We start from the raw sequence: 71,628 nt of genomic DNA, 5'->3' as shown, positions 1-71,628 counted from the left end.
GCTGTCCTGCCAACAGAGGACTTAAAAGGCACAAGTTGAGCAAGTCGCGTCCCTTTAGGTATCGTGACGGGAGGGGGTGGGTGTGGAGACCATTTCACAAATCTGCCCTGTGAAATCTGCATCAATGAGCCTCAGGGGCACAATGATGCCCTGAAGGGTGGCACTAGACCTCCCCATCAGGAGAGCACTCATGCCCCCACCCAAGGGATCAAAGGCATCCAGGGGAAGCTTGTGTATTTTACAAGATTCTAAGACAACTGTTACTGCAGTGCAGACATCCACACCAGCTGATCCGGGGTGCTGGCTGCAAGCCGGCAAAGGAGACATCCATCGACTCCTGGGTATGGAGAGAAGCTTGTGTCTGGGCGCGTCCCTGCTGCGCGCTCCGCTTCACGTTTCCCAAGCCTGGTAAAGCCTGGCCATTAACATGAACAGTCGCCTTGCAGACATTGGACATGTGATTCAGCCTACCACACCGACCGCACAAGAACATGGGAAATCTGACCTTCTGTGCTTTCTTCCCCTGCTTCTTCCCAGCCTGTGCAGTCCCCTGCTGTGGCCGCCTGCCCTGTGGTGCCACCCAGACTGGCTGCACAGCTGCAGCCACGGCAGCCAACTTCTGACCTGAGGGGATGATGTCCGTGCAGGCCTCCACCATCTGGGAGACAGTAGGAAAACCAGGCAGAGCCACTATGACCCTCCTACAAGCATCATTGCAATTACACCTCACAAGGTTTGCAATCACAGCCCTCCTTGCCACAGGATCGGGCCCCTGCCTCTCCACAGATGCAGTCAGCCTTGCCACAAATGCCATGAAAGGCTCATCAAATCAACCCCCTGGACAGTGGTTGCAAATGGCTGCCTTGGAGCAGCCCTTTCCAGGGTCTGAACAATCTCTGCCATGCCCAGCAGGTGGCACTGTTCTGTTGAGAGTTTTGTGGACATTTGGTTAGCTGAGAAAGGTCACCTTGACATAATGCTGCTGGTTAAGCTTGAAGGGGACAAGAATAGAAGCCAGTAGTCAGTGTCCAATAACAGGCAAGGACATTGTGCCCTTGGTGCAACAGTAGGATAGAGGAGAGCATCTTTGGCAGAAATAAAAAGAAAAGTTTCAATAAAATATCCACGAGAATACAGAAGTAGGCGTAGTTGGCTGATAAGTAACTAACCAATAGTGAACTCACCTTTGCAATATGTATGAGCCTAATTAACACCAACATAAAGATGTTTGCCTATCAATAAAGTTTGACATTTGCTGTTCACTCATATTGCGTGCTGCATTTCTCCCTCCAGTCCTAACAACATGGTGACCCCCATGATGTGATATCGGTAATGGCGACCACATGGGATTGGTGAAGGAGTTCGGGTCCTGTCGCAGCAATGACGGTGAAAAGGCACCACTGAAAACAGGGGAGGTGCTGCACCCTGGCTGACTTCAAAGGAAGGCCTGGCCGACATGTGCTGCTGTGACCTTGTGGGGCTGCAACAGCACTGACGTTTTTAAAATGGAAAGGCAAGCAGCATATAATTTATTTACTTGCTTTTTTAAAAAGCGACAGGTTAAGGGCAAAGATTTGCAGAAAGAGCTTCATGGGTTATTAGCTTACGGGTATGCACAGGGATTTTTTCAAAATCCTCATACAGTCCATGAATTGAGTGGCATAAGTTTGGAGATAAGCTGTGGGAGGCTCTTTTAGATGATGATAAAACTGCAAAGAAGTTAGGGAAGTTATAGCGAGTGGTGCATAATGAGTTAGTACAATATCAGGTAGAAAAGAAGGCTGCACAGCAAGCTACTGCGGCTCATGGTAAGAATAAAAGTTATGGGGATTGGTCAGATTGCCCATTACCTCCTGCCACATCCACAGTTATCTTGCCACCAACATCGGCTCCTGCTTCAAGCAGCAACTCACCCACCATAGCAGCACCATCCGCACCGCCTGTGCCCTGGCCAGACCCTCCCTCTCTTCCTCCTAACACTGAGCCGGTCCCTGGGGCAGAGAGTTACCTAGCAGGGGCCATTGCACAAGAGCGGAGGAAGGCATGGGCAGCGGTAGCAAAAGAGATCATGGATTTGGGGGATAGTGAGGCTATGGCAGCAGCTATGGAAGTGGCTTGCCCGGTGGTGTATACTCCTCTGGATGGGGGTGGCTTACAGGCAGCAATTACTGCTCTAGATTGGAAACTGTTGTCGGAGTTATGGTCCACAGTTAGTCAGTTTAGGGTGGCCGGTGAGCCCACAAAGCAAATGCTTGACTATATTTGGGGGACCCAGTTGTTATTGCCAGCCGATTGTAGAGGGCTTGCGAAGCTTATTTTTACTCAACATCAGCAGCTTCTGTTTAATGCATATTGGCAAGCACTCTGCCAGGAGTGCGTAGCAGTGGTACGGCAACTAGGTGACCCTTTACATGGGGTAACCTTAGATGAATTATTTGGTATAGGGGCTTTTGCTCAAACAGAAGCACAAACATTAATCGGTCCTGATAAAGGTCGAGAGGCTATGCGACTGGTGAGGCTGGCTATAGACAGGATAAAAGAACCAGGCGGGGTTCCCTCATACATGGGTATAAAGCAAGGAAGGGATGAATAGATTGGATCTTTTATAGATAAGGTGGCTGCTGCTATCGAGCAAGCTGGCGTGACAGGTTTCATGAAAGGGGCCCTTCTCAAACAGTGTGCCATTCAAAATAGCAACCAGGCTACAAAAAATGTGTTAAATACCCTAGGAGCTAATTGGACTATAGAAGAATCTTTAGAACGCATGGCAAGTGTGCCCGTAGGGAGTCAGGTGATGTTAGTAGAAGCTATTAAAGAGTTAGGGGCAGGATTGAAGGAGCAGGCAGCAGCATCGCAGAGCCAAGTCCTTGCCACTCTTGTGCCCCTACAGGCAGCAGCAACAAATAGTCCACGATCTCCAACTACTGGCCGATTTAAATGTTACCAGTGCGGAGGCATGGGACATACCCGGCGAGCCTGCCAAGAAGCTATCATCTGGTGTCACAGCTGTTGCTCGGATACCCACAACACCGGAGCTTGCCAACACCGCTCGGGAAATGAGAGGCCCAGCTCGCCCAACAGCCGCCACGCCCAGACACAAGTAGCAGCTGTCAACACCTCAGCCCAGCCCCCCTTCAACCAGCCATCGCCGGGAGCCTCGGGCTGGACATGGCAGCCTCAGTAGCAGTAACATTGATGACCACCCAACCGGAAAAGGTCCCGACTGGAATAAAGGGACCAATCATCATTGATGGACAACCTATGGGAGCTTTGCTTTTGGGGCGATCTTCAGCTACCATGATGGGATTATTTGTTTTAACTGGGGTAATAGACGCTGATTTTACTGGGGAAATTTGTGTTATGGTACATACTCCTTTTCCACCAATACAAATCGAGAAAGTACAGAGGATAACTCAATTAGTTCCATTGGAACAAATGACTAAAACATTACCCCCTCATCAATCACAGTCCAGGGGGGAACAGGGCTTTGGCTCCACTGGAGGACTTAGTCTGTTAACAATGAACTTAAACGATTGGCCAAAACATGCTGTATTGATAGAGGATCAGGGTGACAGGCAAACCTTGGAAGGTTTATTAGATACTGGCGCAGACTCCAGCATTATCAGCCCGGATTGCTGGCCCCACAACTGGCCGTTACAGCCAACTACAGTAGCAGTTACAGGGGTTGGAGGTTTAACGCTTACAAGGAAATCACCCATGTTATCAGTCACTATTGACAGAAAAATTTGACAGAGTGTTTTCTCTGTTGTGCCTTTGCCCCCTACTGTGCAGTGCCTCATTGGTTGGGACATTTTGGATCAAATGGGGGTAGTGCTGACAAATGAGTACCCTTTGGGCTAATGGCCATTGCGTGGACTTTCCCAATCCCACTCATTTGGAACACGGACACACCAGTGTGTGTTAAGCAAAAAGGGAAAAAAAAGGCCATTAAAAAGGGAAAGTCTGGTACAAGCACATGTATTAGTACAAGAACAATATGAGCAGGGTCATTTACAGTTGTCAGTAAGCCCATGGAATACCCCTATTTTTGTTATTAAGAAGAAGTCAGGAAAGTATCGTTTGCTGCAGGATTTACAGGCTGTAAATGAACAAATGGAGCCTATGGGAGCCTTACAACCAGGTTTGCCTAACCCAGCCATGTTGCCAAAGGACTGGCCACTGTTAATTGTGGATCTTAAGGACTGCTTTTTTACCATTGCTCTTCACCCTCGAGACGCTCGGAGGTTTGCCTTTACCTTACCGGCTTCAAATAGGGAAGAACCAGACAAGAGAGCTGAATGGCTTACTCTCCCACAGGGAATGCGCAACAGCGCCCCCTTGTGTCAGCTGTATGTTGATATTGCTTTGCAACCTTGAGACAAGCCTGGGCCAAAGCAACAATTTATCATTACATGGATGATATTTTATTTGCGCAGCTGCAACCTTTTTCAGGTCAACAAATTCAAGAAATACATAAGGCCCTGGAACTACATGGCTTGGTTGTAGCTCCTGAAAAAATTCCATTATCTGCACCCTGGAACTATTTGGGATGGACACTTACAGATCAGGTTGTTACCCCCCAGAAATTGCAATTGAATATTAAAATACATACATTGTATGATGCTCAAAAGTGACTTAGTGATCTGCAATGGCTGCACGCTATTGTACGCATCCCAAATGAGTTGTTAGATGAACTTCGACCTTTACTAAAAGGGACTGACCCAGCACAACCTGTCCATATAATATTTGAGCAGGTTAAGACACTTCAACAGATATTGGACTGTGTGACACAGGGCAGTGTCCGGAGACGAGATCTTAATCTCCCCATACAGTGTCGCAGACATTTCTCCACAGAAATCCTTTCTTTCAGATTTCTGCGTCTTCTGGAGGCCAGAGGCCTCCGAAGACAAGGTAAACAATTATTATCAGCTGCTGGGGAATGCAACAGGGACACCTTGATTGGCTCATTTCCTATGTTTATAATTAAGGGCCAATCACCAGTGCAAGCTAGGGGACTGAGTCCTTGGCCACAACTTTGTTATAGATTCTTTCTTTCTATTCTTAGCTAGCCTAGCTGCTCTGCAAACCTCTCTCTATATTCTATTTAGTATAATAATGTATTATATATAATATCTTAATAAATCAAGCCTTCTGATTCAAGAAACAAGATTCACCGTCTCTCTCTCACCAGCTGCGCCCACTCAGGTGCGGTAATATCTGGTGACCCCTCGTGTAAGAGCAAAAATTAATCTAATAAGACCAGAGGAGCAAATTGCTGCACTGGGTAGAAATCCTGTATGTGTAGCATTTGATGGTTGCTTTGAAGTGACCACAAAAGTGGATTCAAGCCAGGAGCTGAAGAACTGAAGATTTGGACAGAGTTCACAGCCAAGGCTGACCACAACAGAACCTTCTTCTGGAAAACCATCAGGAAAGATGATGGAAAAGAGCAGCAGACCTGTGGAGCTGGCCAGAGCAAGCTGGACTCTTTCAAAAGGTATTGTTCACTTTTCTATCCCTGATGAACCAGCATTTCGTAGCTTGTGGCTGTTCGTATGGCAGACACATGCCTTGCCAGAAGAGATTCAATTCTCCCCTTCAGAGGAGAAAGTTATTGCCCTCTGGGAACATTGGTGCAGAGAAGACAGATTTTTTTTGGAAAAAACAGATCTCTATGAGTTCTTTAGATAGGCAAAGCTTTTTGGGTTCTTTACTGATGTCTTGTACGCTTTAGATGTTTTCGTCTGGGAGTGCATGGACTCGATTATCCAGCGCGTCTACAGTCAGGGACGCGTGTTGCCTTTTATCTACCCAGCATTTATAAAGATTTTCCCAGTCCTGAAACTCAGAGCAGCTTGTTTTCAATGGATCTCTAACTGTTATGGACAAGCTCCGTTTCCACCGCCCTTGGCAGAAGACCCGGTGGGGGATGACTTTGGGCTTTTTCCCCCCGCCTGCTTCACGGCAGGTGGGGCTGAAACTTCGCGGTGCGAAGAAGTTTTTTTTACTCTTGCTCCGGAGCATGCTCAGATGGAGTGTTCTCCTTCCCCCTCTTCTCTCTTTCCGGGGGGATGGGAGTGGCCGCTCAAGCCAGCGCCGGCCTCTCAGACTCCGCCTTCAGACATGGGGGCGGCACCAGTCTCTGAGGTTTCCTCCACGCCCCTGCCAGAGCCGTCACTCCAGGAGATCCCGTCTACGCCTCTCCAGGAGGTCCCGCCCGCGGTTTCACCGGCCTCCCCGCCCCCGCCAGAGCCTGTGTCGGAGAAGGCACAAGAGACAGCACTTTTGGCGATTGACCTGTTGCTAAGCAACAGCGATGCCCCGTCGCTTCTCCCAGCCCCGCTGCTGCCTGTTTGCGCTGCGACAGAGACTGTGACTGCGCCTCCGCAGCAGACCCCGGAGTCAGCAGCGGGGGATGGCGCCGGCCCCGTGCCGTGCCTGCCGCCGCTTTCAGAGCCAAGGGACCTGGCGGAGGCGTGTTCCCGCGCGTCCCCGCCGCCTCAAGCCAACGCAGTCCCAGAGTCAGCGGCAGAAAACGGCGTTGAACCCGCGGGCCCCCACCCCGGCCCGGCGCCCCCCATGGCCGGCCCGCCAGCCCCGGGTCCCTCCCAGGAAGCGGTCCCGGAGGCTGGTCTCTCCTTCCGTGGAGCGGGGGCTGCCCGCCAGCTGACTCTTGTGGCAGTCCAGCTGCCGGCTTTCAAGCTCGGCGTTCTCTGCGGTTTGGGGGGTGGTGTTTCGGTTGCTGTCCCATGGAGGCTGCCATCTCTGCCGCCCCTCTTGTGCCCTAGCGGTGAGGGGGAGGGGGCTCCCGAAAGTTCTGCCTTTGGTCCCCAGCCCGGTGGGGGTGGTGCCATGTTGCTGTGGGAAACAAACATTCCCAGACCCGAGATGAAGATTCTCGGGGCAGCTTCTACGTCCTCACTGCTGGCATGCCTCAATAGTTTAGGGGAAAGGAAGTGTCTCACTACCCGTGCTGCCATTGTGCTGGCAGCAGGGTTCAGGCCTGTGGATATGCACAGCCTTCCTTATGGGTTTGGCCTGGGACGTTGGGCTCAGGAGGTTCCTGGGCCAGGGCCATCACTTGGCCTCCTTATGTTTTTGGGGACTCTGGTTTCTCCTACCAGTCCTGGTCCCCCTTTGTGAGCCAGTTTTGGGGTTCCTGGTCCAGCATGGGCCAGGGCCCCCAGGGCCTTTTCCTTCTCTGGCACTGCTCTGCTCGGCTGCTGCTCTTTTGCTTTCAATCAAAAAAAAAAAAAAAAAAAAAATTTAAAAATTAAATAAAAAAGATTGAAAATAGCGGGCAGCAGCTCTGAAGCGCTGAAGCACTGAAGGGCCAGAAAAGGACATTCTAAAAATTGTTCAAATTGTTTTAAATGTTTAAAATTGTGTTATGCTGTTTCAGGACAAAAAGGACTCTCAGATGTCCAAAAGAAACAACTTCAGCTGATGGACTATTCCTGAAACTCAGTTGCATGGACTTGAATTCTCTTTGCATTGTTTCTTGCAATTTTCTTATATTGTAGGATTGTTTTAGTGAATTGTTAGTATTCTGTATTTTATAGGTGAAGGAATTTCCTGTTCATTCCACATCAGCATTTTTCTTTTATTTTATACAATTTAGAAAGGTGAGATGTCGCAGACATTTCTCCACATGGGCCTTAGAATGGATATCTCCTCCACTTCAACAGCATAAAATCCTTCTTCAAAAAATCGAAATTTTGGCTGACTTGCTTATGAAGGGTCGTGAACGGGCATTACAGATTACGGGAAAGGAGCCTGATTAGATACGGATACCAATGAAGAAAGATACATTGACCTGGTACCTGATTGCCGGATTTCTCCCGGCTGATTTATGGCCTGGAAAGGCTCGGGGATGGCCTTGGACAGCCCGTGCTTCAAAGGACAAGAAGAGGCTTTAGGTTTTTTCTCGATCTTCAGTATTTATTAGTTGTTTATCTAAAAGATTTTCTCTCGGCCCGACAGAGGTCTGCACAGCATGTCAGCCATGGGCACACTGAGAGCCCCCGGGGCGGTCACCTATCTTTATACTCAAAGTTACGTATACAATATTTACCTTTTTCCTCCAATACCTGTCACCCTTATTGATCAGTGCACTTCTAGTAATAACCAATCCCAAAGTGCCAACATCACCACAGAAGATGGAGGCGAAGAAGAAGAAGAAGAAGAAGGACAGGACACGCCCCAATTCCTCCATCTTACTTCTCTAAACCCCCCTGTACAGAAATCCTAAACCCTGTGTTTTACACTCTAATTAACTTATCCCTTCACCATTTACCCCAATGAAATCCTCCCATCCTCATACAGGTGTCGTCTCCCGTGTAGGATCAAAGTCCAGCCACCAGACACTTCTGGCAACGTTCCAGGACTCCCGAGCCCCCCAAGGGTGGTCTCGGTCATTCTGCACATCAATCTTGAGGTGCTGAGATCCCACACCTGATAAACAGTATGGAATTACAAGAGGTGCTGCTGGGAGCTGGAAGCGTGATTGCCACTGATGATATTCCCAATATACCGTTGAACTGGGTAGGGCAGTGGGGTTGAATTCAATGCCCAAAAAGATCACAGAAGCCCCTGTTGGATGCTATAACAGCCTACATGGATGCAGGAAGAAAATCAAGAACTGCTGCAGTGACCTGGCAGGAAAAGGGACAATGGCACCATCAAATTCTCCAGGCTTCCGAGTCAGATACTTTACAAACGATGGAGCTATTGGCTGTTGTATGGGCCATGATGCATTTTTCAGGGCCCCTCAACATAGTGACAGATTCTTTGTATGTTGCAGGAGTGTGTGAGCGAATAGAGGATGCCTCTATAAAAGAGGTTCAAAACAGGAGGTTACATAAGCTATTTATTCAGTTACAAAGGGTGATTAAGCTGAGAAAACATCCTTTTTCTGTTATCCATATCAGAAGTCACAAATGGGATATTGGTCTAGGAGAGGGTAATGCACGAGCAGATAAGCTAGTCTCAATCACACAAATGACTCCAATTCCCAGGCAGACTATGGCCAGAGAGTCACATTCCAAGTTTCACCAAAATGCAAAGGGCCTCCATGGAGAATTTCAGATATCTATGGAAGAGGCGTGGGCAATAGTCAAAGCCTGTCCCATATGTAGTCATCATAATGGGGGCTGCGGGTTAGGTCTGGGAGTTAACACAAGAGGGTTGAGTACAAATGAGACCTGGAAAATGGATGTCACACATGTTGCTGAGTTTGGAAGGATGAAGTATGTGCATGTTACTATAGACACCTATAATCATTTTATATGGGCCACAGCACAGACTGGTGAGAAAGCTGGGCAAGTGGAGAGGCATCTCAGCAGCTGCTTTGCAGTAATGAGAGTGCCAGAGTGTATTAACACAGATAACGGGCCTGCCTATTGCAGCAAAAGAATAAAGCAGTTTATGCAAATGTGGGGGATAGAACACATGACAGGCATTCCTAACTCCCTGAAAGGGCAAGCGATCATAGAGAGAGCTAATGGTACCTTGAAAAGATATCTAGGTAAATACAAAGATATTAGAGAAGTGCAAGAAAGATTGTTAAGGTGTTTATTTGTTTTAAATCACTTGTGTGTTTTTGGGGAAAGCACGGTTCCTGGTGTAATTTACCATTACGTACAGGAGAAAGAAAGTGTAAAGCAAGACGTATGGGTAAAATACAGAGATCCCAAAACAGGACAATGGCAAGGTCCTGCTAAGGTGTTATATTGGGGCCACAGATATCTTTGTGTTTCTACCCCTACAGGATCCTTATGGGTACCTGCTAAATGGACCCGGGCAGCTGTGTTAGATGGAACCACCAGAACTCCATCAACTGAGCACAGAAGACTGTCAGCGAGTGGAGACGAAGCTGTTGATCATCCTTCGACCAATACTTCTTAAGCTGAAAGGACAGCGTAGTTTGGCTACTGACCGAGTGATTGATCGGTGTAAATCCTTAGATTATATACTAAGCCTGCTTCAAGCGCTTTCTACATTTGAATTTAGAGGGCTTAGGAGCCTAGCTTGTATTGATTGTCATAATAGACAGTGTGCTGCATGGGTATTGTTTTTTTGTGGGGGTTGTCAGCAAACTAAGTGAGTACATCAGACTCAATTACCTGACTTGTGGTGCAGGAGCTGTGAATTTTATTGGCAGTTGGGCTCCTGGCAAGCAGAACTTCAAGCCTTTACAGGATTACCTGGCTACCAAGGGTTACAATTGTATGAGTCACCAGAACAGAAAATTATTGCATGGTTTAGGTGGGAAACCCAGCATTTAGTTAAATGTGTGCTTAGACTGTGCTTTGGGACAGTCCAAGTTGCATATTTTACAGGCTAAGTGTGGTAGGGGTATTCCCCTTTCACAAACAAGTGTAATAGGTCCAATTTCTGCAGATCAAGATCCCAACCAAGCGTGGGACAATTGTCTGAGAGACCTAAAGAGGTTAAATCTGGGCAGATCAAGGATCAAGGAGAGACATTCTTAACAACTTGTGGGAAACATGTTTATCTCCCTAATGTCTGGGTGGTTCAAAGCAGCGCCTGGGGAGACCAGGATGATGTGGCACATTTATGCTGTTACCTTACTAATCCTCACGCTCTTAGCAGACAGTGCAGATGCTGCCGGAGAAGTGAAAGCTCATCATGCATGGGCCCCACCTCAGCCTAAGACTAACATTTGGGTCACCCTGGCAAACTTAACTAACCAGGAGGCTATTTGCCTGTCGTTATCTTCTCCCGGTAATCCATTTACAACTTGCTTGGTAGGGCTACCAGCAGATCCCTGGCCATGTCCCTCAGGTGTACCCACCTGCAAAACTGACAATCCCAGGACAAGTGTAGATAATTGGGACCAATGGGTTTCTCCCCATAGCACCACAGGAACCCCAAGCATTGGAGCTGTTAGGTTCAGTGATGGCAGATGCATGCATATATTTTAACCATAGAAGCCAGCTTTCAGCAAAAAACCATTCCAATATTGTAACTTCCAGCATGGCTCTGTATCGTAATGCAACAGCTTGGTGCAATTATACCACAAGGAGAGTGTCAATCTAATCAAATTACCCTATTCAACTGCCAGCAGGTTACTTTTTAATATGTGGGGACCGTGCTTGGCCTGGTGTCCCATCAATGCTGCACAGGGGGCCATGTACAATTGGACGGCTGTCTCTGCTTACACCCAATACATCCATGATATTAAACATGAGCTGCCGCCATCGTCGACATAAGAGAATGATCCATGCATTTACTGCTGACTGTAAGGATGATGTAAAATTTTGGTCCCCAGGGGCCATGACTGCAGCATCCTTTCTGACTCCAGGGGTGGCAGATGCAGGTGCCCATGGTGCCCTAAATAAGTTGGGATGCTGGCTTGCAAAGCAAACCAATGACACCTCTTTGGCACTTTCTAGCCTTTTGGTTGATTCTATTCGCCATGCAACACTTCAAAATAGAGCTGCGATTGACTTTCTTTTACTTGCACAAGGCCATGGCTGTGAAGAATTTGAGGGCATGTGTTGCATGAACCTTTCTGACCATTCGCAGTCCATCCATGCCCAGCTTGCTGAATTGCGAAGGTTAACTGAAAACTTACAGGTAGAATCAGGTTTCAGTATTGATAGATGGCTCTCATCGTTAGGCCTGGGATCATCGTTACGTTCTGTTGTTAAAGTTAGCATTATAGTGGGCATTATAGCTCTGTTAGTAGTGTTAATTTTGCCGTGTTTTTGCATGTGCTTACAGAACATGGTGCAAAGGATGGTATCTGCTGCATTTAATCAGACTATGCTTGTTCAACAGAAAAACGGGGGAAGTGTGGAGAGTTTTGTGGACAGTTGCTAAGCTGAGAAAGGTCACGTTGACATAATGCCGCTGCTTAAGCTTGAAGGGGACAAGTATAGGAGTCAGTAGACAGTGTCAAATAACAGGCAAGGACACTGTGCCCTTGGTGCAACAACAGGAAAGGGGAGAACATCTTTGGCAGAAATATGAAGAATGGTTTCAATCAAATATCCACAAGAATGCAGAAGTAGGCGTAGTTGGCTGATAAGTAACTAACCAATAGCGAGCTTGCCTTTGCAATATGTATGAGCCTCATTAACACCGATATAAAGATGTGTACCTATCAATAAAGTTTGAGATTTGCTGATCACTCATATTGCGTGCCGCATTTCTCCCGCCAATCCCAACACAAGTGGTTGAGGATCCATCCCCATCAGAGCAGCAAAGAACAGAAATGGGCACAGCTTTGTGGCTGCCCCAGCTTTGGCATGGGCCCTGGGCCTGGAGCAGGAGCAGCTCTTGAGGGCCCCAAGGCCGCGGCTCTTGTGCTGATGGGATGGCAGCAGGGGCTGCAGAGCTCTCAGAACCTCAGGCAGAGGGGAGCGGGGCATCCAGGAAGCCTCCTTTGGCCTTGGCCAAGCACCTTCCCCCATGGCTGGGGCTGAGTTCTGTGGCAGCTGCAGCTGCTTCTGTGCCCTTGCCAGGGGCTGAGGCCATCGGGCCAGTGGCCAGAGCAGCCTGGCCTGAGCAGAGCTGTGGGGCCAGAGCTGGCTGGGCTGGGCTGGGGAGAGGCCCTTGGTGCTGCCCAGACCTCAGGGCAGCAGGCAGAGCTTTCAGGGAGCTGGGCTGGGTTTAGAGAGCCTGGCCCAGAAACCATCAATGTCCATCTCAGCCTGGCTGAGCGTGCAGGGGCAGGACTCAGGCCAGGCCTTGTGGGGCAGGGCCAGTGCCTGTGCAAGGCATTGCAAACAGGCAAGTAGCCCAGACAGGAGGCTCCTCTGTGCCCTTGGTGGCATGGACAGAGCGGGGAGGGGGCCCAGGACATATGTCAGCGCCAGCCTCTGTGCCCAGCCCTTGGCAGCCCTGGCTGCTGAGCCCAGCTTTGGCCTGGGCTGAGTTTGGCTGTGGCCCAGCTCCATCCTCCTGCCAGGCTCAGGGCCTGTTCCCAATCATGGCCAGCCCTGGCTGCCTCTCTGCTGGCCTATAGGCCAGCTGAGCCCGGGGCAGGGCTGTCTGTGCAGCCCCACAGGTGCCAGGGGCTCTGCAGGAGCTGGCAGAGGCTGCCCAGCAGGGAGGCCATGGGGCACAGAGCCCCAAGGCTGCTGTGGGCACCACGGCACAGGGGCCGTTCCCAGCCGCAACGCTCCTGGCCTGGGCTGGGCCTGCACAGGGGCTGAGCCACTATGGCTGGGCCAGCACAGGGCCACAAAGGGGCCACGCAGCCACTGCCGGGGCTGATAGCAAGGCCAGGCACACACAAGCAATTGCTGAGCATGGCCTGCGCTGGCCAGGCCTGACTGTGCCAAAGGCAGAGCTCAGCTGCCCTTGGGGGCTGCAGCAACAGTCCAGAGCCCAAAGAGCCTCCATGGCTGTGCTGGAGACCAGGGCTGCAGGAGGGAAATGCAGGGCTGCTGTGGGATGGGGTGGGCATTGAATTCCAGCATACACCTGAGCTCTCTGATGAACCCGGCACCATGCTGGGCCCCGTTTCAGACTGGAGTAGAGCAGATGTTGATGGGACAGGAGCCCTGTGGGGCTGGCAGTGACCTGCAGCTTGCAAGGTGCTCTGCTCTCCCTCAGGTGCTCTTGGAGAGATCCAATCCCAGCTGGGCACATCAGGGCACAAGTGGCACTGTTCATGGGCATACAGTTGATGTCTGCCTGGAAAGGGGAAGAGGTTTTAATAGCTGTTAGTTTCATAATATACATCAAATCTTTATTATCTGGGTCACTTGATTACTTTTAAGAAATTGCAAAGTCTTCCCACAAGGAACAGGAATTTCCTGGAGGTGTACTGATGGCAGGAGAAGAAATCCTGATCTTGCCTTCTACTGATGTCATCAATATTCTATTTATTATTTTCTTTCCCTATTCTTTCAAGTGTTTGCAGCTCTCGTGTTTAAATAGCAATGTCAAAGGACATCTCTTCATTTAAAGAAGGTGGATCTATGTACTTCCTAACGCTCCCAGATATCTTCCTCCAGACGCTCTCTGGTCATTCAAGGGCCTCTCACCTGACTGCTTTCATGCTTTGAGGTGCAGGAAGTTGCCTAATCATTCTGAAGTTCAAATAAATATATAATTAATCATAATTTTAATTGTGTTTATATCTATCACAGAATTATCTTATGTGTTTTTCTAAAACTATTCTTGTACAGAAATCCCTTGGGGATGGGGGACATCAGATGCTGCTGGGGCATCCCAGAGAGCTGAGGGAAGAGCTGTGATAGTTATTAAACTGTTCAAATGTTCAACTTGTGTTTGTTGGCAAGAAACCTTTCTGTGCCTCTGAGTGTCACCAGCCCCTGAGCCCAAAGGACAAAAACCTGATGAGTTGTGGTTCCCACTGCAGGGGCACTAGGACCTTTGGCTCTACACAGGAGAGCTCTTCATCCCCTTTCTCTCTTTTCCCTGCCCTGGGCAGAATCAGGGCAGGGAGGGTTTGGGGGGACCTTGGGATCTGTGCTGGGCACAGAAGGTGTTTTCCATTGCTCTGAGACTGTCTGCTGTGGAAAGTGGATTTAATATCCAGCAGAGGAATGACTTTTGCCTTTGATGGAGCTGTGCCTTCCCTTAGCTTTTTTGGCTGACAAGAAATGAACATCCCTCTGTGTCTCGGACAGCTCCTTCTCCAAGGAAAGCAGGTGGGAGTTGGAGCCAAGGAGCTGAAAGCTGCAGGTGCAGCCTGGGCTGGAGGGAGCTCAGATTTGCACAAGGCTGCTCTGAGTGCCAGGGCTTGGATGGGGGAAATGGTGGGAGCAGGGACAGAGTCTGATTGATTGTCAGCCATGAAGGGTCTTGATTTTCATATGTATTCAAACTGCATGTGGAGGTACTTGGATTCAGTGTCAGTTGGAGACTGCACATATCAATTTATGAACAGGGAAACAAAATTAAACAAGACCTAAAAAAATCTATTCTCACTGTCTTTTTAAATATCTTGCATTCACTTTGAATACACTACTGAGATCTACTTAACCACTAAAGATTTGGAAATTAAATCAAATTATTCCCAGCGGCTTGGCTTGTTACGGTGTTCTGAATGTCAATGAGCCTTGGACGCTGAATTCCTGTGCTGAAGAGCTGAAGGCTGAACAAGCCTCTGGAGCAGGAAAATTCAGCAGCAGCCTCCAAGTTGCTGAGGATGTCAGCAGCCCCCACTGAGGCCATCCCTGCCCAGAGACCGTGGGGTATGGGCAGACAAGGAGAGCGTCCCTGGGGCTGGGGCAGCACTACTCAGAGGCACCAGCGGCTCCAGCTGGGAAATGGAGTGTGGAATGTGGCTGGGAAAGCCCTGCCTGGGCTGTGCCAAGCAGGACACCCAAGCACTGACCCCCATCCACTAAAAAACTCTCTCGAGGAGACATTTAAAAGGAATTACAATTGTTTGCGTACTCTGAGTTGAACTCACTGGAGAAATACCAACAAGAGATTCTCAGGAGCTCAAAACAACCAAACAGCCTTTACTGGGTACTTCAGAAAATCAGAGAAATTTTGGCAGAAGTTTTATTATGACATTGTAGTGGTTTTGTTTTGTTAATTTAAGATTTGTCTAATTTTGAGATTTTTTAATTAATGAATTGATGAGTGTGGCGGGTTTTAGTGTCGGTTAATTTTTTATGTATTTATTTTGTTGTGAGATATGATTATCAGAAAGGTAAAGTAGGCTTAAAATTTTAAAAGGGTATAAAGAAAATTTTATTAGAAATAAATAAAAGAAAATGGAAGTAAGAATGAAAAGAAATTCTTTAGAAACTTTTTTTTCCCTTAACAACTTTTTTTTTTTTTTTTTTACTGATAATGCAAAGAAAGTAAACTTAAAATTTCTAGTTAGTTTACTATTTCTAGAATAGTAATTTTAAAGTTTATTTATGGAGAGCAGCTTTTGTTGTTAAGGTTATGGAGATTTTTTACAAGAGGAAAATAATTTTTTTTGGTGGTTCTTAATTTTATCATGGATAACAGTTGTCTGAGGGACTTTGTTATTTGAAGATTATTTTATTGCTGCAAGTTTTTTACAGCTTTTTGATGGGCCATGTTGGCTTATGTATTGTTTTAAAGATGAGTGGTTTAAAGGTACGAGTTTTAATAATTTACTTATAGAATTTTTTTTATGTCTTAGATTAGAGATCTTCTCTTAGGAATACTGGATTACTTTTTTTGTTTCTGTTTAAAATTTTGATGAAATTGGAGTTATTTTAACATTTGTTTATTTTAGTATGCAGGTTTTTGTTTGATATTATTTTGAATATTTTATTTTTTTATAGTCTTATGTGTTATAAAGAAAAAAAGTTTTTTTTAAGTTTATAAGAGGATTTTAATTTTAGGGTTAAGGGATTTTTTTCTTTTTAATTTGGGATTTAACTTCTTCTTTACTGACTTTGATGGTTTTACGTTGTTTTTTTACATGTTTGTATTTGAATTACTGAAAGGATTAACACCTGACCAGCCAGTAACTTGTGGTGGAAGTTGTGGTTAGGTTGTGTTAGCATTGGGTTTATGGTTGGTGTTTGGGTTTTTTTTGTGTTTAATTTTAGTTGTAGGCTTATTTTGTGTGGGTTGTAGGTTGTAGTTGCTTTTGGTTTGAGTTGTGTTGGGGAGAGGGCACTTGGTGGGATTTTAATTGCTGTGGCTAGTTTTGTTCTGGTTGGGGTTTTGTAGCCTCTTTTATTTTCCTGTTGGTAGTTGTTGGGGTTTGGTTTGGTTAGAATGGGGCTGATGGAGGAGGTGGCCTGGGGAGGGGGGAAGGGGCTCAGGCCACAGCAGAGTTGCTTGGTTTGGTTTGGGTTGGTTTGGTTTGGTTTGGTTTGGTTTGGTTTGGTTTGGTTGAGATGGGGGCAAGGGCCAGTGCCTGCTGCTTCTTTGTTGGCTGGAAAAGAAAGAGGAGGTGCCTGGGTTGTTTCATCTTTAACATATGTGTTTAACAGAGGTGTGTTCAGTACCTTAGTGGTTTAACAGATTGTCAGTTACACAAGATGTTTTGTATTACTTTTAAAAATTCTTCTCTTGTCAAACTATGACAGACATTCAATCAAAAAAAAAAAAAACACTTTTCAAAGCATTGACTTGGTCCATTCAATTTCACAAACTCTAAGCCTGTTCAATTCATAGTTAATCAAAATTTGCAGGAGCACAGAAACAGAAGAAGAAGACACAGTAGAGAGAATGACAAAAAAGATACAGAGAAGCACACACAGACCTACCAAATCCTGGATTGCAGCACTGTTCAGATGGAAATTCCAAGAGGAGGTAGGGCCAAGGTGTGTGCTTGCGTTGTGGTCAGCCTTAAATACCCCTTGGTCTCCCTGGTCCCCCAGGTGGGACTTGGTGTCATTTGGTCCTTCAGGAGCTGGGCTGGAGGCTGCAGAGGTGGCTGTGGAGCATTGCGTACGCTGTGCCAGGGACTGGCAGACACTGCTGGGCTGAGATAGAGGCTCTGGGGGGATTGGGGTTCCAGGGCAGGGCAGGGCTGGGGTTCCAGGGCAGGACAAGGCTGGATCTTCCCCTTCCTCCCCCTCACATGAAATGTTTCTAGCCAACAATCTCCTCCAGTCTGTCACAACAGGGAATGTTGGAGGTAAAATCCCAATTCTGGCCATGGGCACCTGGAGGAGAAGGACAGTTCTTTCCCTAGGAAGGAAAGCACAGAGCACCAGTGTTTCAATAGCAGATGAGAAGACACCTCAACATGCAAAGTTCAGCTGGACCAGTCAGGCAGTCAACAGGAGGCCAACCCAGCTAGACCTGTTCTGTGTTCCCTTGGTTCTATGGGGTCCCACAATGTCACAATGGCCTCTAGGTTCCAGAAGGGCCCACAGTGTTGCAGTGGTCCCAACGATTCCATGAGGCCTTGCAGTGTCACAATGGCCCCAAGGTTCCAGAAGGCCCCAAGTTTCACAATGGTCCCAGTGATTCCATGAGGCCTTGCAGTGTCACAATGGTCTCTGTGGTTCCCCAGGCCTCACAATGTCACGTGACTCCTCTGTTCCATGAGCCCTGCAATGTCACAATGGACCTTTGAACCCTGGGGATTTGTGGTGTCCCAATGGTCTCCATTGGCTCCACAGTGTCACAATGGACCACTGATGACAGGAAGGTCCTCTTTGTCACCCTGGAGCTTTGGTTCCATGCAGCCCTGCAGTGTCACGATGAACCCTTGGTTAAATGGGGTTCCACAATGTCACAACAGCCCCTAGGTTCCATGCAGCCCTGCAGTGTCACAATGGACCACTGATGACATCAAGCCCTGCAATGTCACTCTGGAGCTTTGGTTCCATGCAGCCCTGCAGTGTCACAAAGGTCACTTCATTTCATGAGGTCCCACAGTATCACAATGGTCCTCTTGGTTCTGTAGGGACCCCCAGGGTCACAATGGTCTCACTGGTTCCATGAGGCCTCACAGTGTCACAGTGCTTTGCCTCTTCCCTGGGGCCTCACAGTGTCACAATGGTCTCCGTGATTCCATGGGTCCCCTAAGTATCACAATGGCCCCTTGGTTCCATGAGGCTGTGAAATGTCTTAATGGTGTCTCCATGGTTCCATGAGACCTTGTGATGTCACAAGTGACCTTTGGCTCCATGGGGTCTTGCAGTGCCACAATGGCCCCTTGATTCCATGACATCCCAAAGTGTCATAATGGTCTCCACAATTCCAGAAGGCCCCACGGTGTCTCAAATGGACCCTTGGTTTCATGGGGCCTCTCATTGCCACAATGGTCCCTACATTCCATGGAGCTACACAGCGTCAATATGGCCCCCTTGGTTCCATGAAGCCCTGCAATGTCACAGTGCTCTCTATGATTCCATGAGGCCCCACAGAGTCACAATGGTCCCTTGGTCTCACAAGGCCCTACAGTGTCACAATGGCTCCTTGGTCTCCCAGGGCCCCACAGTGTCACAATGATCCCTTGGTATCACAGGGCCCAACAGTGTCACAATGTTCCCTTGGTCTTACAGGGTCCCACAGCGTCGCAGACATTTTTTCACAGAAATCCTTTCTTTCAGATTTCTGCGTCTTCTGGAAGGCAGAGGCCTCAGAAGAGAATGTAAACAATTGTTATCAGCTGCTGTGGAATGCAATAGGATGCACCTGATTGGTCTCATGTTATAAACAAGCACATGTTTATGATTAAAGGCCAATCTAAGAAACAAGCTGGGGACCGAGTCCCTGGACACAACTTTGTTATAGATTCTTTTTTTCTATTCTTAGCTAGCAGCTCTGCAACTTCTCTCTTTATTCTATTTAGTATAGTTATAATGTATTATATATCATATATCAATAAATCTAGCCTTCTGATCAAGAAACAAGATTCTCGTCCTTCTCTCACCAGCAGCGACTCACTCAGGTTGCTGTAATACCACAGTGTCACCATGGTCCCTTGGTTCCTTGGCCCTCTGCTGCTGCATTCCCCCCTCCCCTTCTCAGGCCGCCCTGCCAGCCGAGAAATGCTCCTTGGGGTTCAGCCTTGGCCAACAGCCCCTGGGCTCGGCTCCTCTGCAGCTCATCACAAACACTGTCTGCTCCAGGCACTGCTGCTGCCCAACCAGCTCCTGGCTTCTGTAGGAGCAGCCCTGGGAACTGTTTTTGTTCCCTCTGTGGCACAACATCCCTGTTCTCAAACTGCCAAAGAAAGCTGTTGGTGCCAAGTGCAGCCAGGATGAACCATTGCTGGGACTGAAGCCCCTCTCACGGGGCCCTGCAAACAGCACTCCAAAAGGAGCTCTTGGAGCTCTCCTGGGCCAGCGACTCCCTCTGAGTGGGGCCTCTCCCAGCTGGGAACTCTCCCGTTTGCTGCACTCCGGGATCCCCAACAACCACAGAGCCTGGGCCGATCCCCCCACTACTCCAGGCTCAACCCTTCACCCACTGGGGAGATGCCAAAGGATCCACAGGGAGCATTTCCTGCCCTCAGGGGAATTTCTCACAGGTGCTTGCACTGACTCTTTGTGTCTGTGTGCACACAGGAGTGCCTGTGCTGGGGAAAGGTGGCAGAAATGCTGCTCTCTGAGGGGTTGGAGTGCCTTGGATAGCTCAGTCAGTCAGGCCTGTAAGTGAGGTTCAATCATGAAGTCTAAATGAAGTGAAATTCTGCTAAGAGTTTTTCTTTGGCTAAATTTAATATAAGTTATAAGCTAATTTTAAATTTTAAAGTGTTATTCCTCTATTAAATTGCAAAGTCATAGGTTATAAGTTCGGTTAAATTTGGCTACACGTGACTCTTGCCAAGGAATTTTGTGGTGCTGACCCTTAGTATTAAATGTGGTTTTTGCTGATCCCTTGCTGGGGATTTTTTCAGCGCTCTCAAGCCCTCATTCGTAACAGGGTGAAGGAGCCCTGGCCCAGGCTCTGGCCCTGCGGGACATGGGGATGCTGCCGGGGGTTCCCTGTCCCCCTGTGCCACCCTCAGGGCCCCAGACCCCCATCCCCATGTCAGGCTCTGGGGTCGATCTCGTGGAACATCCTCTGGGGGAGGCTGCAGGGCCGGAGGCGGGGGGACCCGGGGGGACAGGGGACCCCGCTGTGCACGAGTAGGGTTGGACTGCTCTGGGGGGAACTGTGAGGGGGGCCGGGGCAGAGTGACCTCCCAAGTGACCTCACACAGCCATTGTGATGTCACACAGCTCCTGTGATATCACACAGCCCCCGTGATATCACACAGCCACCTGTGATGTCAAACAGCTCCTGTGATGTCACACAGCTTTTTTGCGATATCACACAGCCACCTGTGATGTCACAGCCCACTCTGGCATGTCACACAGCACCCTTGTGATGTCACAGAGCCAACTCTGGGATGTCAGCCTGGAATGTCAGGCAGTTGCACTGTGATGCCACAAAAGACTCTGTGATGTCAGAAAGCCACAATGTGATATCAGAATCTGTTCTATGATGTCACAACCTGCTCTACGATGTTACACAGGCAGCCAGTGCTGTCACAACCCATTCTCTCATGCCACAGAGCCACCCTCTATGATGGCAGGATCTCCTCTATGGCCACACACCCCACTCTATGATGTCACAGGAGCTGTATGATGTCACAACTCCCTCAGTGATGTCACAAAACCCTCTCTGTGATGTCATACTGTTATGAGTCAAAAAGTTGCCCATTTTATTAAAAGGTTGCAGAGTTCCCAGGTTGGGCCAGTTGCTGCCAGGGTGAAGTTCTAACTGTTTGTTGTTGTAATCACCTGTTGTTAATAGTTTCTCATTAAGTACCTGTTGTTGATGTTTGGGAATTCCCCTTTTTGTCGAGTGGCACCCTGCTGCTTCCTGGAGGATGGCACCCGGGACGGTGAAGAAGAGAGGACAACCATGTTGGCATGCAAATGACATTGGGGTTGGCATACTAATGAGGAAGCCCCATATCAAACCTAGCCAAAAACCCCTAAAAACAAAAAACCAACATGGAATTGAGGGATCAAAGTGATGTTTGGACTTGAAGAACAGAATCCAGTGTCCACTAAGACCCTTTTTACCCCTCATCCTAACCTAAAAACATGTTGGCTGGAAAGAGGACCTCGAATGTCAAACCAAAATGCAGGGAATGACCTAGTGCTCTGGTGAGGAAGGAACCCCTAGCTCTGCCTGCAGACCAGTGGACAAAGCTGCACTCTTTCTCCTCCTCTGTGCCACTTCTGAGGGCAGCAGCGGTGTGAGACCCATCAGATCACCCCACCTGAGCTGACTTTTAATAAAGACATAAAAAATGAGAAAGATCTCCTGCCCTATTTATTTTGTTTTTATTAAAAAACTGTTATGAATAAGAAGCTTGACTAGGCCAATATTCAAGCAGCAATCAATTTATTATTTAATATGGTAAAGTATGAGCAATACAGTGGTGGGTACAGTGGGGAAATTTTTCCCTCCAACTGCACACCGATAATTGAGGCTTACAGGTATTTATAGGGGTACTCATCAGTTTTTTCAGCAGTTTCTATTTCCAATCTTTTACTCATCAGCAATTTTTATTCCAACTTATTACATCAAAATTCTATACACTATTGTGATTTTAATTTCTCAGGATGTATCTCAAAGGAGTATCCCAGATGATGATGGTCCAGTTTCTGAAAGAAGAAAGGCGAATCCCATCTGGTGGAGTCCAGCTCTCCAGATGTGGGTCCACTTTTTAATCGCAGAGATTATAAATCTCATAACAGTGATGTCCAGCTGCCCTTTGGTCGAAATCATAAACTCTTGAGGTGATGTTCATCTTCCTTTCTCAAGCTGTTTTTCTCTGCTTCAATAAGGTGTGAGATAAGCATATTTCCTTTATATATATTCCAAAGCTATAGTTTCAATGATACAAGTAATATTCTAAAATTATACTTCAAAAGGTTATTATTGCAGAGCTTTTTATGGATTAAATGCAAGTAAAAATCAACATCTTTAACACCTTAATTCCAATGCTCATAAATCAACTAAGGTTAATTACAAACAAAAGATAGGTTCAAACGCCTTTTTCCATGCTTTGTTTTCCTCAGTTATTATTAGAATTTGCAGCTCTCCCACTGTCGGCCTCCACACATTTCGCATTCACAAATGCACAAGTCGCCTGTTTGTACCTCACACGAAACACAGCTTTGCATCTCACATTGCTAAAAAGGTATGGACTTTATAATATAAATATTAAAATTTGGTAATTCAAATATAGAATAATACTATTATAAATAAGAAAAATAATTATAATTTTATTCATTCAGGAAATTGTATTTTTAAGGGGAAATGCATAATTATTTTTATGTTTTGGGATGTCAGTCTGTAAGAGACGGTCCAAAGATCCCTCATCTGCCTCATAGCTGCCATCAAGGACAGAGATTGAAGGCCCTCCCCAAGGACTGAGACTGAGACCCTTCAAATTCTAACCCAGGGGTGCTGGCCTGACTGGAGCGGGATGTCTGCCATGGGAAGCGGGACGTCTGCCATGGGAAGCGGGACATTTCCCATAGGAACCAGTCCTGAAACAACGAGCCCCCGCTCACTGCTGGCACCGTTTGTGCAGTTCAGAACCGGACTGTCTGTACCTGTTCCCAATGGATTTATTCTCCACTGTGCCCTCCATGTGCCGTCCTGCTCCCCTCCCGGCAGTAGATTATAAAAGAGCCCTGAGTTAACCAAAGCTTTGAGACTCTCCCCGACATGACCAGACAGATCTATTGGCGGGACCATGAGGATTTAATCTGTCTGTTGGCAGCTATTCCCCCACTCCCTTTCTCTGTCTCCCTATCCTTATGTCCTTTTTAATCCTTCTGTTGCATCTGCTGTGGGCACTCAATAAAAGGTGCATTTGTTTTGGTCAACACTGAAAGTCCCCTGCTGTGTGTCTTTGCACCCTGAGATCAGTGAAATGAACCATCGTGACTCCCCTTGTACCAGGGTATCATGGCACAGCCTGATGGGGTTGCTGCCCACAGCATGTGAACATGATCTTCTTGGTGGTGACTGCACTGGTTCACCTGCTCTTGCTTTCTCCCTATCCCAGAATTTCCTGTGCCACCTTCTTTTCTTATATTGTGGTTCTCTGCAGTTCCTTCAATAGTCAGCCCTTCTTAAATTCACTCTTGGAATAGGGGATTATCACCTCCCCATCATAGCGAGTGCATTTGAATGCACTTGAATGCATTTTGCCTGCATTTCAAATATGGTCCCTGTTTTTGATTTACTGGGGAATCTCTGTTTGTATTTTCTACCTCTGTCGAGGCTGGGATTGAAGGTACTTGAGATGATATTTGGCATTCAGATTCAGGTGGCTTTTGTTTCTTATCACTGCCTCACCAGCATGAGTTCTGCAGCCTTTCATCTAAGGCACAAAATGGCTCCCTATCTCTTGTTACAAGGCCTGGATGGTACCAAGGAGACCATGGTGATACAGAATCACAGAATCACAGAAGTTCAAGACTGGAAGAGACCTATAAGATCATCAAGTCCAGCCGATGTTCTAACTGTTCAACTAGATCATGGCAGCAAGTGCCACATCCAGTCTTTTTTTGAATTCTTCAAGGGATGATGACTCCACCACCTCACTGGGTAAATGATTCCAGTATCTGACCACTCTTTCTGTGAAATATTTCCTTCTTAATTCTAACTTACATCTCGCTTGACGCAGCTTGAGACTGTGTCCTCTTGTTCTATCTGTTGTCGCCCGGAGAAAGAGGCCGACCCCCAGCTCACTACAGCTACCCTTTAGGAAGTTGTAGAGAGTGATGAGGTTGCCCCTTAGTCTCCTTTTCTCTAGGCTAAACAACCCCAGCTTCCTCAGTCGCTCTTCGTATGGCTTGTGTTCCAAGCCCCTTACTAGTCTCGTTGCCCTCCTCTGGACACGCTCAAGTAACTCGATGTCCCTCCTAAAGTGAGGGGCCCAGAACTGGAGGCAATACTCCAAGTGAGGCCTCACCAGTGCCGAGTACAGGGGAAGAATGACCTCCCTGCTCCTGCTGGCCACTCCATTTCTGATACTGGCCAGGATGGCATTGGCCCTCTTGGCTACCTGGGCACACTGCTGGCTCATATTCAATCGACTGTCAACCAGCACCCCCAGGTCCCTTTCCACCTGAGCACTATCCAGCCATTCTGTCCCCAGCTTATATCGGTGCAGGGGGTTATTGTGGCTGAAGTGCGATACTCGGCACTTGGACTTATTGAAGTTCATCCCGTTTGATTCTGCCCATGCGTCTAACCGTTCCAAATCTCTCTGGAGAGTCCTACACCCCTCTAGCAGATCTACACTCTTTCCCAATTTACTGTCATCAGCAAATTTACTAATAAAAGACTCTAAGCCCTCATCCATGTTGTCAATAAAAATATTGAACAGAACTGGCCCCAGCACAGACCCCTGAGGGACACCACTGGTGACTGGTCGCCAGCTGGATGTGACACCATTCACCACCACTCTCTGGGCCCGGCCATGCAGCCAATTCTGAACCCAGCAAAGGGTATTCCTATCCAGACCATGGCCGGCAAGTTTGTCTAGGAGTATGCTATGGGAAACAGTGTCGAAGGCCTTGCTGAAATCCAGAAAAACAACATCTACAGCCTTCCCTGCGTCCACTAGCCGGGTTACCTGGTCATAAAAAGTGATCAGGTTAGATGCAAGGAGACTGTGGTGACACCATGGACACTCATGGAACCATGGGCATTGTGACACAGCAGGGCTTCATGGAACCAAGGAGTCAATTGGGACTCTACCAAACCTCATGGAACCAAGGGCCCATTGTGACACTGAAAAACTTCAGGGAACCAAGAGTCTCTTGTGACACAGGGAGTACTCATGAAACCATGGAGACCATTTTGAAATTTCAAGGCCTGATGGAACCAAAGGGTCCTTCTGGCACTTCTGAGCCTTGGAACCAAAGGGATCACAGTGACACAGTGGGGGCCTGTGGAACCAAGGGGCTGTGGTGACACTGTGGAGTGTCATTGAACCAACCGCCCATGGTGACACTGCAGGGCCTGATGGAATCATGGACACCATTGTGACACTACAGGGCGTCATGGAAGCAAGGGGCCATTGTCACGCTCTGGGGCCTCTTGGAATCCAAGGGCAATTGTGATACCATGGAAATTATGGCAACTGTGGCACCATGAAACCAAGGAGACCATTGTGACCCTACAGGACCCCATGGAACTAAGGATACATGGAACAGTGCAGGACACATGGAACCGAGGGGCTACTGTGAAGCTGTAGGACCAAAATAGCCCATTGTGACACTGTGGGCCCCCATGGATCCAAAGGTCCATTTTGACATTGCAGGGCCTCATGGAATCCTGGAGACCACTGTGAAACTTTGGGGCCTTGTTGAATTAAGTGGCCCTGCAAGGCCTGATGGAACCAATGAGACACCATAGAAGCAAGGGTCCATTGTGACCCTGTGGTACCAAGGTGTCATGGGTTGACCCAGGCCAAATGCCAGGCATCCATGTGGGCTGCTCACTCCCTCCCCTCTGCAGCTGGACAAAGAGAATTTAATAAAGGGTTCATGAGTTGAGATAAGGACTGGGCGAGATCACTCATCAAATACTGTCCTGGAAAATCAGGCTTAGCTCATAGATGTGAAATTCATTTATTACTAACAAAGTCAGAGCAGGAAAATGGGAAATAAAATATGATCCTCAGCTCCGACCTTCCAGCTCTACCTCCCACCCCAGCAGTGCAGGGAGACAGGGAATGCGGGTTATGGTCAGTTCATCACCCATGGCCTCTGCCCCTGCTCAGGGAGAGGAGTGGTTCCCCTGCTGCACTGTGGGTCCTTCCCAAGGGAGACAGTTCTGCAGGAGCTTCTCCCATGTGAGTCCATTTCAGGGGCAGCAGCCCTCTGCAAACTGCTGCAGTGTGAGTCCATGCCAGGGACAACAGTCCTTCCCAAACTGCTGCAGCATGGGTCACTCTTCCAGGGGGTGCATTCCTCCAGGGACAGGCTGCTCCAGCCTGGGAGCAGGGTCCCTCTCTCCATGGCTCTCCTACAGGGTGCCTGGGTCTCCAGGGCCTGGAGCACCTCCTGCCCCTCCTTCTGCACTGACCTTGATGTCTGCAGAATTGTTCTTCTCACATGTTCTCCCTCTGCTCTCCGCTGACTGCAGTTAAAACTGCGCCACAATCTCTATTTTGATTTCTTTTTCAATCTGTTATCACAGAGGCATTGCCACCATTTGTAACTGGCCCAGCCTTTGCCAGCAGCAGGTCCATCTTTGAAGCCACCAGGAACTGGCTGTGCCAGACACGGTGGAAGCTTCCAGCAGCTTCTCACAGGAGCCATCCCTGTGCCCCCATGTGAAATACAAAGCTGTGTTTCGTGTCAGGTGCATACAGGCAATGTAGTATTTGTGATTGTGATATGTATGGAAACCGACCATGGGACAGTTATAAAGATGAATTCTAATAATTACTGAGGAAAGTAAAGCACGGAAGAAGGCCTTTGAACCTATCTTATGTTCTTAATTAACCTTTATAAGTGTTAAGTTGATTTAGGAGCATTTGAATTAAAGCTTTAAGGATGTTGCTCTTTGACAGGAACTTTCTACTTATAGCTAAGCCTTAAAGAGTTTTGCAATACTAACCTTTTGAAGTATAATTTTAGAATATTGTTTGTAGTAAGGATCTTTGAAACTATAGTTTTAGAATATATAAAAAGGAAACATGCTTTTCTCACACTTTAACAAAACAGTGAAAAGTAGCTTGAGAAAGGAAGATGAACATCAACTCAAGGATTAATAGTTTCAACCAAGGGAAGCTGGACATCACTGTTATGAGGATTATAGTCTCTGTGATTAAAAGGTGGACCCACATCTGGAATCTAGACCACACCATCTGGGAGATTTCTTCCTTCTTTCAGAAACCGAACCACCACCATCTGGGGATACTCCTTTCTGGGATACATCCTGAGAAAAACTAAATCACAATAGGTATGGATTTGTAACATAAAAATTGGGAAGAGAAACTGCTGAGAAAGCTGATGAGTACCCCTATAAATACCTGTAAGCCTCAACTATCGATGTGCAGTTGGAGGGAAAACTTCCCCCACTGTACCCAGCACTGTATTGCTCATACTTTACCATATTAATTAATGACTTTGCTGCTTGAATATTGGCCTAGTCAAGCTTCTCATTTATAACACCCCTGTGGTGGGAGCTGGGAGAGAAGAAGGGGATTCTGGCCTGTCCCTCAGGGGAGGCATGGCTCATTTGCTGACAGCCAGAGCCTCCCAGCTGAAAACTTTCAAACTCAGTGTTTTTCTGGGACACAACATTTTTCACAGGCTGATCCACGTTTGGTCAGGGGCTTCTCACTGGGATTTGGGGTGCCTGACTTCCCTCACGTGCCCCAGCACTGTGGGGGATGTGGCTCCCAGAGGCGCTGCCTCTGGCCACAAGCCCGGAGGGGATGGGGGTGATGTTGAGGAGTAGAAAACAAGAACGCTGGAATTTGAATCGCGGGGTTGGGGTGGGGGGGGTGGACAGCGAGCATCGCTCACTTTTTTTGGGGAAAGAAGACCTGCAGATCCGGGATGGAGATCCCTGGGAAAGCTTCTTCTTCCCAGCCGCCGGCGTGCACTAGTGGTTCTGGTGGGAGAGGGAAAAATCGTTCGGTCACTCCTGCTGCCGAGGCACTGGCAGCATGGTGGGGGTGGGCTGTGAGAACAAAGACCCCTCCCTGCAGGCCAGGTCTGGGCTGTTTGGCCTGTCCACTGTCGGGTTTGGGGGCTTTGATCCCCCTACTCATGCCTGGGGCTCTGTTCTGTGGGCCACGTCTGGGGTCCTTGGTCCGCCCACTTGGACTGGGGCCAGGGACTCTGTCCCACCCAGTGGTGCAGGTCTAAAAAACCCTCTGCTGCTGCTGCTGATCGTTCTGGGGAAAAAAAAAAAAAAAAAAAAAAAAAAAGGTGGACAGAGCTACCAGCTCAAAGTACTGGAAAGCCATGAGTCAGACTCAGCCCAAGTGATTCAATTAAGGACAGTGGCCAAGGCATTCCAGAATTTTTCTCAATATTGCTTGATAATTATCAATGGATTTTTTTAATAGTTATTAGTGATTTTTCTTTAGCAGTTCTTTTTTTCAGGATTCTGCAAGTCTGTTTCAGGACCAAAAGGGACCTTCAGGGACGTCAAAGATCAACACCTGCAGTGACTGGGATTGTACTGGGATGCTACAGGGATCATACTGGGAGCAGCTGGGCCCATGCTGGAGCAGACTGCGATTACACTGAGGGAGACTGGGATCATACTGGGATCACACTGGGATGGAGTAGGAGCCTGCAGGGGGCAATTGAGACCATACTGGGGACAGATGGGATATACTGGGAGTGACTGGGATCATTCTGAGGGTGACCAGGAGCAGCTCTGAGCAACTGGGATCATGCAAGGAGCAACTGGGAGGAACTGGGAGTGACTGGATGCATGATGGGCATGATTGGAAGCCACTGGGCTTGTACTGGGATGAACTGGGGTCATGCTGGAGGTGACTGGAATCATACTGGCAGTGAGTGCCACTACACTGAGGCTAACTGGGAGTGGTTGTGGGCAAATGGGATCCTGTTGGAAGGAACTGGGAATGTTCTGGGAGGAACTGGAGTACACTGGGAGAGACTGGGAGTGACCGGAACAAAAGTGAGGGTGAAAGGGAACACCTGGAACCATGTGGGGCACAACTGGTTCATACTGGCGGTGACTGGGAGCACACTGGGATCATCTCTGGATCATACTGGGAGGGACTGGACTAACACTGGGATTGTCTGAGAGTGACTGGGAACACACCCTGCACATCATCCCCCATACTGGGGGGGACTGGGAGCAACTGGGAGCAAATGGCATCATACTGGGACTGACTGGGTTGCTCTAGCTGGAGGCAACTGGGACCATACTGGCAGTGCTGGCATGTAACAAAGATCATACTGGAGCTTCCTAGGCTCCTATTGGTGTTGAAAGGGAGCAGCTGGGATCACACTTTGGGCTACTGGGAGCAACTGAGAGAAACTGGGATCATGCTGCAAGCAAACTGATGGAACTGGCAATGACTGGATGAATGATGGGGGCAACTGGGATATACTGGGCATGACTGAGAACATACTGGGATAACTAGCACATTCCTGGGATCACTGTGAGTGTCTGGGAAGAACCATGGACATGCTGAGGGAAACTGGGATGTACTGGGAGTGTCTGTAATCATACTGGGAATGACTGGGAACAAGAGGGACTGTGCTGGGGAGAACTGGGACCATGGTAGAGGCAACTGGGAATGAGTAGGAGTGACTGGGTCTACACTAGAGGCAACTGGGCATCATGCTGGCAGGGACTGGGATCACATGGGGAGTGACTGGGACTACAGAAGGGACAACAGGGTTCAACTGGGATCACACTGGGAGGAACAGGGAGCAACTGGAACCATGCTGGGGGCAACTGGGATCATACTAGGTCATACTTGGAGCAACTGGGACTGCACTGAGGGTGACTGGGAGTGGCTGTGAGCAACTGGGATCAGGCTGGAAGCAACTGAGGACAACTGGGACTAACTGGGAACATGCTGGGAGTAACTGGAATATGCTGGGAGTGATTGAAACCACAGTGGGGGTAAATGAGAGCAACTGGAACCCCCCTAGATGATGATGGGAGCAGCTGTGCCCATGCTGGGGTCATACTGGAACTGACAGCCATCATACTGGCAGTGACTTGAAAAGCATTAGGAGTATCTGAGAGTGACTGGGATCCTACTGGAACCAGACTGGGAGTTACTGGAAAGGTGCTGGCTTTGACTGGAACGATGCTGGAGGTTACTGGGAGCAACTGGGCCCACACTGGGAGTGACAGGGAGTCACTCTGGGCATGACTGGAATCATACTGGGAGGATCTGGGAGTGACTGGGGCCATACTGGGGGTGGTTGTAACCATACTGGTGTGGACTGGGATCATCCTGGGAGCCACTGGGATTACAGCAGGTGAGAATGGATCCTGTCTAGGGGGTACTGGAAGCTACTGGGCCCGTGTTGAGAAGAAAATGTGGCACATTGGGAGCAACTGGGATCAACTGGAAGGTACTGGAACCATCCTGAAGGGACTAAGGACACAACTGGTGCAATTGGGTGTGAGACTGTCCAAAATTTACCTCATCTGCCTCACGATCACCACTGGGGACCACTGAAGAAAAGACTCCCCTGTCTTAAATCTCTGTCCCTGTGGGAGAAAGTCACATGCTAAGAGCCCCGAGACCTGAGAGCAATGCTAAGCTATTGTTTCACAGGTGTGTTTACTGTATGCTACACTGAGCTCAATGAAAAGAAGAGAAAGACATTCTGCCCTTTTTGCAACAATAGCTCTGGGATTTTTCCCCCACCTCTCAGCCTGGCCAGACTTCTCCTGAGTTTTGGGTGGTCCTCCAAAAAAGACTCCTCTTGCTCGTTTGCAATCACTGTGACAGACAAACTGAGATGTAAGAAGCCTCTTCACCAGAGAAAAACCGAGACATGAAATGCCTATGTGAGAAGGCCCCTTCTCACACTTTCCAAGGACTGGGACTGAAACCCCCAACCCAGGGGAGGTGTGTGGGAGAGGCAAGCTAACCAAAGCAAGATGGATGTTGCAGGTCTGAGTATTGGACCACAAAGACAATGGCTCTTGCCCTCTGCTGAGAACATGGACTGTGTACCTTTCTCTAAATACCATTCTTTCCCCCAAAGATACAATAGACTACCTTTGATTCGGTTTAAAGTTCTATTCCCCTTCCCCCATCAAAAAAGAGTGTAACTAGAGTCCAAATGGACTGCACCTCTGAGATCTACCCGGACGTGAACTCCATTGGCTGGACATCGAGGGACTTCGATATTCTAAGTTTGGTAGCTATACACCCATTCTTTTTCCTCCCTCTTTTCCCTTATTTTTTCCTTTTTTTCCCCAGTTCCTCCCCAACACATTTTTGCTGGGGTTATTTCAATAGAGGTGCATTTGTTTTGATTATCACTGCAAACCCCCTTGTACCATGTCGGTTCTTTTTGCACTCTGAGATCAGGAACCATCATGAAACCCATTCATAAGAATGCATCATGACACCTGGTCACTGTGGCCTGGTTTGGGTTCCCCCGGGCAGGAAAGATGTCTGGCAGCTGGAGCAGGGTCTGGGAAGGGCCTCCAAGGTGGGGCTGGAGCACATGGGCTGTGAGCAGAGGCTGAGGGAGCTGGGCTGGTCCAGCCCGGAGCAGGGAAGGCTGAGGGGCTCCTCATGCCAGCCTGGCAGTGCCAGCCAGGAGGGGATGGAGAACACAGAGCCAGGCTCTTCACAGGGGGCTGGTGGGAGACAAAATCAAATGGGTAGAAGGGGAAAGAGGGGAGATCAGCCAGGGCATGAGGAGCTGAAATGAGTCAGGCTGGTTTCAGCATTTCCTCAGCACCAAATGCAGCCTGACGTACCTTCTCCATCCACCACTGACAGCTTTGCAAATCAAGAATTGTTCGAGCTGTTTTGCCCCCACTGCAGGATGAGAATCCTGATAGAATAACTAATTGTGTTTGTATCTATCATAGAACCATGTTTGTCTGAAAGTAATTTTAGTATGGAAATCACTTGTGCATGGTCGACTCAGACACTCTGGGATGTTGCACATTGCTCAGGGAATAGCTGTGATTGTTATTAAATTGTATCCTGTTCAGCTATAGTCTGTTGGCCATGAAGAGAAACTTTGTGTGTCTCTGGGTCTCACCAGTTCCTGACTCCCAAAGGACACAAACCTGATGAGTGGTGGCTCCCACCCCAGTGATGGCACCTGCATCTCCCTCCATCCCCAGAGCAGAGCTCCCTTGTCCCAGAAAGTCCCTGGCAATGCAGGGATGAAGGAAAACAGGACAGGCTGTGGGGAATCAAGTGCAGGGCAGTGCCCAGGAGAAGAATGACTTTTGCATTTGATGGAGCTGTGCCTCCCCTTGGCTTTGTTAGCTGACAAGAAATGAACATCCCTCTGTGTCTCGGACAGCTCCTTCTCCAAAGAAAGCAGGTGGGAGTTGGAGCCAAGGAGCTGAAAGCTGCAGGTGCAGCCTGGGCTGGAGGGAGCTCAGATTTGCACAAGGCTGCTCTGAGTGCCAGGGCTTGGATGGGGGAAATGGTGGGGTGGGAGCAGGGACAGAGTCTGATTGATTGTCAGCCATGAAGGGTCTTGATTTTCATATGTACTCAAACTGCATGTGGAGGTACTTGGATTCAGTGTCAGTTGGAGACTGCACATATCAATTTATGAACAGGGAAACAAAATTAAACAAGACCTAAAAAAATCTATTCTCACTGTCTTTTTAAATATCTTGCATTCACTTTGAATACACTACTGAGATCTACTTAACCACTAAAGATTTGGAAATCAAATCAAATTATTCCCAGCGGCTTGGCTTGTTACGGTGTTCTGAATGTCAATGAGCCTTGGACGCTGAATTCCTTCACTGAAGAGCTGAAGGCTGAACAAGCCTCTGGAGCAGGAAAATTCAGCAGCAGCCTCCAAGTTGCTGAGAATGTCAGCAGCCCCCACTGAGGCCATCCCTGCCCAGAGACCGTGGGGTATGGGCAGACAAGGAGAGCGTCCCTGGGGCTGGGGCAGCACTACTCAGAGGCACCAGCGGCTCCAGCTGGGAAATGGAGTGTGGAATGTGGCTGGGAAAGCCCTGCCTGGGCTGTGCCAAGCAGGACACCCAAGCACTGACCCCCATCCACTAAAAAACTCTCTCGAGGAGACATTTAAAAGGAATTACAATTGTTTGCGTACTCTGAGTTGAACTCACTGGAGAAATACCAACAAGAGATTCTCAGGAGCTCAAAACAACCAAACAGCCTTTACTGGGTACTTCAGAAAATCAGAGAAATTTTGGCAGAAGTTTTATTATGACATTGTAGTGGTTTTGTTTTGTTAATTTAAGATTTGTCTAATTTTGAGATTTTTTAATTATGAATTGATGAGTGTGGCGGGTTTTTGACTTTTCTCACATTTCCTCAGTACCTTGGATCCCTGAGCTGATGAGTGTGCTCACCTCCACATTCCCCCAGAGGCTGTCTCATTCCCTTGCAGTGATATCTCCTTTTTGTTCTTCTCCCCCTCCCTTGGCAGACCTGCATGGGCAAGGATGTCACCCTTCACTTCTCTGCAAGCAACCCTGCTATGCTGCTCTACCAGAAGTTTGGATTTAAGACAGAGAAGTACATTTTGGATTTTCATGACAAGTATTACCCTTGGACAGCAAGAAGTGCAAGCACGCCTTCTTCCTCAGGCTGCGGCGCTGAACTCGGGGGAGCTCTGGGGAAAAGCCCAATCCATCCAAAAAACCTCCACCAGCTTTTGGTGGAGGATGTTGGCTGCCACAGGAGAGCTGCAATACGCTGGTGTGTTTATCCCTAGGACTTTGGATGTCAGCAATGTGTGGAAAAATGCAATCCAAAAGGATTGATTCCTGTGCTCCAAGGGGAGAGACCTGGAAATGCCAACTAGGGTACACTGAAACCACTGGAAAATTGAAATTCCTTATTGGGGAATTTTCCTGCCACCGTTACTTTGGAGAGCCTCATTAGCAAACAAAAACACCAAACAAAAAAGTGTTTCTCACTTCAGAGGGGCCCCATGGATTTCAAGTTTTGAAACCTGTCCAAAAAATGTTGCAGATCTTTTGTCTCCGTTTTTGTTTATTAGCAAAAATGAACACCTAAACTTAAGCCATTCAGTGTTTCTGTGGTTTGATTGCATTGTTAGGAACTGTCTTGAGTCTGTGAAGGGAAATAAGGTATTGGTGCCTCTAGCTGGATGTTAACCTTAGGAAAGTTCTGCCCATACCAGAACCATAATCCTGGAACCATGTTTCAGAAATACTGAAGAGTTTGTGGATTCCTGTTATCCCAAGTGCAAGGCTCAGAGGAGACACCTTTGTTTTGCCCCTTCCCTTGCCCTCCTTGCCCCGTGCTCAGTGTGGTTCTTGTAGCGTGCAGTGTTTTTTGTTCAGGAACAGTGTCAGGTGGGTTTGTGTCTAGGCAAGGCAGGGCACCACAGCTGCCAGATCAGCTCTTTGGAATCCTTCCACCTCTCTGTGGTTGTTGGGCTGCAGATCAGCCCTTGGGCACACCTCTAGCCTCAGAGCAGCCTCACAGGCTCCAGCACCCACCTCCTCCTGCTGGCAGAAACCTAGAGCAGAAGTCAGTGGAGATGTTTGAAATGCTGATTTGTCGAAGCAGTCTGCTTGCAGCTTGGAGGGAGGAGGAGAGGGCAGAGGTGGCCCAGATCTAGTTCCTGGAAGCACCTAGGCTCACATAGCAAAGAATAAATAGAAATAGCCAAGAATTAAAAAATACAACCCCAAACACTTTCTCTGGTAGTGGCTCTTGCCTTTTTCCATGATGTAGCAGATTCTCTCTCTGCCTGATGTTCAGTGCAGATGAACAGAAAGCTGCACAGACCAAAGGCCAGGCTGGGCATTTTAACTACAGCTCACGTCCATTGGTATGGTCCTTTTACATCCAGCCCACAGAGAGGTACACACCAAATGTGACTTCTCTGTCCTCAATGTTCTGCGTACCTGCTCGCCACCTGACTATAGCAGTAATTGCCTAAGTGGAGTCGTCATTTTGTAAGAGAAGAGAAAAGGGACACAAAGTCTTCATTTTAGTAACAGAAGAGAAAGGGACACAAAGTATGTTTTAATGTAGCCAGTGTCCATCATCACCAGTACAAAACCCAGTGGCAGTGGAAAGGAAAACCTGCCCAGCCAAGGTTTGTGCGCCCAAACATCCATGCACATTTCTGTCTGTTTCATGACTGTGAAAATTTTCAATGTTCTTAATGTTATGAGTTAGCTGGACTTTGAAAGAAAAGAAATATATGTCTTTATGAATGGAATTAAAGCCCTTTCCCTTGGAAAAGCTTGTCTGTAGTCATACTGTTTGTTAAGGTGTCTCTCCATCATCTTATTTCATTGGAGTCTAGCAAACTCCAGTATGGCCCTGAGAGGATGCGTGTGGGCAGCTGACCAAGGCAAGAAACCCATTTCCCTACGGGCACCCCCAGAGAAGGCACACACTGGCAGGCCTTAGCAAGCTCCTCCTTTCCAGACAGAATTAAGAAATACAAAGTAGTCTGAAGAAGATCATGGTTCTGCATTGTGTTCTCAAAGACGACCATGAAGATCTTGAGGACCATCTTGCTCTGTGGCTTTGTGTCTCAGGGACTGCCAAGTGACAACGCTGTTATAACAGCCCTGTGACACCTGCTGAGTTGCAGCCAGCTTGTTTTATGCAGGTCCCTCGTTTAACCCCAGTTCCTCAAAGGCAGTGAGGTGATCCTCGGGGCGGGAGCCGTGGCTTTGTAAGGGGTGAGGTTCTAAGGTATGTAGTGAAACAAGCGGACGAACGGTGTTCCCAGCCCTCTGCTTCTCTCTGGTGCCTCGGGAGTCTGGCTCAGAGGCTGCGATCAGTCCGGTCACCCGAGCTGCGCTTGAGGAGCCAACACCGCGCTGCCCGAGCAGCCAAGCACCCCTTACCAAAGCACGGCTTTCCCGGAAATAAAGGCGGAGCCTTTCCTAAGGGGGCAGCAAAGCCCAGGTGTTTCCCTGAGCTCTGATTCGCTGCCACAAGGAAAAGGTTTCCGTTATCCTGGCTGCCGGGCGGAGCCGTTTGAGCGGGGTCATGGCGGGCCCGGAGCTGCTGCCCGAGGGGTGGCGGCTCTGCTTCCACTCCGTCCGCGCCGCCACCTTCCACAACTGGCCCCTCACCGAGGGCTGCGCCTGCACGCCCGAGCGGGCGAGCGCGGGGCCGGGGCGGCGGGAGGGGAGGGGAGCGGAGCGGAGCGGGGCCGGGCGCTGACCGCCTCCCGTGTGCCCGCAGATGGCTGCGGCGGGCTTCGTGCACACGCCCAGCGAGAATAGCCCCGACGTGGCGCAGTGCTTCGTGGAGCTCGAGGGCTGGGAGCCCGACGATGACCCGCTGTGAGTACCGGGGAGATCCCTCGGCCCCCGCTCGGGGCAGCCGCTGGCGGCGACCGAGAGCGGCTGCGTGTGGCTCCTTGGGAGCTGCTGCCTCGTCTTTTATTTTCTCTTTCTTTTCGCCTCTTTTCAGGGAGGAGCACAAAAAATACTCTGCGGCCTGTGGTTTTCTTTCTCTTCAGAAAGAACCTTCTAACCTGACGGCGCTGGAGTTCCTGGAGCTGGAAAAAACGCGAACGAGAAATGCACTTGTACGTACACGGCATCTGGGCTTTGAATTGTTCAGCCGGGCTCGTTCCTTACCACAAGGCTTTGTGTAAAGTGCTTTGTTGTACCCAGGCTCGGGCTGGATCAGCCGGTGTGCTCTCTCCTGTTCTCAGCCATGCTTTATGCAGGATGTATCCTGCTTTCTCCTCGAAGCTGAATGATGCTCCACTAAGTGGTAGACAATAGCATCATATTATTTTTACTCTTTGCAGAAAAAAGAGGTCTCTCAGAAGATGACCGAGTTTGAAGATAAAGCTAAGATCCAGCGCTGTAGGATAAAGAATCTGGCCTAGACTGCTGCAGCTTCATAGTTGCCAGTTTTTAAGAGCGCACTTTGCAGGCTTAAGGAAAGCAGGTTCTGAGATCAAAAGCTAAGGGGTGCTAGAATAATCAAACATCAGTTGAAAGAAGTAAGTTAATACTAATAGCAAACTAATAAAATGTGAGATGATAGCAACATAACCATGAAGTCTGGCTTAATCAGATAAAGATACCTGTTCATCCAGCTCCAACAGCGAAACAAAAAGATTATTTTCTCTGAAGAGGTAAGTTAACACCCTCTGAACAAAAGCATTTCTTGTTTAGGCCTGAATTTAAAATCTATCAGCATTACACTGCTCTACTGACAGCTTTAGACCAGCTGCCTCTCAACAGGTCCCATTTCATGAACTGACCTTGTTAACAGCAGCAAAATTCAATGTAATAGTGACTTCACAGTCATCTTCAGAGATAGTGGCATAGTTGATCTAAAAGGAAAGAGCAGCCATTAGTAGATCTTAGCAAAAAACCCTCACAGAAGTACTTTAAAGAATAATTCTTGCTGATGGTGTTTCTTGTGCAGCCAGTGCACAAAATCACACATGTGGCCTTTGCCTCCTTGTGATATTGTACCAACACTTTCCATGTGAATGTGAAAGGGGCAGGTGTGTTTTGAGAAACTGGAAATTTCATAACAACTGAAACACCAAATGAATCCAAAACTGTAATAAGGCTGCATTTCATGGAAGTTCAGTTATTCTCCAATGAGGTTTCGTAGCTGCATAAAAGGCTGTGTTGTTCTTGGGACTCCCAGATCCAGGAGAACTGGTGGCTGCTTTAGTGACACCAGTCTGTACTAAAACTTTGGTACCTTTGTGTATCAATCCTTGAGACACTACTGCTGGCAACAAATCTATGGAAGTAATACAAAAATGAGTGCCCAAGGGATTGTAAAGAGGTGGAATGAAGATTATATTGCAGCTGGTTGAGAATTTTGAGGTAAGGTTGATTATATTTCTAATCCACATGAAAAACTGAAAAAACAGCATTAAACCCAGATAGTTGGCATCTGCTTTGAACCATTTGTTACTGCTGGGGGCATTGCTTTTAAGACAATAAACTGACACAAGGCCAAGAAGCAGCAGGAATAGCCTTCCCCAGACTATTTTATATTCTTCAGGCCTATCCTTTTGAAACCTCTAGCAGAGGAAACAAGTTGCAATGGACTGTATCTCAACTCTATTAAGCAGATAGTCTCTTACAGTTGCACAGCAGCTTCTGAACAATCCTGGTGCACAATAGGTCTCAGTGAATATAGAAATTAGATAGCAAGTATCTACTGGAGTATCTACTCCTTAGGAAGGAGTCCTAGAAGGTTCCCACCTTCTTAATATATAAAAGCAGCTGAGCAAAGGATTTCTCACTCCCCTTACAGCTCTTAGGTGAGAGAATGGTAATTGCTATTGGAAAAAAAAGCAGAAAAAAGTCTTCAGAAGACTGACCAAAACATGGAACAGCCAAACAAGACATGACACACAGGTCAACATCTAAAGTAAAGGGAGACATTTACTTTTCCAATGTTTATGTAGCAGCCACAATAATCTTTCCATGACCCTCCATAGGAAGATATTACTCTCAAGCTCCTTCCTACCTTTCCCATTTGAGGTTCTCCAATCAGTTTTCTGAATTCAGGGTTGTTCTGGGCATAGCTTCTTACATGAGCACAAACATGATCCAGCTGTTTTCTCCAGTAACCTGTTCACAGGGAGAAAAATCCTTAAAATGTAATTAACACTCCTACTAGTCAAGTGATGGAAGATTTAAAAGATAGCACAGTTTCATTGAAATAAAAAGATAATCTGTAGAAAATTCATCTAATCATGAAAATGAGAAGGAACTTATGCCCTAAAAAGCCAGGTGGAACACTGTTTTATCTGTAGTTATAATTCATCCTTATGGACCCTCTATTCACAACAAAGCCATGTCTTGGAATGATCCTTAGGAGTCAAAACTGGTTCTGTGTGAAGGGAAAAATCTCACAACATTCCAGATCATAAGAAAAGAAAAAAAGCAAAATATTAAAATTAAGAAATTATGCATTATTGAACTGATTTTTAGTTGATTTGGGATAATTGACAGGGAACAATAATCCAAATCTGAAAACTGCAAACACAGAAACTCAGGATACACAACATTGTGTAAATTATCCTCCAAATGAATTCCTTTCAATTCTATATGTAAGAGCATATTAAAAGCTTAAGCATTCCTGCTCTTTTGCCTGTCAGGATTGCTGGGAGAGAGTCAGCATTCCTTTATCCTGATAGAGGGCGCAAAACATGAGGGGATGAATGTGTCTGGATTAAAAACTCATCTTAAGCCATTTAGAGCTTTGGCACCTCCTGTCCAGGCAATTCCAGAGCTACATTTTGTTTTCATCAGAGAAAAAAACAAATGGACTTGTTCTCATTTTTAACTGTTTGTTTTCAGGATCTGGCTGATTTTCTTTTTTAGCATCCTCATGGTAAATACAGAGTGTGATTCATTTTGTTGTAAATAAACTGTGTAGGCTTGGTAACCTCATTTAACTTACACAATGCAGCTGCTCTGACCTTATCCTTTCCCTCATGTTAAATGAAGCTTAAAACAGTGCAAAGAGACCAAGCCAGAAGGAAAGTGCTGCTCTGGCTTTTACAAGACAAAGCAAGAGCACAAGGAGTTTTGTTCTTGGAAGACTCAAGGTTGACAAATGATGCTATGACAAACTAAACCAACAAATCTTACTTGTTAAACAGCTTTAAATGAATAGAAAAAGAAGGAACCACAGAACAACATAAATTGTTCCCAAAAACTAACACAAGCTGAAAGCAGATGGTCAGGAACATATTCTTGCATGGTTGATGTTCTATTAGATCTCATACCTATATCACACTGATTTAGCCTTTGTTAGAGTAGAAAAAGGAAGTTCTTTGTAAAGTTTACCTGGTAAATGTTTTGGTTCCTGTTCAAAACAGACTGAAAGTACAGCAATAAAAGAAATACAGTATACACCAGAGGATTGGTGTTTTGGTACTTCTGTTGTTTGCCCCTTTCTTAACTCTAATATTTTTTTAATCTTCACACATGAAAAGAAGGTTAGTTAATAGTTGATATGGTCAAGAAATAATAACCTCCACCATTTTATTTAATCACTTGCATTTAAAAACTTGAATATCAAATGTCTGACCTATTTTGATTTAAGAATTAATGGTCATATTTGGAAGAAATAAATAAGATTTTCCTGGGTGATAGTGCATTGTCTTGTTGATATAGATAGTTTCAAGCCATGTATACTACTCAGCATGAACTGACTGTAAGAGACATTTATTGATTTATGGAATGAAATAAGTTCCTCAGTCCTTGGCAGGATCTAAAGCAGAATGCATTACACAGTGCAACTTCAACAAAGTTACCTCTGCTAAGGGGATAAAAGTGAAAAGAATTCAAAAGCAGCTCAGAATTTCTGCCCAACTTTTCTCAGTGACAGCAGTTCTCACTCACAGGTCAAGAGCTGTACTTCTGACAAAGATATACAAATATTCAGTGTGACTTTGCTTTTTTCTTGGCACTATTAGGGGCCAATCCTGTTTTATCTCTGACTAAATTAGGCTCCCTGGCATGTTGAGTCAAGTATTTCCTACAGTGATGCCTAAGAGAACATGTCACATTTCAGAGGAAGGGAGGAGGAAAACAGATTTCCCCAGTGATTATTTTAAGAATCAGAGTCCATCTGAATACAGACAGAGTCAAAAGAGGAATTTCTAACATCCATTAACAACTTTTACTACTCAATAGCAAATTAATTCTGGTAACAGCCTGAGGCATTGGTCATCTGATTGCTGAAGAGAGCTAGATGAGAAAGTGGATCCAAAAGAGTAACTGCTCCTCTAAACCAGGGTTTGGTGCTGTAATGATTTAAAATTAAGTCATCCTATGGATTGCCCAGCTGGAGTGAGGTTAAAGACAATTTTGCCCACTGAGCCATTTATCAGGTCCCTAATTAATACTGATGGACTGTCTTCAAGGGTTTGGGTTCCAGAAAGCTGAAGATTTCTCAGGATTGTAAAACTAAAACCTCTAAAAATGGCAAAGCATTTAATGACAGCAAGCAGCCAAGTGATTCCACAAAGAACAAAGTTGTGGAGGGATAGAATGTAAGAGAATAGTGCAGAAGGCAGTCTCACACCTGAGGAGTTGCAGCTGTACTAATCACGAAAGATTAGGAACAGGCCTGCCCTTAATAGGCCACAGCTGTGTCCAATAATGATGAGTGCTACAAAAGAGTGAGTTAGCTGGGTGAGGAGAGAGCTGGAGTTTGTTGGCTGTGCTGTGAAGAAGGAGGAGTTAGTGTTGTGAGGAGCTGCCCATGAGACATCACCAAGAAGGTATGGGAGATTTACAATAAGATGACAACACAAATTGACCACAAAACTCACTGTGAATGAAAGTTCTCTGTACTACTGATACTGCTCCTGCTGTAGTCTGTGAGAGGAAAGACTCTTCAATGAGTAATGTTTTTGTAATCCTGTTAAGAATCCCTTCCTCTAGTTTAGTTCTCTTTACTTCTGAAGCTTCTATCATTTATTCCACAATAGTACTCCAAACAAGTTGCTCGTGTAGATGAGCTTCATCATATTTTCAGAGCTCTGATCCCCTGTGTCTCAGAGTTTTGTTTATCAATATCCCTGCAGGTGCCATCACAGCTCTGGCTGAAGTTCACATGGGAGGCTGCTGGGAAGTGGGAGTATTCAGTGGTTTCCAATTCCCATACAGGACACCTGCACAGGCTATATAATGACAATCCTGCAGCTGACCCATGATGGCTGGGCCACGGACAAAGTGTGGACAGCGTTTGTTTATCTCTCTCGCCGCATCTGGGCGAACTGTTTCCAGCCTTGTGGTGAAAGCACATACCCCTTCATATCAAATTTAGTTGGAGACAGCCATGGGGAGTACACTTAATTTGCAGGAACTTATCAGGCTGTTGTGGTTTCCATCTATTGCTTGTCACAATAGTTTCGCACCCCCAATATCCACAATATCCATACCCTGTGTAATTACAGTAACTTTTTCCTGAGTTGGAAGCAGTGCACCAGTAGGTCTGAAACAATGTCTTTTCCTGAAATTTGGGGTGCCCTGTATGTGAGGGAAAAATGTCTTTTAGCCTGAACTCGAAAGATGGGGTGTCTGCTGTAACAATTTCTTTGATGACCCCCTCACCTGAGAGATGGCGTAGAACCCACCTGAATGGCTGGTGAGGGTAATGTTTTGTGTCTGCCTGTCCTCCGCCTGCTAACCCTAGAAACAAGATCACACAGAGATACCGTTGCTGGTTTGATTTTGATGGTGCGAGCTTCTCAGGCAATGTCAGGTTGCTCGGTGGTCTTTCTCTCTTTCCCGGTAGTGGGGCATATGGGTTGCGGGGGCGTCCAATGAGCCAGTCCTGCAAACAACATCTCACAATTCTCATGAGTTTCACTCTGAAGGTCTGGTTTAATAGATATGAGTGGACACCATTTAATGTCCCCATCTTTTTTAACGGCCGCATATCCCCGCCCCGTGAGCACTAGTCTCCAACCTTGTTCCCACTCCCCTAGTTCATTTTTGATCACAACCCGTGGGCCTTTCTCTAGTGCTCGAGTGGCCCAATGTCTCTGGGCAGGACTGTTTGTTTCATCCACCCTACGGAATTGATTTAACGCTAGTAGCGCAGTTGCTTTATGCATGCCTGGTCACTCGGGGAGATGGTATTGGTGAAGCCTTCTGTGTTTGCTAGTACTTCCAGCTTAGTTTTCAGAGTCTGGTTTGCTCTTTCGACGATGGCTTGTCCGGTGCTGTTGTATGGGATGCCATGTACCAAGGCAATTTTCCATTTCGAGATGAATGCTTGGACCGTCTTTGAGATGAAGTTTGAGCTGTTGTCTGTTTTGATTTGTTTTGGAACTCCAAGCCATGCCATGGCTGTTAGCCAATGTTGGATGGTCGCTTTGGAATCGGTCTTGAGATGCCGTGTGGCTACAATCATGCCGCTGTACGTATCTACAGTAACTGCAAGCCATGCTCAGGGTCTCAACAGCTGGCATTGTGTAAAGTCTGTTTGCCATATTTCTGAGGCTTTGAGGCCTCTGGGGTTGACGCCACTTGACCACAGCGGCAACTTCTGGCAGTGGGGGCACGTGGCGACGACGTGCTTTGTGTCAGTGGTAGAAATCCCGCACTTTTTCGCAAGCACTTTAGCTCCGATGTGAAGGGATTCGTGCAACTGACGAGCTTCTTTTAGTGTCCATACGCCTTTTGCGGCAGTATCAGCCTTGTCGTTGCCAATTTGGTAGAATCCTTTGATCGGGTCATGGCTGTTGACGTGCATGACTGATATGGTGCCTTTCCTTGAATAGAGTGCTTTCTCCAGCATCCTTGCCACTGTGGACAGTGACACACCTGGTCCGGACATGGCTAGGCAGAGCTTGGCTACAAATATGGAATCAGTCACAATGTTAAGGTGTTCTTCTGGGAACAGTCCGCACGCTAGCACTATGGCTGCTGCTTCAAGCTGTTGGGCTGAAAGCGTGGGGTCGGTTGTCTTGACACATTGCCACTGTTCTCCTGACTGCCATACTGCCACTGCTGTGGAGGTCTGCGATGATGCATCCGTGAAGATGGTTGGTCTTGCCCGCGGTCGGTCGATTACCTTTGGTGGGAGGTCGATGTCAATGACCATGAGCAGCCGAGTCCAAGGGGGTTTTGCCGCGTAGCGAATCTCTCCTCCAAAGCCTGCAAGGGCCATGGCTAGATATTCCGATATTGTTGTTGACTGCGCGGAGAGCTGTTTGTGGAAGGGCAAGTATATCTTGGAAGGTTCGATGCCCAGATGTCTTAGGGCGAGTTTCCTGCCTTTCATGATGAGGCTGCTGAGGCACTCGACTCCCGGGGAAAAGGCACATGACGGTTTCCCCAAGACCACCCATAGTATTGGTTGGGCTTTGTTGGGGGGTCCTTGGGCTAAGGCTCCCACTCCCCCTTTTTTGTAAAGTGGGCATACAGATCGACTGGTGCACTTGAATACCATCTGGTGAGCATGCTCTCTGACATCTGGTGTTTGATGAAGTCGAGCGAGCTTATCGCTTCCGGTGACAGGGTTTTCTGCTCCCATGGGTTCTTTCCTTTCAAGAGGTCATTTAGAGGGTCCATGACCTCGGGAGGAATCAGGATGATGTTGCGGAGCCACTGTAAGGACTCTACCAGCTGCTGCATGTCGTGGAGCGTCTTGATGTCTCGGCGGATTTTCATCTGGGGAGGAGTTACGTAGGAGCTTGTGATTCCCACTCCTAGGAAGGTCACGCACGGTCCCTTTTTTATTTTCACAGTCGCTACCTCGAAGCCATTTGTCTTTAAGGTCTCGGAGATGGTTGATACCAGCTGGTCTACTTGTCTTGTGGATGGTGCGGCGATCAGGATGTCGTCCATGTACTGCATGATGGTCACAGTCGGATTGCTCTGCTGGACTGGTGCTAGCACTCGGTCTACTGTGATTTGGCAGATGATGGGAGAGTTGACCATTCTTTGGGGCAACATTCTCCACTAAAAGCGTAGGTTGGGCCGTTGGCTGTTCGGAAAGGCGATGGAAAAGGCGAACGCTCCTTGTCGTCTTTGTGCGGGGGAATAGAAAAGAAGCAGTCTTTGATGTCGAGCACTGCACAGGGTTGTCCTCTCGGTATCATCGAGTTCATGGGCAGCGAAGATTGTACGGGGCCCATAGGCTGGATTCTCTTGTTAATTTCCCGCAGGTCGTGCAGGAGACGAAAGCCTTCACCAGACCGCTTAGGTATTACAAAGATCGGGGTGTTCCATGGGCTTGTGGAGGGTTCTATATGATTCTTGTGTAACTCACGGCTAACTAGCTCAAGGAGAGCAGTCATTCGAGACATTGACAAGGGCCACTGCTCGATCCACACCAGATCGACTGATTTCCAAGTCAGCTTGATGGGCAATGGCGGGTATGCGACAGTGGCCCTTAGAATAAATTTGTCACCCTAACGTCCAGCAGGGCTAGGGCATCCCTCCTCAACAAGGGTGGACAATCTGACATAACATATGTAGTGAGGGTGATAGTTCTTCCTGGTCCTCTCTCGGTGCAGAGGGTTATTGCTACTGGTTGGGTGCTTTTGTGGGCTCGAGACAGCCCTCCAACTCCGCCCACCATGGGGGCTTCTTCTAGCTTCCATGGTAGAGACCAGTGTATGTCTGGGATGACAGTGACATCTGATCCTGTGTCCACCCAAAAGGGAAGGCAGATGGCCGAGTCGTTGGAACTGTTGTGGAGACGATACACTGCCCACATGATTAGTGGGTGCTTGCCCACCTTTGCGGCAAAGGCCACCCATGGGTCTCGTTCCCATGCTTTCATGGCCAAAGCCACCAAGGGGCCTCGCCCCCACAGAGCTGCTCTTGGTATTCCTGAGGTGCAAATGGCTTTGATTGAGCCATTGGTTGGGCGACGAAGTTGGTCATTCCTTGAGGGGGTTGTGGGCATGGAAGCCCTGTGCCCCATTGGGGGTTGCTGTAGCTGGGCTGCTTAATGTTCCAGGTGGGAGGAGGCTGGGTACGGCCTGGCTGCCCCCTCCCTCTCCCGTTTCCCTGAGGCCTGGATCTGCATTCCTTAGCTAAATGCCCCTTCCTTCCACATGCCCAGCATGGTCCCCTAAGTTTCCCCTGGTGTGGTGGAGCAGCTGCTGGTGGGCATCCTGACTGGGGGCAGTTTACTGCCACGTGGCCTGCCTGGCCACACTTAAAGCATGGCATCACACTGGTTATTGCAGTGTGAACTGCTGCTTGAATGGGAGCTAGGTGTTCTTCCTTTGCAATGTGTCTGATCATGGCAGCAACATTGGACCCTGGTGACAGTGATCTAAAGATGTCTTTGGTGGCTGAGTTGCATTGCTGGCATAGGCAGTCTGCTAGAACAGGACCCTTCGCCTTTGAGGGTAATGCAGAGGAATCTAATGCTGCCTGAAGGCGGTCCACAAACTGAGTGAAGCTCTCATTCTGCTTTATAGTTGACCATGACGATGGTCTGGCTATTACTTTGGAAGCAACACGGATGGCTTCTCGGGCAGCACGGGTTGATGTCATAACCTCATGGGCCCGCAGGCCCTCAGCCTGCGCCTGGGGGGTGATCATAGTGGGGTCTGTGCCCATTAGCCTCTGTATGCTGGAGCTGTGCAGTGGATGGTCTGCCCCGGTTACTAAGGCTAGCTGCTTCACACAATTGTCCTCCCATTTCTGTTTAAAAACGATCATCCCTGCCCCATCGAATATCAGCCTACAAGTCTGTTTGATATCAGAGGGAAGCATATCATCGCCTCCAAAAACGCTGTCAATGAGTGTGGAAACCATGGCAGAATTAATCCCCCTGTCTGAAACCGCTTTAACAATTGCCTGTACATATTTTGGGTTTACTGGGGAGTAGGTTCTTTGATTTCTGCCTGCCCCCCACCACACGGACAGGGAAAACCAGTGTGGCAGGCAGAGCCCACTCCGCCCAAGCCATTTTTATTTTCCGCCACTCTGTAAGCGGGGTTCGATCTTTCTCTGATATCCCCTTAACCCACACAGGAGCGCTGTGGCTAGCGGTCTTGTATGCCGCTGCTCTCTTTTTGTTAAAACCCGAATCCGTGTCAGAATCCTCTGACCACCTTCCAAGCCTGTCCCAGCTCGAGACGGAGTCCGAGCTGGAAGTCGACTGGCCGGACGTTTTCTTGGGCTCTGACCCCGCCCCTTCTTGTGGGGGTCGGGCCGTTCCCTCCCCCTGGGCTCCCCCCGCCTCCTGCTGGGGAAGGTTCTAGCCCTATGAGGACCTAATGTGAATTGGTCTTACGCTCCTTCTCGGGGGCTGCCCCTCCTCCCCGCTCGCCCACGCTTGCGCTGTTCGGTGAGCCTTCTGCATTTCTGCCCCCCATGTCTTCATTCCAGCCCTGGTCACGCGCTCTGGCGCCATTTTAAAATGCATATGGCGGGGGTGCGTTTTTATCAACCGCTTCAGGGTCCGTTATTATAGCAGCCTCCCGCGCCTCCTCTGCTAGCCCCTGCCAGAATGTCCGCGCAGGCTCCCCCCCCTCTGATGGTGAGTCCGGTCACTGAGGGGGTTCCGGCGTTCGCGCCTCCGTGCGCCCAACTGGGTCAAAGTCCTCCGCAGTTTGCATCACTGCCCCTACCCCCAACTGTGGCGTGGCTAATTTCCGCGGCTTTCCAGGTTTCTTGCTCTTGCCGAGCTTTTTGCAGAGCCTGGATAACTGTGCCCCACGATTTGAGGGTTTTCCCTGAGCCTGAGGACATGGTTTCCTCGGTCAGAGCCTTTGTGCAATTATCCCAAATCTCCGGATGGAGAATGTCTACCAGGCTTTCTATAGCCCCAAGCTTAATCAGTCTCGGTATTGCAAGACATAAATCCTTAAGCTTACACTCGATACCCCACTGCACGTGGATCTGACTTATGACCTTTGCGATAGCGTCCATGCTCCTCGCTGGTCCGGGGATGTCCCCCCCCTGCACTAGGCCAACTGTGCAGCTGCCGGTCCCTCGTCCAGGCGATCCCCGAACCCCGGGCACTGATCAGTCCCGGGTTTTTGGCACCAGTGTTGCCTTCAAGGTGTGGCGACCTGGTTCTCAGTCCGGCACGGTGGCCCAAAGCCCAGGGTCACTCGGTCCATATGCTCCTGATGCCAACGTGGTGGACAGCAAATGGCGTTTATTGAGGGGTCACAGGGGTTTTTATGGCTTGGGCAGTCAGTGTCATTTCCTTCTGCTCACATCCGGTTGGGTGTGGCCAGGCACGGAGCAAACGTCTGACTGCAGGGGGCGGATGTCCTGACTGACCGTACAGCCCGATTTCTTCCGCACGCAGATCCCTGACTCTCCACACCAGAACCCCCTGATCCGGAAATGGGCAAAGCAGCTGATCATCCTGGAAACAGAACCACCCACCCCTCAGCACTAATTGCTCCAACCAGAGCCTTATCCCTGTGGCAGACTTCCTACCTTTAATAAATTATTTCACAATCTCTTTCTGCGTGAACAATGAATGAAATGTCCAATTGCCTTTGATTTACATTAAGAAGGTGTCTAAACGGACACTGAAGATTTGGAAATGCACCATAGAGAGGAAATGGAGAGATTTCTAATAAAAGGAATAATTCCATTTTTTGATGTCAAGTGCCAAATGCCTAATCTGGCTCTTCCCTGTGCTCAGTGGCACACAGCAAAGGGCAGGATTAGAACACACCTCAAAACTACAGCCCACCAGAGATGGCTGCTGCCTGACCGCTGGATGAGAAACATCAGTGACCAGCTGGGGTCTTTGGCAGAATTCTTTTGGGGCTTCCAACAAAGAGCTGTTTCAAACCTCATGGTGTCTGAGAGAATTACTCAGACCCCATTGCCCTGGCGTTTGGGCATCTCCACATTTTACTGCCACTTCCCCTCTCAATGTTAATCGCATTTTTTCTTATAATGTCCACTGAAATATGGGCATAGAGAAAGAAAAATGCTACACAGGGGACTGAAATGTAACCAAAACATGCATGTTTTCTCATATTGTCTCTGAAATCTCTTTGCCCATTTTCTGAACTTAACTATATCAAACACAGACAAAAATTTACTACCAACAGGCTTCTTGCCTGGCAGATTTGCCTGAGAGATCAAAACCTGAAATGCTCTGGAGACCATTCTTATTTTCTGATCAGACAAAATGTTGTCTAGCAGCCATTTAATATTCTGTGGTGGAAGAGACTTCATTTTCTCTATGCTGTTAATCCACCAGCAGTCATCAACATTGAAACAGCTCCTGCAAGTACCCAAAACCAATTCTGCTAAGCAGGAAAGAGTTATGGTACCCATTTTAAAATGAGAATTCATTTGAGTTTAAATGCAATTAAAGACATCAGTGACTACTGAATGTGAGGAAGAGCTGTCTGTTCCTACTAAATCTCAGAGAGAACATCTGCTTTTTCTAAAGTAGTCCTAATTTATGGTTAATTCCTTTATGTGAAAAAGAGATCGAAAGAACTGCTAAACTAAATTCCCTATTGCTGGAGATCCACTTTATTCAAATGCTCTTTAAAGGGCCTTGGACATTCCCAATCTCTGAACATGCCCTTTTGAGATTCCTAATGAAGACACAAAGTGTATTAAACCTTGCATTCAAAGATGTTGGCATAATTAGCAGTGGATTTAGCCCCAGTTGAATCATGGCTATCGATCATCTTCTCTACTATATATTGAGATTATCCTTTTTCCATTCCTTGGCTATTGCTGGCATGGCAAGCTCCTCTGAGGAATCAATTATCAGCTGCATTTGTAGCATTTTAGGCAGCGCTGCCACAGGCAGACACTGTTTGCACACCCTGAAAGGCTCAGTCCAAAGCCCCTCTGACAGTACAGGCAGGGAGCCTCAGCACTCTGCTTCTGTCCCTGTGCCCCAGAGGCTGCCTTGCACTAAACCCGTGCCTCTGATACCTCTGTTGAGTTCTGGCCTAAGCTGTGACCCCCAGGCTCTGCACGGTTCAGCCTCAAAACTTTCCAAGGGAAAAACAGGAATTCTTTGAGGACAAAACAAACTGATGCCCTGAAACAGCATTTGCCACCATTTCCCCTCAAAGATCACAGATGTCCCTGAGCTTCCCAGAGAGGAGCCAGCTGGGGCATTTTTAGCCCTCCCTTTGCTGGAGGTGGTTCTGAGATGCCCCAGTGAGAGCTCAGCCCCAGGCCGAGCACTGCCCCCATCTCAGACGCTGCCCCCATCTCAGACGCTGTCCCTGCAGCAGCCAGGGAAAACCTGCCAAACCCACCTGCCTTGGCCATGGGGCAGCAGGGACAAGCTCAGCACCTCCTGGTTTGGAGGAGCTGCTCTGCTGTCTGCTTACAGGCATTCCCTGTAAATGCTCCCTGGGAAGAGCTCTGGGCTCAGAAGGGGAGGCCAAACCTGTGATACGCTCGGTGACATCCAGCAGAGCTTGGCCACTCAGGTGATTCCATTGGTAGCTGAACCCTTTCAGCGGCGACACTTTAACTACAAGGGAAACACACATTTCTGCTCACTTTTCTCTGGTCACAGGAGAAAGGACAGTGGGGAGGGAAAGGGCAGGGCCAACTCAATTTTATAAAATAAAGTACATTTCTGTGGATATTTGAATCCTTTTCTTCTTTCCTCCCAGCCTGCTTGGCAGGATTTTAAATTCCAAAATAAAAGCTCTCCTCTCACAGTTGTAAATCCAAACTTGTCTGCTGTAGCAGGAGCTGTGTTAAAACATTTCACATCAGGGACCTCAGGAGTTCAGTCACATGGAAGCAGTGAAAAGGTTTTGCATCCCAGAGCACAGAGGAAGAGCCTCATGCTTGGGACACATAAAGGCACTGAGTCAGGCAGTTCCTGAGTTCACAGAGCAGCTGGGGAGGAGAAAAGTGGAAACTCCCCTTGAAGACCTGCCTCTTCAACACTCCTTTTCTCAGGCATATTCCCCCAGTGCAGCATTCTCAGAGCTGACATAAATCTGTGTGGCAAAGGAGTTTAGAGCAGCCCATGCCTATGTAGTTAATTGCTGTGGCCATCTTGCCCCATGCAAAACAACATGCGGAACAAGGCATCATTGACAGCTGGGTTTATACCTGTTTGATATAAAGAAATGAACTTGGTGAATCACAAGTTCCCCTTTGAACATAGAATACAAAGAAGAAAAGTGGAAAATAGACAGCTAATGCCTCTAATGTAGAGCCTTGGAGGTGGCTGCTCTGCAGAAACTCTGATGGGTCAGTGTCCCTTAATGCCAACAGCAAAGCTGCTCATTGGGAAGTCAGACAGGGCCCAAGCAAACTCCAAACCCCCTTTGCCTCTGAAGTGTAGCAGAGCTGCAGCCCAGGGCTTGCCCTTCAGACAAGCAGCACAGAGCCAAGGGCTCCTGGGACTGTTGGGAAATGCTGATCCCATTTCAGCCTGTTGGGGATGGTACATAAGGACTGCACCTGCACAGCCTCTGGTGGGTGTCAGCTGGAGTGTTCCACAGACAAGAGCAGCTATCAAGGCACTCAGCGCTCTCTTGTGCAGGGGAGACAGAGACAAAGTTGAGGAGAGTCCCTGCCAGGGCTCAGCCTTACCCAAATGAGCAATGGATTCTTCCAGTGCTTTCACAGCTGCCCCACAAATCCTGGGATCCTTTGAGTTCAGGTTCTTTGTTATTCCCTCCACCAAACAAACTAATGATCACCTTGTTCAGGGCATCTTTCAGGACTCCTGTGATTTCAGCCAGCATGTCCAGCGCCCTCTGCTTCACTTTCTTGTGGCTGTCAAATATTCTCTCAAAAATCTGTGAAGAGAACAAGCAACGTGAAAGCTGGATTCAAATGTCCTTGTTTGAAGAGTGGCTGTAGCAGTCAGCAATATCAAAGATGAAAGTGATCCTTTCTGTCAGGTCAGCACTTGCTTTCACAATTTCACTGTTTTCCTGTGGGCCACTCACTGGAATGGTGGCACAACTTCAGGCTGGTTGAAAGATTTTCTTCTGTTTTTAGGAGGTTTGGCTGGGGACAGAATAGTTCCTATGGTATTTCTCTCCACCTATATATCATTAAATCAATTCCAATTAATTAATGCTAAAGAGTACCTTTGCTTTCAATGGAAGCAGATGTTTACAATGCCTGGTTTTCTATACAGTTGCCTCAAGTACTGAGGGCAAATATGATTTTGCCAAAGCTATGGCTGGAAGAGATCTAAGTTTTCTTTTGTTTGTCTCGGAGCCGGTGTCTGGAGAAGTGCAGGGCTCTGATCAACTCTTCCAGGATCCAGACCATTTCTCTAAGTAACAGGTGGACTTCTGAAATGTAATGTGTTGTACAGCTCTCATTAGAGTAGGTTCAGTCCCTTGACAGCCACATTATCAGACACCTTTTCCTGGAAAAAGGGAAAAAGCAGCTACTGGGAGGAAAAGGCAGAGATGAGTCCTTAGCTGTTTTCCTCCTTTTCCAAAGAGAAAAAAAGACCCCCAAGAAGGGTGAGTACTGTCTTTACCAAGAGGAATAGGAACAAGGATGGAAATGAGTAGCCAGAGCTGTGCCTGTGTAAGACAAGATGGAGTATATTGAAGTATTCTTTAAAAAAAACAACTGGGTTTAAACCAACCCAGCCTGATACTTCTCTTCCCTATGCAAACCCATTTTTGAGAACAATTACCAAGCTTTCAGGGGCTGGATTCCCTTACTTAACCCAGCTGGGAGTAGGAGAGAGCAGCAGTTACACCACCAGAAAATTCTGCCATCATCTGATGAACAGCAGCAATAGGCACCTGCCAGACAAATACAGCTGGACAGAAATAACTTGTCCTGAAGCCTGGACCTGAATTACATTTGTCTGGGTAAGAGGGACCAGCATGTCCCAAACAGCCAGGACAGAGTGCCAAGACATACTGAATTAACTTTACTGCTATAGGCTTAGGAAAGGAGCTAAAGGAAAGGAAAGAATATTGCACCGGCCAAAGACCTGGCCCACACTTTTGCAAAATGAGCTGACGTCACGCTTAACCTCATCCGAGTTCTTCAAATGCCGTGTATTTGCTCATTGGCTGGCCCAGACTCACAAGGCTCCCTGAAAGACAAAAGCAGTGCAGGGTGCTCACTCGCACACAGAGACGCCGCTGCCCAGAGCGTCCCAAAGGCAGCCCCACTGCCCGCAGCTCTGGGCCCTTGGCGGTCCCTCGGCTTCCAGCTGCTGAGACCAAGAAGTGGGAGGGCCATCTTCTCCACCTTTCATCAGGTGGCCTTTCCAAGAAGGCCTTTATTTCTTTCAAGCACAGCATCCCATGCCATAAGCCAAAATGACGAGCCATTAAGAAGGGGCCCTTAAGAGGTAAGCACAGGCCTTTGCAGCCTCTGCACTCACACCCACCATCACTGGCAGGGCCAGCGTGGGACCCAAAGTGTCTGAGCTGGACGAGGAGTAAGAAGGAGAGCCATAAAACAGCTCTGACTCAGTTTGGAGGCTGACCTCATTTTGTGCCAGGGAGATGCAAAGCTCCTCTTGTCCTGCTTGCTGTTTCTCTGGCAACTTAAGTCTGAGAACCTCCGGAAGAGCCGTGTGCTGATTCTTGGGCTGCCACCCTTGTGTTGTGTCAGAGGTCTGGCAGCAGCCTGTGGCCTGCTGCTCTGCCATGGCCTGTAGATGTTGAGCGCAAAGGAGACCCCTTTGGAACAGTCCAAAACTGGAGTGGGATATTGGGGTGCACGAGACAGAGAGTACTTTGGACCCTATTAACATAAGAGAATTTATAGATAAAATGCCTTGGCAAAAGAAAACAGAACTTTGAAAATTAGATCTAGATAGCAAGAAGATTTAATTATACAGGTTTACCAGGAAAAGAAAATCCTAGTAAACAACACCAGCAAGAGATGTTGTTACATGCTGTCCTGGGTTGACTATATGATGCTTTTATCTCCAATAGCCTCATTCTGTTTATGTTGAATAATAAGTTTTGCACCTTTAAGAGTGTTCCAGAGAGTAAAGGGGGGGAGAGAAGGCGCGCAGTTTGTTTTCAGAGACTGTACTCCACTCCTCCACATTCCTCATCCTGAACTGTGTTGTCTGTGGATGCACAGACAGCAGGACAGAGCTCTTTTTTGCTTTTTAGTTAGTGTTAGCTAGCTGAGGTAAAGTTCCCTGGACTTTTTTTTTTTTCTTTTTCTTTGGACCTCTTGAAACTTACTCTGGACTGAACACCCAGCAGAGCACTGGCAGCTGCACCTGTGGCCCACCGGGCTGGGCCTGGCCTATGATATTTCCAGCACCAGAGGGAATAACCAGAGACAGAGTGAGCTGAACTGCAACCAAGGGAGGGACTTTCTCAGTTTGTCATCTCTTTTGGAGTGGCAAAGGATTTTATTGTTTGGTATTGTTTTGGTTTTATTGTTTAATAAACAGTTTTTTTCCACCTTTCTCCAAGGAGGTATTTTTTTCCCTCCCAGACCAGTTGGGGGGAGGGGCCGATTTGGATCTGTTTTCTCACCGGAGCTCCTGTGGGGAATTCTCCCCCAAATTTGCTCTAAACCTGGACACATGCATAAGTTTGTGTATGTGATTTCAACCTAATTATTGTAGTATACATTACTAGTCTCCCCCAAAAATAGTATGTAAGTGCTTGTATCCCACAAGAAAAAAGGATTCTGATCACCAAGTCAGTCTCCCCATCTCTCTCGCCGGCATTTGGTGCCCTGTGTGAGGAAATGTATTGGCCTGATTGGCCGGCAGGCGGCGAGCCCCTGGAACTGATCGTGACGGTGAGAGAACCGCGTTTGGGCCTGCAATCCCTGTCTGCTGCGCTTTGACAGGTGAGCCAGGGGAACTAAAGGAATGGGAAAGGAAATGTCCAAAGAGAGAGAGGTCTATGAAACCATGCTTGCCCTTCTGGACAGGCATGGCTCCCTCATCCCAAAGCAGGACCTTAAGTCGCTTTTTTGATGGGTGTCACACATGGTGCCCGACAGTACCCCTTCCTCTGCATTTACTCTCTGCTTCTGGGACAAGGTCGGCATAAAGCTCTATGACCTCTCTACGCTGCCTGGCCATGAGCCACAGCTCCGAATGCTTCCTGCTTGGAGGGCAGTCATGGACTCAATTAAAAAAGAGGGAGGGAGTAGGGAAGCCTGTGAGGCCACAGCCTGTGAGGCTCCCCTGAGACAGCCCCAGTTGGATTGAAACCTGCCCAGGTCGCACTCTCCATGCCCCATCTGCACACCCTCCCCAGTGAGGGCCAGGGATAGAGGCCAGTCGCCACCCCCAGTCCCACCGCCACACTGCCAGCGATCCCAGAGCTGCCGCACACTTATCGCTTATGCAGCAGACACTCACTCTAGCAGTGAGGGGGAGCTGGACTCTTTTAGCCCTGGCCCCCAAAAAAATGCGAACTTACTCCCTTTGGATACCCATAACAATTGGTTATGGTAAAAAGGAAAGTCCTTAAGGACAAAGACTTTGACACTGCTGCAGAAATCTTTGTGGCCCTTGTGCAATTCGGCCCGAGGGGGGAAAATCCACAATGGGTGCCCCTAGATTGCTCAGAAATTAAGGAACTGTGCTGTTCCGCCGCAGAATACAGACTGGGGTCCCCCTACTTTAGTAATTTGTTAAGAGCAACCTATACTACTCACCTCATGACTCCTTATGATGGTAAGTTTTTGGCAAATCTGTTGCTCACACTGACACAATATGTTATATTTATGGTGCATTGGAATAAAGGACTGGAAAATTTAATTGCACCGTATGCAGGGCATGTAAACCAAGCCCTGGCTGCCTTCAATATTGACCATCTTGGGGGGGGAGGGGGCGCATATTGACCCTAATGGCCAAGCCACCTTACTGAGGGAAGCCCTACAGGGTATTAGGGCAGCTTGCCTGGCATTCCTTAAGGTTCCTGATGGCAAAACTCCGTGACAGCCCTGCATGAATATCAAACAAGGTCCACAAGAGCCTTACATGCAGTTTGTGGACAAATTTACACAAACATTGGAGAGTCAAATCAACAGCGAGCAAAGCAGGGAGATTATACTCCTCAGACTGGCTGTCGAGAACAGCAACAGCTGTAAACAGCTTTTAAAATCTTTACCCCCTGAACCTGAACCCACTTTACTCCAAATGATACAAGCATGCAACTGCTTGGGGACATTACAACACACCACAGCAATCACATATCAAGCTGTGGGGCAAGGCATAGCGAACGCTTTTGCCACCATGAAATTAACCCCTGGGAAACAGGTGGCTTGTTTTGGCTGTGAGGAATATGGGCATATCTGGAGAGACTGCCAAAGAACGCAAAAACCTAAAGCTCCGGGTGTATGCCCTCGCTGTCAGAAGGGCCCTCACTTTGCTAATATATGTCGCTCTAAGTTCCACCAGAATGGCCAGCCTTTGCAGGGAAACTTCTCTCGCAGCACAGGACAGCAACGCACGAGGACACAAATTCCACAGGCGACGCAGTAGCTGGGAGCAACCCGCCGAAAAACTGTCTCTGACTTACAACCAGCCACCCCAGGCAGTGCAGGAATGGACCTGGCAGCCTCCAACACAGTAATGTTGCTTGATTCATCTGTACATTTGCTTCCCACAGGAGTTTTCGGACTGCCAGGACAGAATATGCACGCTTTGATTATAGGCAGATCTTCCACCCTGATAACAGGGTTGTTTGTTCTCCCTGGGGCTATAGACTCTGACTCTCTTGGGGAAATAAAGGTCATGGCTTGGACCCCCCATGTGCCCTGTGTAGTCCCAGCCGGGAGCAATATAGCTCAACATATACCCTTTCCTGCAGCACCCCTGTCTGCACCCCCGATAGCTGAAAAGAGGGAGGGGAGTTTCAGTTCTACAGGGGTCCCACAGATTTTATGGACACAACATATTACCTCTGAGCATCCAACATGCCAATGCAAAGTGACTCTGAAAGGCAGAGACACTCCTAACAGGACTCATAGGTCCAGGAGCCGGTGGGACTGTTGTCTCAAGGAGCTGACAGCCCAATGAGCAGCCATCAGCAACTCAGGGACTCTCCAGCATGGGTGGAAGGAGCGAAAGCCTGGAAAACCAACACTTCATGCAAATAACAGGGCCTGATTGCCACAGTTAAACTTTTTGTGATGTCTGTCTCTGTGGTTTTGTGGGGGAAAGATTTTTTTAACACAGTGGAGAAATTTTATGCATTTAAATTTTGTACAGGAGTCATTTGGGACACTCGACACCCCCACAATGGTCCCCAGCTGAAGTGCCCCAGTCACTCTCAAGTATTGGAAGAAGCAGCCCAGCTATCAAAAGCCACAGTTCATACAGATCTGAAGCCCTGAAGGACACTTAGCACAAGTCAATTTTCCAGTTACTTGCCCTTTTTTTTAACAATGTGTTTGTTATGAATTTTTTGGTACAGCTATTTAGTACTATATTGAAATAAACACAGGCAGGAGATCTTCCTCCTTCTTAATGCATTTATTACAACTGATCAGCTCAGGTGGGGAGAACCACTGGGTCCATTCTCATGCCACCATTACTCCCAGGAGAGACTCAGAGAAGGAGGAAAAGTGCAGCTTCGTCCACTGGTCTGCAGACAGAGATGCAAGTTCCATCCTCACAAGAACATGAAGAAATCTGCTGCTTTTTTGGGTCAACATTTGAGGTCCTGTGTGTAGCTGACATTTTTGAGGTTAGGGTGAGGGGTAAAAAGGCCTTGGCAGATACTAGATTCTGTTCCTCACACCCAGTCATCACTTTGATTCATCAATTTTGTGTTGGCTCGTTGTTTTAGGGGGTTTTGGCTTGGTTTCATGAGGGGTCCATCCCACTGCATGCTGTAAATGATGTCATTTGCATGCCGACTCGGTGTCCCTTCCCCTCCACCGTCTGGGTGCCATCCTCCAGGAAGCAGCAGGGCGACGCGCGGCTCAGGGAGCCGGGCAGCAGCTGCTCCCGCGGGACGCGGCGACCCGGGCCGGTACCCGCGGCACAAGCGGGCCGCGCCGCAAGGTGGGGCCCTGTTAACAGGAGATTGCAACATGAAATTATTAACAATAAATACTTAAAGCTCCAACTTGGCAGCAACTGGTTTAACTTGTGAACTCTGCAACCTTTAAAAAAATGGGCAGCTTTTTCTACTCATAACAATATAACTAAATCTCTTTTAGTTCAGCCTTCGATGTTTATATGCCATCACTCTTACTAAGCCAAACTTAAATCAATCCTACAAGCAATCTCTAAAAGCTGCTGCAGGGGTGCAGCCCTGCCTGCCTGGCACTAGCTAGTGTTGAGATTTACCTTCTAACTTGGGATTTGTGATTTTTAATAGGATTGTTACTAGAAAAATTCAAAGGTGTTGGTATAGAGGTGGTGTCTTTTTACCTATTAACAACATAGCAAAACTGCATGGTTCACTGAGAGTAATTAGATAAGTCATAAAGTCAAGATTCTTTAGCTCACATTCAAGACAAATCTTGAACTTCAGCTGTAGTGATTTTTTGAGATTTAATTCCACTGTCAACTTTTTAAGTGCTTGCTTTTTACTCCATAGTTCTAACAATGTAATTTTATTGTAAAGATTTCAGTACAATTGTTTACTTGCATGTTGTTTACTTTGATGCTTAACTGTTATATGACAAATTTTCAGTAACATTTTTGTAATAATAGAGTTTGAATCAGTTAATTCTTGTTAAGATTGATTTTTGTTTAGTCTCAGCAATGTTAACTTTAAGTTGTTTTAGCGATACTTAATTAAGTTTCAGTAAGGCTGATTTTAAGTTTTGTTGAAGTACACCTGTTTGAGTTATAAGATATAATTCCTTTGCTATACAAGTGAATGACATAAAGTCTGAATGAATTTTTGTCAAGATTTGCTCATTTAAATTACAAGATAACACTATTTTGATATAGAAATAAGAACACTTTTTGCTATTTTATTTTTGATAAGTAATACTGAAGAATGAGAAACAATTCCATATTATGACTGTAATTAGTTAGTTAGTTATGAGTTATTTATTGCCTTCTTTTACTTTTTTGCTTTAAGGTCATGTATGTCTAGGGAAATATAACCTCAATTTCGTAAGACCATTTTTACTGGCATATTTAGTAACCCTGATTATGCTGTTGATTTTGTGATGTGAATTTGCTGTCTTTTTATAACAAACATTACTTTATTCATTTGCTATTTGTCTATGGTACCATTAACTAACTATTTAATGATAAATGAGAAAGCCAGTTACTTTTCAAACCTTCACTTATTGTTCTATAACTATTTATAAGACATATATTATTTTTATAACTACCATTACTAAGAGGTTTCTAAAATATATTAAAACTACTCTTCCAGTTAAAAGCTTAGACCCTAGCCAAGTCCTAGCTTTAACTAGTAGAGAAAATTTTCTGCATGAAAATAATATTCAAATAAATTTGACTTACCGAATTTAGACCTAAAACAGCTAAACCTCCTTTTAAGGTGAACTTAGAAATCTTACCCGAGAATGATTTTCCAAGCCCTCACTTTAAAAAGATAAAGCTTGCCATTTACTACAGACTCTAAGTAATAGTACAATATTAAAGAAATTGATAATGTATTGTTTTAAATCACCATTCCATTTGTCATGTGCTATATTTGTATCTATTATCTGATTTATTTTTACTTAGTATAAGTTTATTGTTATCTTACATACTGTTTTGCTTTGATGTTACCTTCATGTTCATAATGAGAAACACACGTTCTTAAAAAAACAAAAAAATAGGGGGGAATATAGATCCTCCAGAACTTTACACTAATTTTTTTTTTTTTTGAAAGCAGACCAAATCACATCAATATGGATCCCTTAACCTCCTGAACCACCATTGGTGGAACCCCAAGGATTAGAATTCCTGGGTTCTGTGAAATTGGATTTTTGTGTTCATTTTAAATACATGGGAAGAAATCAGTCTAAAAATGCTTCTCCCTATCACCCTGTCTATAAGAATTAAAATTTTAGTACAATTACACTTCTGGCAGAATTTCTAAATCCAGTAATGCAGCTGCCATCAGGAATGATTTTAGATTATAAAGATCAAGCCTGATATTTTAGTGGCTGGAGATTTTACCTAAAAGATTCTTTTGAGGATAGGTATGTATGTGGTAATTTTGATAATAATTATATTAATCATGATACCTTGCTTGCTTCAATGTGTGCAGAGATTAATTAATAGGACCATTAAAGGAGTGTTTTTGGTTGACACAGAAGGGAGAGATATTGGGGTGCAGGAGACAGAGAGTACTTTGGAGCTTATTAGCATAAGAGAATTGATAGATAAAATGCCTTGGCAAAAGCAAACAGAACTTTGAAAATTAGATCTAGATAGCAAGAAGATTTAATTAGAAAGGTTTACCAGAAAAAGAAAATCCTAATAAACAATGCAAGCAAGAGACCTTGTTACACACATAAGTTTGTGTACACGATTTCAACCTAATTATTGTAGTACACATTACTTGTCTCCCTAAAATAGTATATAAGTGCTTGTATCCCAAAATAAAATGGGATTCTGATCACCTGAGGACTGAGTCAGTCTTCCTGTTTCTCTCCTTCAATGACAAGCAGCCACCTGAAAGGGGAGACAAACGAGGCTCTCCTGCACTTTAGCTGTGCCACGCAGCTACACAGTCCTGGGCAGACACCGCAGAGCACAGGGACAACAGAAGGTACAGAAAGGGGGACAAAGCCACTCAAGCACACAGACTTTTCATGATTGCTGAGCCCCAGACAATCCCAAGCGTCACGTCACCCACCATTCCTGTACTGTGGACAAAGAGCAGGTGCAGTGGCTGCTCTGCCTCGCTGGCCAGGGTCCTGCCAGGCACTTTCCTCTCTGCTCTAGTCACATCGGGAAGATTGCAAAGGTTCTGGTTAACTCAAGATTCTGTTCTAGTCCATTGCTGCGGGGGGAGGGGGGGGGGGAACAGACCATGAAGAAAGTCTATTGAAACCGCTGAGGGGGAAAAAGATACAATAAAGAATAGATGTAACAGGTAGTCCATGTTCTCAGCAGTAGGCGAGGACCAATGTTTCTTGGTCCAATGGCCACACTTGCAGGCAAATATCTCGCTCCGGTCGGGTCAGCTCCCTCACACAGCTTCCCCGTGTTGGGGGTTTCAGTCTCAGGCCTTGGGAGGGGGGAGCTTCTCCATATTGGGGTCTCATGTCTCAGTCCTTGAGAGGGAGGCTTCTTCCATCTCAGTCTGTCTGTCATGGTGGTTGAAAAGTAGATGAGGGGTCTTCTTTGGACCACCAAAGGTTACCCCAGAAAAGTCCAACCAGGCCCAGAGGTGGGAAAATTCCTGGGCCATTGTTGCCAAGCAGGTGCAAGCACATGGGGCGCCTCGCCCCCTGGCAGGCCCTACCAGAAGCAGTCACTGTAGACACAGCTGCAAACAATCGCTGGCAGGCCAGAACTCTGCTCAGGGGCCTCAGCATTTTTGGCATTTATCCAGCACCGGCAGGCCAGGATTCTGATCAGGTGCGCTAGGGCGTACGCGGCCCTATGTCCGGCTAGCTGAAGGGGTGAAGACGGCCGACGCCCCTGCGCATCAGAGGCCAGCCCCCCTTGGCGTCCTGGCCTCGGGCTGGGCTGGATCTCGGAGTCGGACTGCCTGCGCTTTAGTGGACGAATAAGGAGGCGACCACTTGCTCGGGAAACACGTCGGTTTATTGAGGAATCCCACCGCAGAGGGCAACCAACTGATGGTAGAACCCCGGGCAAATGGCCCCGAACAGGGGGAGTAACAGGGTTATAAAGGGAGGGGGGTGGAGAAGGGAGGGAAACCCGGCAAACCAATCCATGAATAGGTAGGGAGGTACATAGCATAACTGACATGAGGATACAACCAATAAACGTAAAACAGAGGAGGGGCCCCGGGACACCAGCCAACCACGGCCCCCAGAGAGAAGAAGTTTCTCGAAGCTTGGGAGGAGTGGGGGGTGATTGACTGGGCCCAGGGAGGAGAGAAAACTTACTTATAAGGTAAAATCTGGGAGGGGGAATTACATAACACGAAGGATTGACAGCGGAGGGGGGAGGGGTTAACCATGGAAACTAACCAATCGGGAAGGCAATGGCGGGAAAACCAGGGGAGGGAGGAACCATTCCACAGAACTGGGGGGAGAATACATAAAATAGGAAACTAACTGGGGAAATTAAACGACACAACACAACATCTCCCCGTTTCTTAACAAATAAAATAAAAGAACATAAAAGTCCATATAAACTCAAACTTCGGGGACCCGCGGCTGGTCCGGCCAATCCTCGCCTTCTTCGAGCTGGGGCTCGTCCGCCCAGGGATGGCAAACGGGCGACACGGTTGACCCCTCCTCTTCTACAGCTTCTCCGGCCTCCGAGGAGAGGTCCCCCAGCTCGACGTGCTCCTCGACGGGCACGGTGGCGTGACTGACGTTCGGCGAGGTGGCTTTTGATACCAGTCTTTGAACCAGGCCGCGGATCACCACAACGAAAACTGAAAGGACAATCAAACTCAAAACGACTTTTATAATACTTTCAATAATGGAAGTGGCCCACCCGCTCAGGCCCCAACCCTTGAAGAGGTCCCCCAGCCAATCAGATGTCTCTTGTTTAACTTGATGTACGAGGTCTTGGAGTTTTCTGATGGAGTGTCTGGCGTCCTCAGCTCGAGAGGACAGGTTCAGACAGCAGAGGCCCTCAAACTCCTCACAACGATGGTGATGGAGCAGCAATAGAAAATCTATCGCTGCTCTATTTTGGAGCGTCGCCTTCCTTGTTATTTCCTCGTCTGTGAGGAGGTCGTAAAGCGCAGCTGATGTAAGATTTGCTTGTTTAGCTACCCAACACTCTAGGCGGCCCAATTCACCTAGAGCCTTCGCTACCGATACCCAAGGCAATAGAATGGTAAAGGCAACGGATTTTGAATGAGACCAATGCGTAATTTCATCATCACAGTCTTCGGTGAGGCCCTTCAGGTCTCTTTTGGCTCTGTCCAATTCAGCTGTGATGTTCGTTCTTTTCCAATTAATAATTTGGGTAATGTTGGGAGTAAACAGCGTCAGCCGGCCAAAAGTACACGGCCCTCCGACCAGGCCAGAGGGGATGCCTGCCCACGCTCGGTCACCACAAATTAAGAACACGCCTCTTGGAAGGGAGTAAGGGGTCCGTCCAGTAGTGGTGGGGCCAAGGATCTTGAGAACGGCCCGGCACCACTGTTTAGCTTGGTACTCCTTCTTGGACTGGCGGACCACCTCACTACCCTTCTCTATGGGGGTAATGCCATAATCAAACTGAAAACAAACGGAGGCGTTGGCTGACCCGAGGAGATGTAACTCAGTGGGCTCGGAGGGTGCAGGATCCAGCCTGACCACTCCGTCTCTCCAGGCCTTGGACGAGTCAAAATTGGGGAGAATGGTAAGACTCTGGGATAGGATTGGGGAAAAGGTATGTCGGAACGTAACAGGGAACTCGCCTGGAGAGGAAGGGATCCCCACAAGGCAAGACGACATCGGATCCTATGCTGCGCCGGTGTCTAGGCATATACTGTCCTGTCCTAACGATTGTGCCAAGGCACGCCAGATGTTGACCTTTGGCTGGGGGATGACCCACGGCTCCGAAGGTGACAGCAGGAGTCCGCAGGTCAACATAAACATCATCAGTGGACCAGGGTTGGGAGCCAGCGATGTTGATACCAGGGCCATTGGAGAGTTGCAACTAAAACGAAAGAGACAAGGAAAAGTATCACGAAATCACAGGAATGGTTCCTCACCAAACAGCCAATTTAAATAAAATGTGCGGGGGGTGCTTTCTGGAGCCGGGGGAGATTGGGAAGCAACATAACACAAGAAATCCAGGGGTGGAGGTGAAGAAGGAGGGGAGGGCTCCTCAGTTACTGGGAGGAGATCAGGAGAGAAAGACAAAGGATTGTTGTGTGCCTTCCTTCGCCGTCGCCAACAAGCTTGCCGGACCTGTGGTATCGCCTCCTGCCTTGTCCTCTGCTTCGGGACGAAAGGCCTGACCCATTTAGATGGTATCCACTTGGGGCCTGAGGGAGTGGACACGCAAGCATATCCCCTCCCCCAGGTCACCAGGTCAAAAGGGCCCTCCGTCCGCCAGGTCTCCGGATCTTTTACAAGAACCGGGGGCCTGGCTTTCGGCTGCAGCTGCTGGTGACTGCCGAAGTGCCGGACCACCGGAGGATTCTGGCTGTCAAAAGAGCAGTTCAAGAAATTAAGCGTGTATAAAGCTCTTGCCAGTCGGACGTGGGGGGTTTCCACCTTCATCGCCGATTGTTGTCGAGATAGGATCTTCTTAAGGCTCTGGTGGGCCCTTTCCACCATGGCTTGGCCTGTCGGGGAATAGGGGATGCCGGTCTTATGCACTATTCCCCATTGCTGCAGGAAGCTCCGCAGCTCCTTGGAAGTATACGCAGGGCCATTGTCTGTTTTTAGGGCCCTAGGGATGCCCAAGACAGCGAATGCCTGAAGCAGATGCTTCTGGACATCCGCTGCCTTCTCTCCTGTGTGGGCGGAGGCATAGATAGCCCCGGAGAAAGTGTCCACTGAGACATGGACGTAACACAGTCGACCAAAGGACGGGACATGTGTTACGTCCATCTGCCACACCTCGCAGCTTGCCAAACCTCGGGGGTTAACCCCCGAGGTCACAGTGGGCATTTGATCTTTCTGGCACTGGGGACATGTGGCCACTATCGCCTTAGCCTGGTCCTGCGTAAGATTGAATTGCCGAACCAGGCCAGGCGCATTCTGATGGAACAGTTGGTGGCTGATCTTAGCCTGACCGAACACGTCTGGGAGAGGGCCCAGCGTCACAGCAGCCGTGGCCAAGGAATCGGCTCGGCGGTTGCCCTCCGCTATGAACCCAGGCAAATCAGTATGCGACCTAACATGCATAACATAGAAGGGATGCTCGCGGTGGGAGACCAGTTCCACGAGCCTATTAAGCAATTCAAACAATCTCTTGTTGGACACTTCTTGAAGGACTGCTTGTTCAGCCCGAGACACTACACCCGCGACATACGCAGAATCTGTGACCAGATTGAAAGGTTCAGGGAATCTCTGAAATGCCCTGACGACTGCGTCCAACTCAGCAATCTGTGGAGAACCCTCCACAATAGCAACATCAGCCTCCCACTGCTGAGTCTGAGGATCCTTCCAAGTCATAACTGACTTGTGGGGTGCTCCAGACGCGTCCGTGAAAACTGTCAGGGCATCTAAAGGTTCCCGACTTTGAACCCTTTTTAAGGATAATTTAAATTCCGAATTAAACAATTTGTGGGCCGGCCGATCTACTGCGATGCGCCCGGTGTAGCTATCCAGTGCAAACTGTAGATATTCATTCGTTTGCAGCAGCTCTTCAAAGGTCCTCAATTTAAGTTGGCCCGAATCCAATTTAATTGGGATGTGTATGCATGAAAAGTCGCACCCTGCCAACTCCCTGATCCTTGATCTTGCCTTAAGGATCAGTTCGGCTACCAACTCTTGTGGCCTTGTCATTCTTTTGGACCGATGGTGACTGAGGAACACCCACTCTATTATCAAGAGGGGGTCACCCAGCCCTTGGTCCCTTTTCTCAACGTCCCATTGATGGATGATGCCATGGAGGTGTGGCAACTTTCCCAGAATTATGAACTTAAAGGGCAGGCCCGGGTGATACCGGTGGGCCTGCCTGGCCGAAATGGCTACCCGTGCCTCTGAGGTGAGAACCCTAGGGGAACTAAGCCCCTCTCCCCCTTTCAACAAATTGAAAAGGGGGGCTAGGTCTTCGGTCGAGATGCCCAGCCAGGGTCTCACCCAATTTAAGGACCCACACAGTTGGTGAACATCTGCTAGGGTCTGGACTTTTGTCCTGATAGCCAATTTTTGCGGAACAATGGTCCGCTTGGTAATTTCAAGGCCCAGGTATTTCCAAGGTGGCATCCGCTGAATCTTGTCCTGCTGGAGCTCGAACCCTGCAGCAACCAACGCATTGGTTGTCAGGTCAAGCGCATGGGCAAGCAGACTGTGGTCGGGCGCACACACGAGGATGTCGTCCATGTAATGATGAATAATGACAACATCCCCGAGGGTTGTACGTATTGGAGACAGCAGCGAAGCGACGTACCATTGACAGATCACAGGGCTGTTCTTCATGCCCTGTGGTAATACCCGCCAATGATAGCGCTTGGCTGGGGACTCACGGTTGATGGATGGAACCGTGAATGCAAAACGCGGGGCATCGTCAGGGTGAAGGGGAATTTGGAAAAAGCAATCCTTTATATCTATTACTGCCAATTCCCAATTTTGGGGGAGCATTGCTGGGGAGGGCATCCCTGGTTGGAGAGACCCCATATCTACAATTTTATCATTAATTTGGCGAAGGTCGGTCAGGAGCCGCCACTTATCCTTATTGGGCTTTTTGATGACGAAAACTGGAGAATTCCAGGGAGACATTGTCTCCACAATGTTGCCCTTCAGTAGCTGCTCCTGAACGAGCTCATTGAGCGCCTTCAATTTTTGTTTATTAAGTGGCCACTGCAAGACCTGTACTGGTACATCAGTCAGCCAATCCAGCTTCCAGGTCTGGCGCTCCTCAGTGGCCACTGCCCGAAAAACCTGAGGAGCCTTCGGAAGGTCAATTCTGGCTCCCCATTGGGCAAGTAGGTCTTTCCCCCAGAGAGGCTCTGTATAGTCTAATACGAACGGGCGTACAGTAGCCAATTGCCCGTCTGGCCCCGTAATTTGGACAACGCCCCTTGATCGTTTAGCCAATTGAAGCCCTCCAACACCCCGAATCGTGTCGGCAGCGTTTTGCAAGTCCCAATGAGACGGCCACTCCCGAGAGGGAATGACCGTCACATCTGCCCCTGTGTCCAATAGACCCCTCACGATCTTCCGATCCCCGCCCAACGAAAGCTGACAAGTTAGGCGGGGCTTCTCCCTCCCCACTACCTGCGCCCAGGCCACTGTCGGAGGCGATGTTTGCTCCTGAGTCTTCTTCCAATGGTCCCTTCCTGGAACCGGAATGGCCTGGGCGATAACCTGTCCTTTGGGGAGGAAGAGAGGGGGTCGGACACAGTACAACCCTACCGCGAAACGGTCCCGGTCGGTAGTTACCAAACCCGGGACGATGTAAATGTCTCGCGGCGTGTGCTTTGTATCTCCGACGACGGTCCACCTGTAACGTCCTAATTTCCTCCAGTGACCCGGATGTTGGAGGTCGACAGACACCAGCTTTAAATCACTATTAGGGAGGTGTACGTCCCTAGTGAGCTGCAGCCTGTAAGGAGAAGCAGAGGACAAGGTGTTAAGCGCAGGTGTGGGCTGAATACCACAAGTGTAGGTCACATCAGGTACTAAGTAAGACAAGTCCGGCATGGAGTATGGCGGCTCTCCTGTATCTCCCTCCTCCCCGCTAGATGACACTCGTCCCGCCGCACTTTTATCATAGCGCAGGGAGGGGCTGCGCTCCTGGTCTAGTTTTTTTGAAGTTTGTTCTCCTCCCTTTCCCGCTTCCTGCGGTACTCCAGATAATCCAGACGCATCGGGCACTGAGGCATCCAGTGCCCGATTTTTCCGCAGAGATGACAGGGGTGGGTGGCCGCTGATCTCCTGCCGGACCCAGGTGTTGGGGGTCCAGCCACGGGGGCAGCTTCCAGCTCTGAGAAGTCCGGCTCGGGGCATTCCGCAAAGGCCACTGATGACCTTTTTGGTCGTGATGTTAAAACGACCTGGCCAACCACGGCCTCTATCATGGCCTCTACCGTGGGCCGGGGACTTCGAGGGAGGGCCTTGATGGCCCTTCGACACTCCGGATTGGCATTACTGAAGGCCATTCTCCGAAGCATCTTTTCCCTGTCTTCGTCCCCGGTCGCCTGCGCCTCCACGTATCGGTAGAGGCGCTCGATAAAGGCCATGTAAGGCTCTTGTGCCCCTTGCCGAACCTCATCATCCTCCCACTGGGAGGTTACCGCATGCAGCTTGTAGAAAGCCCGCTCGGCTGCTTTTGCGGTCTCCACAAGCTGCGACGGAAACAGAGCCTTAGCTTGAACTGCCCCCTCTGCCCATTGTCCCTCGCCCAGCAGATGTTCCTGGGAAATTACCAGCCCATCCGCATCATGAGATGTTGAAGGACTCCCCCAAAGACTTGGGAGAGCCTCCAAGATCTCCCTCCTCCATTCCGCCACCCAGACCCGGAACTCCATGGGTCTAGTAAGGCTGGTGAAGAGGGCCCTCAGGTCCGCGGGCACCAGATCTCCCCGCGCAAGGGCATTGCGGAGCATCCCCCGGAAGTACTCGGACTCCCGGGAGTAGTCCTTCTGCGCCTTGCACAGTTCCTTGATCTGGGCCTGTGCAAGTGGCACCCAGTGGGCCTGAGAGGTCCCCTCCCCGCTGAGGTGGTAGGTGACCGGAGCGGCTTCCAATGAAGGCGCCTGCTCCGGCTTCCGGTCTCCCACCCCCCCCCCCCCCCGGAACACAAAGCGTGGGAACCGGAAGAGGGAGCGTGGGAACCGGAACTGGAGGAGGTTGAGGCGGGGTCTGGCAAAGAGGCGGGGCGAGGGAGTGGGCACGGCACACCCACCTTCTCCGCCTCCTTGATGGAGTTCGGAGGCGGAGCAGAGTACAGAGGCGGAGCGGGGGAGGAGTCAATGAGGGGCGGAACTGGGGGAGGAACCTGGGGAGGAGCCGAAGGAAGAACAGAGGGCGGGACCGGGGGAGGAACCTGGGGTGGAGCCGGAGGAGGAGCAGAGGGCGGAGAAATGGGTGGGACTGAAGGCGGGTATGAAGGGGGGACAACCGAGAAATGGGTGGGGTCAAGGGAAAGGAAAGGGTTTGCATTATGGAGGAAGGGGTTAGGAGGAGAAGAAGGAGCCCCGGCAGGAACGGCCACATGGCCACCGCCATCTTGGGCACCGAGGGAGCCATTTTGGGAGTCCTCAGCAAACCGAACAACTTTGGGATTAAGAACTGGGGACTTGGGAACAAGGGCTGAGGAAGAGGAGAGAGAAGGAGCCTGGCCAGGGCTCCTCGAAGGGGGAGGCCGAGCAGGTCGAGGGGGAGCAGGGGCAGGATGGACCCCCTGCCTCTGGTCGGCCCTTAGAATCCCCCTCGAGGGCTCCTGCCTACGGGATGTGGGTGAGGTTCGAGGGGCAAGGGCAACAGAACGAGGAGAACGAGGGGATAAACTAGAACCGGCAGGACCTTTCTTAAGCTCCCCAAATGCGCGGAGTGCTGCATGCACTCTGCGCGCCCAATAAGCCACGGTGGCCAACTTTGCCTCCCCGGAATTTATGGCCTCGTCTAATTTGGCTATAACAGCTGCCCAATATCGTGGCTGTTTTACAAGTTCCGGAGAGGTTTCGGGGAACTTAGAAAAGATCCATTTAACCAAACACTTTAACGCCTGCTTGGGGGGCTTCTGCCCATTCCCAAGCAATAAACCTTTAATAACATAATAAACCTCCTTTTGGGATTTCCCCAAGCCTGCACCCATGGCACCTTTCTAGCAAAGGAATTACTGCTGCTAGAAAGGGGGGAAATCCTCTGATGGCTCAACCACCCGCCAAACATATAACACGAACTAAAACAACAATTCGCCAACCACCGCCCCTGCTCCCCCCCACCGCCCCAAAGTCTGGGCCAGCCGAAGGGAGAAGAAAGAGATTGGGGGATGGGTCCGGGCCCCAAGTCTGGGGAAGCCGGCAGCCCCAGGGAAAAGAAAACAAGAAAGGCACGGGGATGAGGAAATACCTCAGGGAAAAAGGGCAGGGAGTAGGTCCCCAAGGCAGGGCATGTACTCCTAGGGAAAGATAAAAAGGCAGGGGGGGAAGCCCGGAGAGTCCCCAAGGCAGGGCCCGGACTTACCAAACCGGTGGCGACGAGAAACAAAACTTGGCGGTGGTCTCCGTCCCTGGAGTCCTCCTCTTGTGGTGCTGAGGGCTGGGACTCCAATCCCCGGGGAGCGCTACCCCTAGAACGGGGTCTGCTACTACCCGAGGTAGCGTAGCGTCCAAAGGAAAACTATAATTCCAACTCCGAGGGGTCCGGTCCGTGGTCAACTGTCCAGCTGTCCACTTCCAGGCCCCACGTTGGGCGCCACGCTGCGCTAGGGCGTACGCGGCCCTATGTCCGGCTAGCTGAAGGGGTGAAGACGGCCGACGCCCCTGCGCATCAGAGGCCAGCCCCCCTTGGCGTCCTGGCCTCGGGCTGGGCTGGATCTCGGAGTCGGACTGCCTGCGCTTTAGTGGACGAATAAGGAGGCGACCACTTGCTCGGGAAACACGTCGGTTTATTGAGGAATCCCACCGCAGAGGGCAACCAACTGATGGTAGAACCCCAGGCAAATGGCCCCGAACAGGGGGAGTAACAGGGTTATAAAGGGAGGGGGTGGAGAAGGGAGGGAAACCCGGCAAACCAATCCATGAATAGGTAGGGAGGTACATAGCATAACTGACATGAGGATACAACCAATAAACGTAAAACAGAGGAGGGGCCCCGGGACACCAGCCAACCATGGCCCCCAGAGAGAAGAAGTTTCTCGAAGCTTGGGAGGAGTGGGGGGTGATTGACTGGGCCCAGGGAGGAGAGAAAACTTACTTATAAGGTAAAATCTGGGAGGGGGAATTACATAACACGAAGGATTGACAGCGGAGGGGGGAGGGGTTAACCATGGAAACTAACCAATCGGGAAGGCAATGGCGGGAAAACCAGGGGAGGGAGGAACCATTCCACAGAACTGGGGGGAGAATACATAAAATAGGAAACTAACTGGGGAAATTAAACGACACAACACAACAATCAGGCTACTCAGGGTCCCGATGTCTGTCCTTGAGATGGTCATGAGGCAAATGAGGGGAACTTCAGACTGTCTCTCACAGGCTGCCCTGCTCTTAACTGGCTTTTGGCTGGAAATGCAACTGCACTTTCTTCCTCATCCCAAAGTTCTCGGCTGGGCAAAAACTGGCCAACAGGCAGCATTCTAAAGGCAGTGTAGGTCAGAGCTGATAAAGGAAGGAGACCGTTCCCAATTCCAAACCACACCAGAATGCCCTTAGGAGGGACTTTCCATCTTTAAGAAAGAATGGCCAGTTCAGAAGGGAATGTAGAGCCCTATTCCATGGCTGAGAAGGAAGTGAATCTTCCGACAGGCTTGAGGGTGTGTAGGACTAATATTTTGAGTCCAGCTCTAAGCTGCCATTGCAGAAAGTAATCCTGAAGTGGTCCTGGTGATCTCTTAGGCTTCCTCAATTGCTTGGCTGCGCGTTTCCTTCATTTACATTGAAAAGCCCTTAGAGTGGGGATTTAGATGGTGGGGCCCATATGATCTGGAGAAGGAATAACAGAAGTACAAACAGTCATAGCAACAACACCAGCATTAATCAGCCCCACAGCCAAGAAATTTCTCTGAAGAATTTTGTCTCCAATGACTTGTCACTACTCAGGAGTGTAAAAGGTATCTAAGAAGCCAAGTGTTCTCATCAGTTTGGCCAGACTAGCACACACACCTTCACTGAGTCATTGGCCAGGCTGCAGCCTACTGCTGCAGGCACAACAATCCCTGCTTTTGTCTTTACTGCACAGGGAAGCTCAGGCAAAGCCCACCCACTCCCAGATTTTGCCTCAATGGCAAAAGGAACACCCCAAGTGCTTCCTGACATCTTCCAGGAACCACAATGGCTTCTCTAGGGAGTCCAAATGTCTGTCCAACACCAAAGCGAGGAGGAACATGTGCTACAGCTCATGCTGAGGCTCACACTGAGACAGTACACTCCTCAATCAGACAAAGGATGCACAGGACGTACTCAGCAGCTTCAGGCACCTCCTCAGCAGCCTGACAGCCAGCCCGCCCCCACAGCTCTAGCCAGGCTCTGCAGGGGGCTTCCTGTGGGACCTCCCTCCTTCTGAGACACAGCTCTGGCTTTCCCATTCTCCTTGGGCCTGCAACACCATTGCTGCCTTCCTCAAACCTGCGCTCTGGTAGCCTCTCACATGACCAGTCCTTGCCCTCCTGGCACCAAGGTCTCTCCAGCACTGGTTACCAAGGGCCAGCTAAGAGACAGTGCCACCCAGACAGACAGTGTCCAAAGAAACAGTGCCCATAAGGAGTGCAGA

General features: G+C 48.5%; 1 protein-coding gene across 1 annotated transcript; it reads left to right on the top strand.

The window, feature by feature from the left end:
- Positions 1-36,124: 36,124 nt before the first annotated feature.
- Positions 36,125-37,188, top strand: LOC131096006 (baculoviral IAP repeat-containing protein 5-like). Its single transcript, XM_058044221.1, has 4 exons — positions 36,125-36,238; positions 36,323-36,423; positions 36,554-36,671; positions 36,900-37,188. Exons 1-4 carry the CDS (start codon positions 36,125-36,127, stop codon positions 36,978-36,980), a joined length of 414 nt encoding a protein of 137 aa, XP_057900204.1. The 3' UTR covers positions 36,981-37,188.
- The last annotated feature ends 34,440 nt before the right edge of the window (positions 37,189-71,628 follow it).

Source organism: Melospiza georgiana, chromosome Z (genome assembly GCF_028018845.1).
Source record: "Melospiza georgiana isolate bMelGeo1 chromosome Z, bMelGeo1.pri, whole genome shotgun sequence".
Lineage (NCBI taxonomy): Eukaryota > Metazoa > Chordata > Aves > Passeriformes > Passerellidae > Melospiza > Melospiza georgiana.
The sequence above is the reverse complement of the archived record's forward strand: the minus strand, read 5'-3'. Positions and strand labels throughout refer to the sequence as shown.

Excerpts from the sequence above, each read along its gene's own strand:
- LOC131096006 (XM_058044221.1), top strand. The coding sequence starts at position 36,125 with ATGGCGGGCCCGGAGCTGCTGCCCGAGGGGTGGCGGCTCTGCTTCCAC. Across the intron at positions 36,239-36,322 it reads GCGCCTGCACGCCCGAGCGG|ATGGCTGCGGCGGGCTTCGT; the intron begins GCGAGCGCGGGG and ends GTGTGCCCGCAG. Across the intron at positions 36,672-36,899 it reads CGCGAACGAGAAATGCACTT|AAAAAAGAGGTCTCTCAGAA; the intron begins GTACGTACACGG and ends TACTCTTTGCAG.